This window comes from Pongo abelii, chromosome 16 (genome assembly GCF_028885655.2).
Source record: "Pongo abelii isolate AG06213 chromosome 16, NHGRI_mPonAbe1-v2.0_pri, whole genome shotgun sequence".
Taxonomy (NCBI): Eukaryota; Metazoa; Chordata; class Mammalia; order Primates; family Hominidae; genus Pongo; species Pongo abelii.
In genome coordinates, this window is record NC_072001.2 from 99,628,147 (window position 1) to 99,700,235 (window position 72,089).

Genomic DNA, 72,089 nt, shown 5'->3' on the forward strand with positions numbered 1-72,089 from the left:
AAATAAAGTGGGCTACATATTTGGTCCAGAAAGTCCACCTTAGAATAGTATAATCTTTCTGCACATTCTTTCAAAGAAAGTTCCTGTTGGAGAAAAACGATCAGACCAACTAAAGATAAAAATAGACATGGTGAATTTTTGAACGTCAAACTCTGTGATCTTTAGGCTAAACAAAGAATTATTGAGAGTCAATTTCCTATACAGGGAATTTACCAAATGCCTACATTTTCTAGAGTCAGTAGGAGACTGTGAGAAATGACGCAGAAATACTAAGCATGATACCATTTGAAGTATTTAATATTCTTAAATAAGAAGATAAATCTTGTTTTTTTCCTGGCAAACAATTTTAACAGTAGCTGAGATTTACTGAATATTCTATCTGCGTCAGGTGTGTGCTAAACGTTTTAAGTGTGTTATTTCATTTAGTAGATCGGGGCGGGGGGCGGTGATCTGGCTGCAACATCTGTCAACCCATTAATCGCCAGCGTTGATTCTGCTGATCTGGCTGGCTAAGCGGGTGTCCCCTTCCTCTCTCACCTACTCCATGTGTGTCCCTCCAGAGCTGCAGGCTTGGTTGAAGAGGACAACTTCCCTGATAGAGGGAGACTATTCTTCGATCGGGGGTATGTGAGTAGCTGCCCTCCCCGGCTAGAACCTCCAAACAAGCTTACTTAGAGCTCACAAAACTGTAGGAAGTTTGATAACGCTATGATCCCCATTTTGTAATTGAGGAAACTGACTTAGGGAGCTTCTGAATCTTGGCTTGGCTCCTCAACTGATCGGCTGCAGAGTGTAGACCCAGCCAGGTCTGTCCTATACCAAATCCCCATGACTCAGCTGGGCATGGAGGAGAGAGACCTCTTGTCACCTCTTTTGAGTTTCCATTTAGATTCTGCTTCTGTTCTGCTTCTCTTATTATAACTGATATTCTAAAGGAAAAGTTTCCTTGGTGAAAACCAACATGATGGCTTCTGGCCCAAACCCATGGGTGGGGTTGTTAAGTTTAACCAACTCTTTCCCTCACTCCCACCCCTTCTGGTACCTTTAGCAGAGTCTTGATTTCTACCTAAAGCTCCTAAGGAGGCTCCAAGTGCCATCATCCTTTAGGGGAGGGAGGGAACTTGCAAGACAGAAAGACTTTAGTAATTCTGGTGAATTTAGTGGTTTGAAAGCAGAACATTTTTTGCTCTTTAAAAATCAATAGGCTTTATTTCTAGAAAACAGAGTTGCAACATTAACCAAATAAAAATTGTAATGCGCTGCCCAAACATAACCAGTTTTACATAGTAAAACCCAAGGACGGTCAAAGGGCACGTGCAGTTTAGTAGGTATTAGTTTTACTTTATATTATGGATATATTTTGACAGCATTCCTCTTTGTTTCTCCACACCCTTAAATATATCTGCATAGGAGCCCAGTCATGGCTGCGGGTGCAACAACACATAGTGTTTTGCTGAGAATCTGCTATGTTCTGGACCTGTACTAAGAATTTTACACTCTTTGCTCGTTTAATGCCATGGTGAACTTCTTTTCTTCTTTTCTAAGGGTAAGGGCACTATTATAAATAATCATGGATGTGCACAAAAAATTAACTATATTTATTACAATTTTGTTTTATTTTACTCAGTTTTTAAAGGTGGATTTTCTTGCTGGAGAGGGAGGTAATTTTGGAAATCAGAATTGACACAGAGGTCCTCAAGGCAGCTGCTGCTGCTTCTTAATCATAAAGCTGTACTGCGGCCAATTGGAGGCTCGGGACACTCCTGTTCCCTCACTTTGAAGCTCTGTGAGGTTCCACGTTAGGATAAACAGCCAAGCACTAAGCACCCTTGCTGAAGAAGAAGGGGAGCCGCTCCTCCCTCTCCGCCTTAACAAAGGAGTGACTGGGGATGAGTGCTTCAAACGTGTGTTATGTTGAAGACTTCTGATTAACAATGAAACAGGTTATCAGCACTGTCCTTTTCCCAGTATCCTTTCTGGAAGAAGCACAGTCATTAAAAGTACTTTGCTTTGTGGTTGAAATGGATACTTTCATGATGCCAGCTACTCTGTAGATCACCTGTCAGGTATTACATGCAACATTATTACTTCACCAGAAATCAGACTGTGATCACAGTGCCTATCTGTGAGCACAAGCTACAGTCTGCACACATTTTCTGGACATTCGTAATTGGTCCCAGTGGATGTATCCATCGCCACCACCTTACCTGGCAATGCAATGTCAAAGGTGGAGTGGGTTGGGGACTAATACTGAGTGGGCTCTGCCACACTATGATCCAGAATGTTCCAACTCTGGGTTCTGAGGGATTTGGTTCCCATGAAGAACTCAGACATCAGCAATTTTGCTTGGAAAGAGTTTATTCACTTTGGATTTGGTGGATATGGAGGTTTTTGTATGGTGATTCTGTGTTTAGATAAATGCTTAAATATGAAGAGCAGAGAAAATCACTATGCCTTCTTGTGTATCATACTTTAGAGAGGCGAAGACCAGGATGCAAAGGATAAAAAGAATCTGGATTAGCTCTGGGATTTGGGTGAAGTTCAGCAAAGGGATGTTCCGGTAGGGTACAATAGCCAGGAACATGGGTTCTTAAGTGGGACCACCTAGCACTGCTTCCCGCTGACTGTATTCAACTTTTTTAAGCCTAAAATTCCCCTGCAGATAATAATAGCAATTAACTCATTGGGTTGTTTCCAGGATTAAGTAATATAATCTGCTTTATATAAAGTAAACATTCAAAAAAGGGTTCACTACTTTTACTTTGGGATATTTGCATATTTCGAAATTTCCAAAAGTTTTAAAAATATGGAATAAGAATCAACTAATGCATGCCTGTAATATCATAATCCAGATCTAATAGCTGCTAATTCTTTTTATAATTTTTTGCATTTACAAACATAATCAAAGAGAAAAAACTTTGCACATCAAGTTGCATCTCTTTATAATACTCCACCTAGTCCTAAGCCCCTTTTTGCCCTCTCAAGAAACACTCACTATCATATCCCTCTAGCTGTTTTATATTCTTCTCCATACTTATGATTACCTCCCAAATAGTAAGTAGTATTTTCTAGCACTTAACCTTTTACATCAATATTACTCACTAGAAGTATCATCTGGTAGCTTGCTTTTAACATTTATTCTAATGTTTTTGATACCGATAAATAGAATTAATTTATTTAAACTTTTGCATAGTATTTCAGCATATACATAAGGCACAGTTTTTTTTCATTTGATAGATACTAATTTTTTCCACTTAATTTTTTTTTTTTTGCAATTACAAACAATCTATAGCAAATATCTTAGTGTACGTCTTCTTAGAGTTCTTCTACAGAGAATAGATAGACACAGAATTGTTGGTCTGTAGGGCATGTGTATTTTCAGCTGCTTTACATATTGCCAAATTCCTCCCCTAAGTTATATTAATTTGCCCTCCCGTCAGCTATATACTCCTATTTTTCCTCATCTTTTTAAATATTTGATATCATCAGAATATAAATTTTGCCATATAAGGAACATAAAATGGAATTTCATAGTTGTTCATATTTTTTATTTCTTAGAGCTACTCTTCCATACTACAAAGTTGTCATATAAGTCAGTTTGGATCTGTGGATTTAGAATAGGGGACATTGGAACTGGGCCAAGAATTTGAAGGACAGCCTGAGACATAAGTTAAGTGGACCAGGATGAGTGTCAAATGGCTTGACTCATCAGCTTTCAAACTGTGCTGTACTGGTCCCATGAGCATCCTTGGAAGGCCTTCAGGGGTCTGGCAGTGGGGGTAGGTTGGGTCCCAGAAACAAAAGGGCAGGCAGAGCAGGGACTCTGAGGCTGTTTCAATCAGAGCATCTCTGCCTATATCGGTTTTGTGGGCTCTTGTATACAATTTCACTTGAATAGCGTGTTCAGTAGGTAAAATAAGTTTGAAAACCAGCAGATAAGAAGGAAGACAATAGACTCCAAAAGAAGATCAGAATTGGTCAAAATGACTCTCATAATACTACTAATTTTTTTTTTGCATTTTTTCAATTCTTATTTTTTTATGGGTGTTCAGTGGAACTTTCCAGCAGCTATAGGCTGTGTGATATCACATCAGATAAAATGCAGGAGCAGATATGAGCATCCAGCTGTTTCTTATTAAGCCAAACTCTAAATAAATTTGTAAAAATGTAAAATAATCCTACACTTCTCATTATCTTTTTTTCTTTGGAAAATGTATTGTTTATGTTAACATACAATGGTTCATTTTTATTTCAAAATAAGTTACTAAATTAATATTTACATACTTAATTTTAATTTCAAATGCTGTAAATGCTGACAGATATAACCTTCAGAAACACAAGCTTTTTGTGTGCTTACTATTTTCTGTCAGAGCATAAAGGGATCGTGAGACCAAAAAGTTTGAGACTCTCTGATGTAATAAAAAGAGATTAGGCATTTTCTGGGAGGATCTTGTTGGAGGGAGATTGGGATCCTATTGTCAAGAAGCTGAGCTTTGGATTTCATCAAGGTAATCACTGATATACAAATGTTCAGACCTTCCAGACTGTGGAGGTGGGTGGAAGAACGGACTGGGGGTAACAGACATGGGAGCTGCTTCTGAGGAGAACATGTGATAATGTGTCCAGAATTGGTGGGTTCTTGGTCTCACTGACTTCAAGAATGAAGCTGCGGACCCTCTCGGTAAGGGTTACAGCTCTTAAGGTGGCGCGTCTGGAGTTTGTTCCTTCTGATGTTCGGATGTGTTTGGAGTTTCTTCCTTCTGGTGGGTTCGTGGTCTCACTGGCTCAGGAGTGAAGCTGTAGACCTTGGCGGTGAGTGTTACAGCTCCTAAGGCGGCGCGTCTGCAGTTGTTCGTTCCTCCCAGTGGGCTCGCGGTCTTGCTGGTTCAGGACGGAAGCTGCAGATCTTCGCGGTGAGTGCTACAGCTCATAAAAGCAGTGTAGACCCAAAGAGTGAGCAGTAGCAAAATTTATTGCAAAGAGTGAAAGAACAAAGCTTCCACAGTGTGGAAAGGGACCCGAGGGGGGTTGCCACTGCTAGCTCGGGCAGCCTGCTTTTATTCTCTTATCTGGCCCCACCCACATCCTGCTGATTGGTAGAGCCCAGTGGCCTGTTTTGACAGGGTGCGGATTGGTACGTTTACAATCCCTGAGCTAGATACAAAGGTTCTCCACGTCCCCATCAGATTAGTTAGATACAGAGTATTGACACAAAGGTTCTCCAAGGCCCCACCAGAGCAGCTAGATACAGAGTGTCGATTGGTGTACTCACAAACCCTGAGCTAGACACAGGGCGCTGATTGGTGTGTTTACAAACCTTGAGCTAGATACAGTGTCGATTGGTGTATTTACAATCCCTGAGCTAGAAATAAAGGTTCTCCACGTCCCCACCAGACTCAGGAGCCCAGCTGGCTTCATCCAGTGGATCCCGCACCGGGGCTGCAGGTGGAGCTGCCTGCCAGCCCTGCACCGTGCGCTCGCACTCCTCAGCCCTTGGGTGGTCGATGGGACTGGGCGCCGTGGAGCAGGGGGCGGTGCTCGTTGGGGGGGGGGGCGGTGCTCGTTGGGGGGGGGCGGTGCTCGTTGGGGGGCGGGGCGGTGCTCGTTGGCGGGGGCGGTGCTCGTTGGGGGGCGGGGCGGTGCTCAGGCATGGCGGGCTGCAGGTCCCGCGCCCTGCCCCGCAGGGAGGCAGCTGAGGCCCGGCGAGAAATTGAGCCCAGCGCCGGTGGGCCGGCACTGCTGGGGGACCCAGTACACCCTCAGCAGCCGCAGGCCCGGGTGCTAAGCCCCTCATTGCCCGGGGCCGGCATGACCGGCCGGCTACTCCGAGTGCGGGGCCCGCCAAGCTCACGTCCACCCGGAACTCCAGCCGGCCTGCAAGCGCCGCCGCGCGCAGCCCCGGTTCCTGCTCGCGCCTCTCCCTCCACACCTCCCTGCAAGCTGAGGGAGCCGGCTCCGGCCTTGGCCAGCCCAGAAGGGGGCTCCCATAGTGCAGCGGTGGGCTGAAGGGCTCCTCAAGTGCCACCAAAGTAGGAGCCCAGGCAGAGGAGGCGCCGAGAGCGAGCGAGGGCTGTGAGGACTGCCAGCACGCTGTCACCTCTCAATAACAACAGCCTTCTAAGCTGTGGATGAGACAACATGGTGAGTCCCTCTAAGCAGTGAGACTGTGAACGCAGGGCCAGTCTCCAGGCAGAAGACTCTGAAGCCACAGGTGCTCAGTATATCTGTCTGTGCTTTCTCCGGGTCTGTGTCTTTTTGGGATGGGGAAGGAAGAGAGGCTTCTTTCCCTCATCACGGCACCTTCTCCTAACTCCTACAGGGTAGCTTTTATTGAGTTTAACTCCTGTCTTAGTCTTTGACACATTCCCTTCCCTCTGGAAAAAAATAGTATCAGTTTTCTGCCTTGAGCATTTGTCAAATATGATAGTGGCTCTCCCACAGCAGTAAGATCCTCTGTACCAGCCATAGGTGATGCACCAGATGACTATTCTAACACCCTCCATGTCCGTCCCGCTCCCCTGCTCATGGCTGAATACTCGCCTGGTTCATGCACCACCTGTCTGAGAATTGGCTAAATAGAGAAGACACTGACAAGGTCTGTCCTCCTAGGTCAGACCTAGAGTCCTCAGATGTGTGTAACTCTTCAGATGATATTCCAAAAATGCCCTGAGCCTCTCATTCCTTCACTGGATGGTTTGAGTCTGCTTTCTGGCAACGTGTGGGGTGAGGGAATGAGCAGCTCTGGTCTGAACTCCATGTGGCAGACGTCTGAGGCTACCTTTAGCCGTTCATTCATCCACCTGTGTAGTCCTAAAATGAACAAATGCTTACAGAGCCAGTTACCATTCTAGGTACTGAAAATGCAGCAGCAAACACAACAGTCAAAATACCTTGGCTGGGTGCAGCGGCTCATGCCTGTAATCCCAGCAGTTTGAGAGGCCAAGGCAGGCTGATTGCTTGAGCTCAGGAGTTTGAGACCAGCCTGGATAACATGGCGAAACCCGGTCTGTCCAAAAAAATTAAAAAATTAGCTGGGGGTGGTGGTGCACACTTGTAGTCCCAGCTACTCAGGAGGCTGAGGTGGGAGAATCGCTTGAGCCCAGGAGCTTCAGTGAACCCAGATTGCACCACTGCACTCCAGACTGGGCAGCAGAGCAAGGCCCAGTCTCAAAAACAAAAAACAAACAAACACAAACCCTGTGCTTGCCTTCTAGTAGGAGACACATTCAATATACAAGATAAATATATATAATATATATAAATATATATAACATATTGTGCATACTTAGCAACCTTTGTCTCTCTTGTGAACAAAGGAGAAATCATGGAAGTCAAGTTTACATCCAAGGTGGCTGGACAGACAATATGTGTTCAATGGCCAAATATATTCCTATTTTATTTTGTATTTTGAGACAGGATGTCACCCTGTTGCCTAGGCTGGAGTGTAGTGGTGCAATCATAGCTCACTGCAACATCAAACTCCTGGGCTTAAGGGATTCTCCCACCTCAGCCTACCAAGCAGCTGGGACTACAGGCACCTGTCATCACATCCAGCTAATTAAGACAAGAGACCTTGTCTCTACAAAAGAGACTATGTTTCCTAGTCTGGCTTATTTTACGTTAAGAACTTGTTCCTTTGGTCCATTATGGCTAAGAGCCAGGACTCTTCCCCTAAACAAAACAAAACAAAACAAAACACAACAACAAGAACAATAAAACTACTTATTAAGGCAGAGGACAGGATGGCTTACTGTCTGGGCCATTCCAAACAGACATCACACCATGTGTGGTACAAAACAAAAAGATGTCGGGACCACACTGTATCAAAATAGATGGCCATCTGATATCCCCACCATGCTCCGACTTATCTCAGATGCCTTCGTTAGCTCATGCTAGTTAAGAGTTAATCGTACATGTGTTATGCATGTAAATGCAAGTGACACACCTTCTACCTCTGGCCAAAGAATCTTGTGCCTTGAATATGTGGGGACCCAAAGGAAAGATCATGAGCAAAACAACGATGACAACTAACGCACACTTGCCTTTTGGGTCTCAGTTTGAAAGGAAACACTTGATCATGAGGATCTGAGTTTCTGACTTCCCAGATAAAGGCAGCAATTTCTCATTGCCGCTGGTGCTGTGAGGGTGCTTCCATGGGCCTGCAGCAGGTGACTGGCAGCTTTCTGTTGTCCCTTCCGCCTCTCTCTGGAGCAATTTCCTGCTGCTCACCACCACGTAACCACAATAACTGCTGGCAAACCATGACCCACAAAAGTTTGCTGCCAGAAAACTGGGAGCCGCACCCCCTGCCTATAGACATTGTTTCTTCTCTTGATCAAGAATCAAAGTATCGTGAGGCCGACACTGTCGGTTGCCAACCAATAACCACCCCACTGTCCCAGGAAATGTCAGATACTTGCTTTTCCAGGCTCCCTTGCATGGTCCAAGCCTAGAGAATGAGACCTGAAGGAAAGACTTTCTTGAAGAGGGGGAGTGGGCGGGGCAGGCAGGAGGAGGGATGGGAGTGTTGGATAGCTTCTGAGAAAGATGATTTTTTCTGTTTCAGCCAGGGGCCCAGCAGGAAACAGAGGCTCACTCAGACAGCAATGAAGGATACTTTCATAAACAGATTATTTACAAAGATTGGAGCAGGGTGAAGGAAAGCCTAAGGATGGCTGAGGGAATCCTCTGTGGGGCTGGAATCATGAGGGAGCCATGGCCACTCTTGGGCTGAAAGGGCGAATGGGGAGTGGTTATTGGAACCGACAGAGACCAGCCTGGCTGGGGGAGAGGGTGGCCTGCAGTGAGGGAGCCAAAGGCAACAGGAAGCCAGGGATCGGAAGAGCCCACCCCAGCCCAGGAAGACCAGCTGCTAGGGCACAGAGAAGGAGGAGGAGGGTGGAAGTTGGGCATCAAAGGAATCAGAGAAAAATATCCAAGATATTGCTTACGAGAGGGAGAAAGATAGAGAGGGCGAGAGACCTAGAAGTAGTTCCTTCCCTTCCTTCAGCACTTGTCATGGGAGACCTGAGGACTGACGATACCTTGGAGGGGATTTTGTACCTATGTGGGGAAGGTGGAGAAAATCTCGAGCAAATCCACCTGAGGCTGCTAGGCTCTGAGACCATCTCCTCTGTCCTCAGGCTGTGTGAACCACGTAAGTTCCTGTTGTTTAAACCTCATTCAGTTAGGGGTTTACTTGCTGCCAAAAGCATCTTAACTGATGTAATCTTCTAAAAAGAAATAAGGAATACATCTTACGTACTAGAGCCTCTTTTCATGTATTTGATTTAGCTCTTTCAACAAGTCCATCAGCTGACAATCATGATTTATTTATTTACTTATTATTATTATTTTTTTTGGTGACAGAGTCTTGCTCTGTCACCCAGGCTGGAGTCCAGTGGTGGGATCTTGGCTCACTGCAACCCCTGCCTCCTGGGTTCAAGCAAGTCTCCCTGCCTTAGCCTCCCCAGTATCTCAGATTACAGGCACCTGCCACTATGCCAGGCTATTTTTATTTTTGATTTTTGTATTTTTTAGTAGAGACAGGGTTCACCATGTTAGCCAGGCTGGTCTTGAACTCCCGACCTCAGGTGATCTTCCCACCTCGGCCTCCCAAATTGTTGGGATTACAGGCATAAGCCACCATACCTGGCCTCTTTTCTGTTTGTTTTTTGTTTTTGAGACAGAGTCTCACTCTGTCGCCCAGGCTGGAGTGCAGTGGCACTATCTCAGCTCACTGCAACATCCACCTCGCAGGTTCAAGCGATTCTCCCACCTCAGCCTCCCAAGTATCTGGGATTACAGACATTCACCACTACGCCCAGCTAATTTTTGGTATTTTTAGTAGAGACAGGGTTTTGCCATGTTACCCAGGCTGGTCCCGAATTCCCAGGCTCAGGCAATCCGCCTGCCTCGGCCCCCTAAAGTGCTGGGATTTACAGGCGTGAGTCACCACGCCCAGCCCATGATTGTTATTATTCCCATTTCAGAGATGAGGAAGCCAAGGCTGAGAGAGTCCAGTGAGAGGTGGAGGGCTAAGCTGGGTCACACCTGTGACTCCCTCATGATTTCTCTTGATTCTCACTGTCTGGATTCTTTGAGTGCTTGAGTCTTTCCCTTCTGTGTGGCTGAGAAATCTCTCCAACATTGAATGGTTTGTGTGTTGACCTTAGTGAAGTCTACCTGGACCCCACTTCTGTAGCTCAGAACATTCTGGAGTCTTCGCTCACTTTATGAGGCAGAACTAGCTAGTGTTACTATTTCACTTTATTGTTCTAGGGAGAACCCACTCCGACCACTCAAAGGGCCACTGGGATATGAATTCTCCTTATTTCGGAGCTGGGGAGGTCCTGTGTGTGCCAGCTCAGCTCACTGATTTCATCATTTATTGGACAGTTATTTGTTGAGTATGGACTACATTCCAGGTAATATTCTAGTTGCTCAGCATATAGCAGGGACCAGTTTAGCTTGTGTTCTTGTGTTAGGTAAAAACCAAACAGACAAATAAGCAAGACCATTTTGCATGGATAAGGGGTCTAAAAAATGTAACATAGTAGAGGCTGGGGATGGAGAGGAGGATGCATTACACAGGAAGGTCAAGAAAGTTCTCTGAGGAGACATTGGAGTTGAGGGGAAAATCAGGGTAGAGAGAAAGGAGGAATAAAAGACCCAAGATGACCTTTGATCATCATGATCAAGGACCAGAAGAAGTCCTCTGTAACTACAGCTCAGGGAAGAAGGGTGGGGAAAGGACTGACAAAAAGTCAGGCCCTGGGTGCTCTAGGGCCTCGAAGACCATGGAAGGCTTGGAAATTTATCCTAGGAATAAGAGGAAGACTGGGTTGCAAAGAGGGGATGATCTGATTTTTATTTTATAAACAGCATTCTGGCCTCTGGATGGGGAACAGTCCGGGCGGGGTGAAAGTGGGATCAGGGAGGCCAGGGAAGAGGCTCTGCTGCTTCTAGATGAGAGAGAGTAAGGTTGGGCCAAGTGGCTGCAGCAGGGATAGAGAGGCATGGACAGGCTTCGGGTATGATTTCAAGGTCAAGTGTTGGTAGCAGAAAAGAATGGCAAAAAAATAAATAAATAAATAAATAAAATTAAAAAAAAAATCAATGACAACTCAGTCAAACCCTTTGGATTGAATGCTCCACCAAGATTTTTGCCTGTGGGTGTCCTTTAAACTAATGGTGCCTTGGCAACTGATGTCCCCTCTATATCAGAGCCACGTCTCTGCTGGGGAGCTTTCTAACTTGAGCGGGAATTAGGATCATAGAATTTTTGACATTGATGAGATTGCAAAGATTTTCTAAGCCAACTCAATAGGCGAGCAGAGGGAGGCAAAGAGATTAAGAGATGTACTTGTGGCCAGGCATGGTGGCACGCCTGTAATCCTAGCACTTTGGGAGGCCAAGGCGAGCGGATCACGAGGTCAGGAGATCGAGACCATCCTGACTAACATGGTGAAACCCCGTTTCTACTAAAAATACAAAAAATTACACGGGTGTGGTGGCGGGTGCCTATGGTCCCACCAGCTACTTGGGAGGCTGAGGCAGGAAAATGGCGTGAACCTGGGAGGCAGAGCTTGCAGTGAGCCGAGATTGCGCCACTGCACTCCAGCCTGGGCGACAGAGCGAGACTCAGTCTCAGAAAAAAAAAAAAAAGAGATGTACTTGTCGGAGAAATGAGTCAGAATTGGACAAGATCTCAGAGCTACTTTTGCCTGCCCAGAATCTTCTAAAGGGATTGCATTTCCTAAACTTATCTTTTGCTTCCAAGCAGAAAACAGCATAAAAATTTAATAAACAAATGGAAAAACACCAACTCACAAAAAAGGAAGTTCTCAATCTTGTGAAGTCTTACCTAGTGATAGCTCCGCCAGACACTCCAAAAATCGTAACAATTTGCATTGATTCATTTTTTTCAGCAGCACAACTTGTAACAGTTTCACCAGCTGACTATGGAAAGGGCAGCTATCCGTTCATTTCTGTCCAGGTAAGTGTGAGAAAGTATAAGCTGGTTGATTCTTCTTGTAACCAAGATATGCCAATTCTAGACACATTCCTCAGCCTGTATTTTGGCCAAATCCATAGTATTGATGTGTGTGGCTTCAAATGGGCAACACACTTCTTTGGCAAGAAGTCACTCCCTTTATAGCCGAGTATCAAGCAATTATAATGCCAGTATGTAGAGGCTCAGCAGAATTGGTGTTGAGAAATGTGTTGGCAATTTAAAGACAGCTTAATCACATAATTAGATGGCCAATAATAGCTACCATATTTTGAGTGCCTGTTAGGTGCTTGGTGCTTTATATATCTGAACTCATTTGAATCTCCTTATAATAGGTGTGTGGAGTGTGATAGATTGAACCTCATGCTCATATTTGCCTTCTGTCCCACGCTTTTCATGCTCTCTCTGAGTGGAATACACTTTTCCATCCCGTTGATGTTGGGCTTGGCCAAGACACTTGCTCACTTGCTTTGGTCCATAGAACATGGGTGTGGGTTTTATCTTTTTCTTCAGCAACTACTGCTGGAAGAGGCTTATTCTCTTTACCCCACTTGAGTTTCTGACTTCTTCCATGAAAAGGGTGTGCCCCAGGTAGCCATTACTCCTGTAGCCTGGGTCCCAGAATGAAAACCCGGAGACCAAATCTCCACTTGACCCAAGATCTGCAGTAGCAGAGCTCAGTTAAGGTCAGCAGAGATCAGCTGAACCTCAGCCAATCTACACCAGCTACATCTCAGTTAAGGTCAGCAGAGATCAGCTGAACCTCAGCCAATCTACAGCAGCTACATCTCAGTTAAGGTCAGCAGAGATCAGCTGAACCTCAGCCAATCTACACCATCTACATGAGTGTGAAATAAGTTATGGTGCTATGAGCTACTGAGGCTTGAGGTTGTTTGTTACAGAACACAGTTGCAGCAACAGCTGACTAGTACATTAAATGTGTGTTGTAACTATCACAGTATTCATGATAAAAACAAGAGTCTTAGAGTTGCTAATGATATTTCTCAGCTCAACACCAAAGGAAGGTGGCTCAGATCAAATTGTCCCTTTCAAATCTTGTGCCCTCTTCTCTCAACAAATTGTTCTTTTTCTCCTCCCTCACAAGAGGAACACACATTTTATTATTTGGTCTGCTATTTTTCTTTGTTGCTGTTGTTGTTTATAAAAAGGTACTTACTTTCTCATAAGATCCACACTGTGGCACAAAGTGAAGGAAGTATTAAGTATATAGATTGAGATAAAAGATTGCCTACATATTTTATGTGTCATTTCTGTACTAAATTATATTGTGAGCCAGGTCTGAAAAACATTATTTCTGTTTTGTGGAAACATTAAATTTAGCCTTTAAAAATTAGCACTGTCTCTATTCATGATGTAAAACATCATCCAGAGAGGTGAATATTATTCTCCTCAGTTCATGAAATAAATTAAGACAGATGGGTGATTCACTTACTTTTATTTCCTAGCCAGGTAATATATTGATTTTCCCCCTTCTTTTTCCTTTTAAATCTAAAGAAAAACTTCAAATAAAACCTAATTACATCACTCTGATTCTGAACTCTTCTGGAAATTACAGAGCTATCAATATTAAGTACACTTTACACCAATTTGGAAATCTATTTTGCTCAGACATATGCCCAGCGCCACTCTGATTTTTGTGTAATTGAGCTCTAAAAGGTGGTATAATGTGGATTTTCTAATTAGCTTATGCTAAGTTAGTTGGGATTTAAAAATGTGAAATGGGAATTGGACTGACACTTAAAGGTGAAGGTATTCACATAAGAAAATGGAAAGAAAGTCAACAGGAAGGCAGCTCTGTCCAATTAGACCAACCCAGAGGGTCCAGGTTTTCAGATACATGTGGATGTTTGGACTATGGGAATTGCAGGGAATTTCCAACTTGCCACTTGCACAGAAGTGACCCCCACCCCCTAATTCTTTCAGATTCAGGTTTAGAGGACTTCCAGGTAAAATCGTTTCCCAACATTGAATTTGAAAATGAACTGGGGCACTACTAATCAGCTGCAGCCAAGACAACACCACAGACCGCTCCTCCCCGGAGCTCTAGGATTGTTCTGTGTGCACAGAGAGGCCTTGGGCCCAGTTCCCCCTTCTGTCTCCTGTTCCAATTCCCTAGGAGAAGCACATCAAGGGGAGAGAGAAGGTGGCCTATTTTTTGTAAAGAAATCTTGTACTTGGCAATTCTGGTAGAGAGCTCTCATCTCAAGGAAAAAGAGGGTGGGGAAATCGTCATGGCTGAAAAGGAGAAGCAAAAGGCTGGACGCTCACGGTCTGCTGACTACTAATCCTGACTGTGCACTGTCTCATTAAGAGACATTAGGCAAATCCTCCATTAGCTGCTTTTCATGAAGGGGAGGAGGTGCTGAGAGACAGGAGGCTGACATGCATAGTCCCAGCTTTTGAAAAAGGGGAAAGGGGATTTTGCATACTATAGACCTGCGAGCTTAATGTCAATCCTGAGTGAAACTCTGGAATGGATTATTAAGAGGACGGTTTGTGAGCCCTTGACAAAAGGAAGTGGTGGTCTTAGAAGCCAGGATGGATTCCCTGAGTATAAATCTTGCCAGATTAATAACTTCATTTCCTTTTTGGATATGGGTTACGTGTCAGGGAGATGAAGTGTGTATGAACTTCTGAAAGACAATTGATGTGGTCTCTCATGAGAACCTTGTAAGATAAGGTAGAGAAATGCAAATTACATATTAGTGAAATTCAGGGCTGAAGGATTGATTGCTTAGTAGAGAGTATTATATAAAGAGGTATTGCTATCCACCTTGAAGGTGGTCTCTAGTAGTAGGGCCACAAAACTATTTTTAAGCCATTGTTATAGTGAGGATATAGATCAGGCCTAGCTTAGTTTCTGTTGCTGAGAATGGCTGGACTGGGTGTCTGTTTGATCCATTCCTGGGGGCTGGAGGAGGAACCGGTGAGCTGTAGCTCAGGTCAGGCAGGGATCAAACTCTGCAGTTGGGGGCTGGTTAAACAAAGGTAAGTGATGACTAGTGGACAGTGACCATCTGTGGCCTCCCAGCACCCATTCACCCTACTTTCTGGAACAGCCCACATTTTCATTTGAGGAGCTACCTTATCTCTATTTTACATGCATGTGGTTCCTGCAGAGTCCCAAATCTGGCTTCAGGAAATATGTGACCCAGGTCTGGCCAATCAAGGCACCAGATCTCACGAGAGACAGTAATTAGTTCAGGGATGTGCACCTGATTGCATGGGTTAATCAGAAATGGTGAGACATGTATTCAGTGCTTTTGGTTGAGCTGTATAGGAATGAGACTCCCTTGTTCCTCTGCCCCAGAATATGCCTTGATGTGATAATGTGAATCTAGTGCCCTCAGCACCTACCATGGGAGTGTTGAATGAAGCCAACATTAGGATAGTCGTAGACAAGAGATGGAAGTAAGTCCTGATGACATTGTCTAAGTTGTGAATTCAGAAGTTAGTCTACAGCCGAACTTTGTTGTTCCATGAGATAGTAAATTCCTTTTTCTACTGAAATGTCTCTGTGTGGATTTTTCTGTTGTCTTAACAGGAGTCCTAATTGATATATGGGATTTTCTGAGCTTGTCAGTGAGAAATCCAAGAAAAGGTGGCAATAAGAGCTATGGCAGAGAGGAGGCATCAGAAAAGTAGCATCCTAATTACTGTGCTCTGTTTGGGGAGGAATTTAGTCCCAGAGAGAAAAAGGAAATAAAAGACAACAGTTTTAGCAGAGACATTGGTCAGTGTTCATCAAGTCGTGTGTCATTTTTTCTTATCCAAGGGACATAAAAAGTGCATTGCTGTTAGGTGGGGGCCTTTTCCCAAGTTCTGACCACTAGGCCAGTGGGAAATGTGTGTGTGGCTTCTGGAAGGAAGCATCAGAGAGCAAGAGTGAGTTTGTTTTGCTTTCAATTGCCTTGCCTTGGTGATTGTGAGGGCCACACTGTATGGGGTAGTTGGTCTGGAAGTGAACTCTCCAACTTTGCATGAGTGTGAACTTATGGACCGAGCTTTAGAGGCTTGTTTGGTCCTGCAGCATAGCCTAGCTTAATTGAACTAAAATAAACCTCATGTGACTAATGCAGTAGATTAGTCCAACCCAAGAACTTGAAGACTGAGAAATTAATCAGAAGGCCAGCTGATCAGAACTGGATGAAAGAGGGTGACCTGATGCCTAGGTCTTGAGTATGAAGCTCTTTCAAAGTCTTTTTTTCAAGGATCAGGATTCATTCTAGATGTAGGGATGAAGAGCATCTGCTGGTGGCCAGTGAAAAGGATTTCTTTCACTTAGTGGGAAAAGAGTGCTTCAAAGGAAAACCAGCCACGAAAGTCTTTTCTCCAAGGTAAGGCTAAGAGCATAGATATCTGGCCTTCCAAATTCAATAATAAAACAAGTCAGAAAGGATAATGACTCTTTTTCATGATAGACTCCAGGATCCCAAAACATCTTAGTGGCTAGACCATGAGCTTAGCATGAGCTTTACTAGGGATGAATTCCTGTACGTAGGTTCAGAAGCTACTGTAGTGCAACACAGACTATGCACAGCCCACGCAGAAAGACCTTGGGGCTTTATTTCCCCTAATTTTGGCATATGTCAGCAAGGTGACCCAGGTGGTTAAAATCCCATTGCCATGCTACGTTGCATTAAGAGTAATATAGCACTTCCCAGGCAGGATGTGCGATTCTTACTCAACTTTAAAGCCGGATCACACATGGAGATTGTATTTCATTTTGGCTCCATGATCTATGAAGGACTGTGAAAAGTTGCCAAAACTTTAAAGACATTCAAGATGTTTAACATCTGTTGAACACCTACTACTGAAAAGTTGTTGATCAGCTGCTATATCCGTTAGTATTTGTATTAGCCCATTTTCCACTCTGCTATAAAGATACTACCTGAGACTGAGTAATTTATAAACAAAAGAGGTTTAATTGACTCACAGTTCTGCATGGCAGGGGAGGCCTCAGGAAACTTGCAATCATGGCGGAAGGCCAAAGGGAAGCAGGCACCTTCTTCATGGGCAGCAGGAGAGAGGGAGTATGAGCAAAAGGGAAGTGCCACACTTTAAAACCATCAGATTTCATGAGAACTCCCTCACTATTATGAGAACAGCATGAGGGAAACCGCCCCCATGATCCAATCACCTCCTACCAGGCCCCTCTCTCAACATGTGGAGATTACAATTCGAGATGAGATTTGGCTGGGAACACAGAGCCAAGCCACATCAGCGTTTATTAGATAATTCACTTTGTGCCAGGCATGGTACTAGGTCTTGAGGGTATGGGATGAGTAAGAAATGGCTCTTGCACTGGAATAGCATAGGTTCCAGAATGAGGATCTCACAGGAAATGTTAAAGAAAAAAAAAATAGAAAAAGGGAATGTAGCTTGATGTAAAGAAGACTTAAATGAGAGGCATAGTTACTGTCTCCAGATGGTTTCAGAGTTTCCATATAAAACACACATCAGACCTGTTCTGGAGGATACCAGCAAGCAGAATTTTAATCAAAGGGTGAAATTCCAGCTTATTTTATGGGGGCATAAAGGGAACAACAGTCTTAGAGTAGAAGTAACTGTTTTTGGGTGGTAATAAGCTCCCTGTCACTAATAGTATCCAAGTTGATATTGGCTGAGCCATTGGGGAAATAATAGAGTGTTGTGGCTAAGAGCCCGGCATTCAGGATTTAAGTCCCAGCTCCTCTTGATTTGCCAAGTCATTGACTTTCTCAGTTTCTTCCTGTGTAAAGTGGGCTAATAATGCCCAAGTTGCAGAGTTGATGGGGAGACGCAGTGGGCTAATGTTTGAGGAAGGTCGAGCACAATGACTGTCCAATTGATGTTCTGATAATGTCCATGCCGCCGAGGTTGCCTGCTGTAGAAGTTGATGATGATATGGTCTGGAGATCTGAACATCTAAAGAGGCAGGAATTGGATTGGACAACACAACTTCCAAGATCATCTTAATCCTGAACTTGTATGATTTTATGATTCTGTACCCTCAGTTTGCTTGTCTCTAATAAGGCATTAACTCTTGTGAAGTCCTGCAAACCAAGGCTAACTTTACTGTTGCCTAGTTCCTGCAGATGCACACCTCACACAGGATGTACATCCTATACCAAATACCCCCTCAGACATGAGCATTCTCTGCAACTGGCTTAGGTTTGCCAGACTGAGCCTGTGTCTCAGAGTGGGCGTTGGCTTCAGAGATGAAGTTTCACTGAAGTTTTTTTCTTTCCCAATAATGCCTTTTTAGTCATTTCAAAAAACTTAAAAACACCAGCGAGTTTGTCTCATCCCCTACTGGTTTGGCCAGAGGGAATCACTCATTTGGTTTATTCTTTACAGCAGTTTCCCAGAGAGAAGTTACAATCTGAGCTCTCTCAAAGAATCTCTGTACATTAAGGGCAGACACTTCAGATGGAAGAGCTTCAGTCTGGCTTTTTAGAAACTGACAAAAGCAAAGGACACAGGATCTTTAACTCTTTTCAGTGGCCATCAACCTCTAGAATTCCCTGCCTCTGAGACAAAGATTTTCACAGTGATATTTAAGTTCAACATCAGCAGCAGGAGATTTCAAGGTGCCCAAATTTGTGATAACCAGGAAAAGAGGCCTGATGAAAGCTTCTCATCATGCAGTAGGATCCTGTAAGTTTAACTCTGTTAAACAAGCCAGCCGTTTGACATTTGAGTGTACAACCCTCAAATCAACATGCCCTGAGGTTCCCTCCCCTGCAATGGTCTTCCTCATTTTCCAGTGAAAAATCTAAGCAGTGAGTAGACAGCCCAGTGGAGGCAGTTCCAGCACGTGGTGCAGAAGGCAGTTGAATCAAAGGTTTAAGATGAGAAAAGTTCTCTTTTTCCCATATGTGGAGGTTTTCTTCAGCCTAGGGAGCAAGTTTCCTTCAAAGCCAGAACAAGTACGTTCTGAGTTCTTTTGCTGATGAGTATTGTGCGTTTGCAAGCAACCTGCTCCTTAAGTAGGAAATGTTAGGGGAAAGGTCCCAAGTGCCATCGGCACCTGGAATTACCAATAGATTGCTTAATGCCAAAAGCTTCTTGTTCAGCAGGGAATTAAACATATATCATCATATATATATATATTTGTCTGTGTAAATCACAGTTATAAAATATTTGCAGGTGCAGAGTTGAACAATTCTCTTTTCACTGTGCTTTATAATTCTCAAAGATGGTTATTAATAGGTGTCAGAACAAAGATAACTTTTTAAGCTCACAATCCCTGCAGCAACGCCTTCTGGCCCTTGATTGTTTAGGTCTGCTAATGTAACCACACTGGGGAAATGTTTTAAACGTGCTAACGCTTCTAAATGCCATTTTCTCATCAAAATATTTACCCTTATTTGGTCCACCGAGCTAATGCATTTATGTGACACCTACATTAACACTGCAGTCTCTTCACACCTTGACCTCTTCCTTGTAGTCAAAGTACACTCCAGTGCTGGAGGCTATAGACCTCTGAAAAAAATGGAGACAATTAGGTAAAAAGTAATACCTGGGTTTGATGGGCTTTGTAGGCTGAACCAAGGTGGTTTCTGAACTCTGTGTTACATTAGGCAACAAGTGAGAAAATAAATTTCTTGAATCCCTATCTACATCGACATCTAGTAGTACCCTGTGTTAGTCATTTCAGTCCTGTGGGTAAGAGAAATTCCTGGGACCTATTGTTTAGCATCCTAATCTTACATGAGCTCCTGAGCACTGGATTTCATGTCCACAATCTGCAACTTGTAACTCCAGTATCCTAATTGAGCCAGAAAAATAACAATGGAAAACATGTGTCTAGAATTGAAATAGGATCAGATAGCAGATGTAATGAGAAATATAAGCCTTTTCTTTTCTTTTCTATTTACTTTGTGTTTGGTTTTTGTGTGAATCTATGTTGGCATGGGGTGGTAGGATGCCCTCAGTTCGTTTGCTATAAGCAAAATGTCAATATTACCTGAAGGAAGGAAAATGGAGAAGTGGAGAAACAGTTGGAGGTAGTAAGGAGAGAGAGAATGACCCTGGCAAACTCACCATCCCCCAGGTTTTTATAGTTTAGTATCTACTGTATCCCAGGGTGTTAGCAATACAAAGAAAAATAAGACACAGACATAGAGACCAAAGTCTTGGGTAAAAAGAATGATTCGAGTAGGGCAGAGGAAATTAGGAATGGGAGTATGGAGGGAATGGATAGCAGTCGAGATTGTGGAATCACATGCCAGTTCTTCAGCTGTAAATTGGCACACTGGCATCCTAGGACTGCATTGATGCCTGTGTGTCAATTTATAACCCAGCCAGACTTAGGGCCAAGATGTCAGGAGTTCAGAGGAGAAGAGTTTCATGGAGGAGCAGGTGTTGGAGCCTAGAACCGTTGATTAAAATTGAATGTGGAGAGAGGGACTTCTAGGTTGAGCAAACTCTGAGTTGGGAAAGTGTTGGCATGTATGGAGAATGAAAATAGGTACTGTAAATCTCAACATTATAAACCAAATTAGTAGATATTTAATTGAATGTGTATGTTGTAAGTCCAAAGGGTCAAGTGAGATTTTTTTCTTTTCCACATATTCTGCCAGAAAATTAAGATAAAGGGAACTGAGTTCGTTTTAAGAGTATTAAACTGTTAAACATTTATGAACAATGAACAATGAACATGAACATCTGCGAGACTTTATCAAGGCATTTTCTGCAGAGTTGAACAGAAAAGTTTGAGCATATCCAATAGTCCAACCAAGGAAACCCTGGAATTTCCAACAGGAGGCAGGGCTGAAGGCAGAAATGGAATTGCTATTTGATAAGTAAAGGCCTATTTTCTTATATTGTGTTTGGAGAGAGATTTTCTGAACAGAAGAGGAATAATAAATTGAGAGCAAGTTTCCCATTGCATGGGAAAGGGGTCTAGAAACAGCTGTGTTCTTAATCAGCAACTATCCTCAGAGGAGACATCGGTGAGTTTTGTGGGTATTAAAAATGAGTCTTCATATCCCAAAAAGTTGCTGACCACTAGCAAAGGGCCTGATAACTAGATACTCATAGAGCCAGAAGTTGGTAGAGTTTTTCCAGTATTATCTAGGGAAGAAAGATGGCATCCATTTTTGGATTCCAGAAGAGGTACCATCTTTGAAGTATTAACATTAGGCCTCACCATGGTTAACACTGTCAATAGCTGCTATGAATAAAGAACATGTTCTGTGCTTAGGACTTTTTACATACCATTTCATTTAATCTTCATGATAACCTTATGAATTACACCTATTATAGAAACGAGAAAACTAAGGATCTTTCCCAAGATCATACATTTGATGATGAAGCTGGATTTGAATCAGGTCTTGCTGGGTTTCTGTTATCTTGTGTGGAGTGCGAACAAAGAAATATTGCAGAAGGAAGTGCCTTTTTGAAGGATGAGTGTTCTGGGTACGAAGTGATATATCATTGTCCACTTAGCTTGATACCTTTTTTTTTTTTTTTTTTTTTTTTTTTGGAACTGGGGGTCTTGCTCTGTTACCCAGGCTGGAATGCAGTGATGTTATCATAGCTTGCTGCAGCCTCGACCTCCTGGGTTCAAGCCATCCTCCTGCCTCAGCCTCCAGAGTAGCTGGGAGTATGGGTGCACCACCATGCCTGGCTAATTTTCATTATTTTTTGTAGAGACAGAGTCTTGCTATGTTGCCCAGGCTGGTCTTGAACCCCTGGCCTCAAATGATCCCCCACCTTAGCCTGCCAAAATGCTAAGATTACAGGTAGCTTGATGTTTTTTGAAGCAGGTCTTTTGTTTTTTTTATTAGCATAAATAAGAAACCTACTAAGACCCAGTCTTAGGTGGGTCAGAAAAAGAATGGATTTGATTCTGAAAGAAGCATTGTTGAAAACTCATTCAAGGGCGAGAAGAGAAGAATCAAAGCAGAAAGCTCTTAAACCAACTATATTAAAAAAACTTTCACTTTTGTTGATTGCTTTTTTACCTTGCATAGCGGACACATCAGATTATGATAGTGTGCAAGCTTAGTCTGACTACATTTAAGAAATATTAACGCTGAATGTGTATCTAAGCTGTGTAGGAGTTTATAGGAGCTGGAGTTAAGAATATCCACTTTGAAATAAGACAGATCTGGATTCAGATTCTGGGTCAGCAGCTTACTATCTCTGTAGGCTTCAGTCTCTCACCCAGAAATGACAATATCAATCCTTAGTTCACAGGCTTGCTTTAAGGATTAAATGGGAAGATGCCTAGTCCATAGCAAGTGCTCACTAAATGTTGCTGCTGTGTCCTCTGTGCATTTTTCTTTTCTATTCTGTCTCCATTCTCACTCTGTTACTTTCCACCCTATATTCTTTTCCCGGAACCTCCCACCCTTTCTATCCCTATATCACCTGGGAATCTGAACAGTGCCCTTGTGATGCCTTTCACCCCAGTCTACAGGACAAACTGGAATATCCTGCCCAGTCCTGGGTGGTCTGTAGGGCAGGGGAACCTGGAAGGAACAGTGAGCCAGAGAGTCTCCCTGGAAATTGGATAGTCTCATGATGGCTGTGTGTCTCTTTTGCCAGATTCTCTGCTCTCCTGCTCATGATACTTGGTTAATATTACAACCCAACTGGAGGAGAGAAGGTGGCCAGAGCAAACTTCAAAAATAAAACTTCCGTTTTTAGTTTCTGGCATTTCCTTTTAGTTTTCTTTAATTTTTCTTTTTACAAGATGGCCTCTGGCAACTGAGAAGGAGCAAGCAGTATCCTATTAGCAAAGTGAAAAGCATTCTTAGTCATTTCTTTAGAGAAAGTTTTTTTTTTTAATAAACCAAATCAGTAATGAAATATGAACTGGGTATGGTGGTGTGCACCTGTAGTCCTGGCTGCTCAGGACGCTGAAGTGGGAGGATCGTTTGAGTCCAGGAGTTTGAGACTACAGTGAGCTGTGATTGCGCTGGTGAATAGTCACTGCTCTCCAGCCTGGGTGACAGTGTGAGACCCTGTCTCTGAAAAACATAAACATAACAATGAAATATGGAGAGTTGTACCCAGGTGGGAGAGAGTCTTTCCTTCTTACCTGGAGCCAGTAAATAAGATGGGCTGGTGGCAGGTTGGTAAAGCATGGATCCCAGGATGGATGAAAGGGAGTTTTCCAGGTACGGTTTCTGAGACAGGAGGTAGATTTTCTAGAGGCAAATTTAGAGATGAGTGAACCAGGAAGAGAATACAAAGTGTTTCTAAAAGATAATTTGCCCTGAAACACAAATTAGAGAAACTGGGAGCAGCAGGAGAAAATTCAGCAAAAAACGGTAATACGGTGTATCCAAATCATAACATTTTTTGTTTCTTTTTTCGTTTTTTTTTTTTTTTTTTTGAGACAGAGTAGCTCAGGCTGGAGTGCAATGGCGTGATCTTGGCTCATTGCAACCTCTGCTTCCCAGGCAGCAGCGATTCTCCTGCCTCAGCCTCCCAAGTAGCTGGGATTATAGGTGCCCACCACCACGCCCAGCTAATTTTTGTATTTTTAGTAGGGATGGGGTTTCACCATGCTGGCCAGGCTGGTCTCAAACTCGTGATTTCAAGTGACCTGCCCTCCTTGGCCTCCTGAAGTGCCGGGATTAGAGGTGTGAGCCACTGTGCCCGGCCAAAATTATATCATTCTTTATGATTTCCTTTGATATAAACCCTGTCACTTACTAATCTCCTTTGAATCTGCTAAAATCTTGTGAAATCAGTGTTGTCTCTATTCTACAAATAAGAAAAGTGAAGCTCCTTGGGTTCAGCTGACTTGCACAGAACTACACAGTTAGATGATAGTGGAGGCTGTCACTAAACTTATTCTGAAGGAATGATTTGGCTGGTAGATTTTGTTGCTTAAAATTCCCCTTTTCTGCTCTGACTGGTACATGTTGCACAATTATGCATTACATACGTGTTTCCTGGCACTTCTCATGGGCAGAGAAACTAGTTACTTATACTCTAGGACCCATTGTCTCAAATATTAGAGTTGTTTGCTTGCCATGGCCGGCAATGCTGACCAATCTGGTCCTAAACTGTGGAGAAAGCAAGGTCTTACATCTGAATGCCATATAAGAAGCTGACATTTATTATGTGTTTACTGTGGGCCAGTCACGGTGTAAGTTTTATGTACATTCACTCATTGAATCCTGCAGTAACCCAGGAGATGGGTATTGTCATCATCTCCATCTTCTAGGTGGGTAAAAGGAAGCACAGGCAGGTTAAATGCATTTTCCAAGCACTCACAGACAGGAGGTGGGGCTGGTGGCATTTAACACCAGGCAGTCTCATTCAGAGCATGCCATCTTCACATGCTTGGCTCTTTTTCATTAAACCGGAGGGCTGGTGAATTTATCGGGCCAGCTTGTTGGCATCCTCATCTTGAGAGGAAGGAGCTTAGGCAGCAGTGGTGTGAGCACACCAAGGCAGAGACAGACCATGGAAATGGAGGGAGATGTGGGTACGCTGACCACAGAAGATGGATGGGTGTCAAGTGGACAGAGTCTGTCTCTGTCACCCAGGCTGGAGTGCAGTGGTGTAGAATGGGTGAATATTTTAACGAAGTGGCACAGATCAACAGATTTTAAACCAATGCTTTTCAGTTTTTCCCAGGACCAGTATAAATATATATCTCATTTATTTTGTTTGTTTCACCTGATACACACTGGAGTTCCAGAATATAAATCGAGGAAAGTCTTAAAATAACAGTCTGGTTGGAAGAAGGATTAAGGGCATTCACTGGAAACTGTGACACAAAGACACTATTCTTGCTTCAAACATTTTTAGGATGGCTTTGTGGGGCTGTGGAAATTATCAGGGGAGGCTGAAAGCCCCCCCACCCTTCTTTGGGGCCTACATGGTATCTACCTGTCAATAGTGTTCCATTTTTTAAATTTCTCATAAAATATTCCTGGCTTTGTTAGAAGAAAGTAGTTGTGTGTTGCATATTTTCAATAAAAAATGATTTACTTCCATTACATATGAGTTTGTGGAAGCAGTCTACGACCTTGCACAGTCTTCAGCAGCATGGAATGAAGCCCTTTGTATTATCTATGTAAGTCTTTAAATTTGGTATTTAGGTTAAATACGAAATATAGTTCTTAGCATTATTCCAAGGTCACTATTCAAGATGGAAAAAATGTTAAAAGCATAGAAGTAATGCATGAAAAATCCATTATTAAGAGCGGCACCCCCTTATCTACAATAGCAGTTACTTTAACACGATTTCCTTGCATTGTAGTGACATACTATTGCCATCACCGCTAAAGCTCTGTTAATGTTTCCATTATATATCTCTATTCAGCGTTTCCACCAGTTTATAATTCACTGTATTTCTGGGCTAAACTTTGGTTTATGGTAATCTCAGTTTAAAAACTTCCCTGAAGAAATTAAAAACATACGAATGAAAATGTGCAGCCCATCCTGTTTCTTGTGCACAGGGGAGCAAAACACCTTCTCGTTTGGGGGATTTGAGTGGGAAATTGATTTTTGTCTTTTAATCAGTTGCCACCAGGATTATAATGCTATTAGTGCAAAAGCATGCTGAACTAATTAAGAACCAGAGAACTGGAAAGGATCCTAGGAGGTCTCCAATAGGCAAGGTTATATCAGAACTTCCCAGACAAATGGAGTACAATGTCCAAAGAGCCCCGGGAAATCCATTCCACAATTGTTATTGCTAACTTGTTCCATTGTTTAACAACCTCTACTGTCAGGAATTTTTTCCTTATGTTTAACTCAAATCCTTGCAGTTTAAGCCAATTTCCCACTGCTTTTAGGGGAAATGACAAACAGCTATTTGACATTGTAGGAATAATAACTTCTTTTATTTTATATACGCCACTATTGGATCCCTCCAAGGCTCAACCTTTCCAATAGAACACTTTTTTTTCCTGGTTCTGGTTTTAAAAGCCTGAATCATTGGCTCTATTTTCTTAAGTATTGGAACCCCATAATAGGCCTTAGTTGAATAATTAGCATTAATCTGCCCTGCCCATTAATGCAGAAATATCTCATGATTTTCATATGGCCAATTAAAGTGTTCCAGTCCTTTTCTTGTCTTGGAAAATAAAATTATTTTACTTGAAATTGCACATGAACTCCAAATCATTCTCTGCCTCATTTGTAAGAAGCAGTTTGGCTCCAAAATGTGCAGATCTGACCTGAATGCAGAGACATGATTTGAACCCAGATCTGTCTGCTTCCAAAGCCTTCCTCACTGACCGGTGATGGTAGCTTCCCAGTTTCTATGTAACAAGGATTAAGGGACAGAATATGCTTGGCAAGGAGGACATGGAGACTTGTCTTAGAGATGCATTTGCTTGGTAAGTATATGGATTTTATATAGATGATTCTTACATGAGATTGAGAAAATAATTGAAATTATAGGATGAAGGTAAAACAAGAGTTTCAGGGGAAGCTAAAACTCTACAAATTCCTTTCGGTGCCAGCACAGCCATTACCCTGCAAACCTAAAAATGATCTGGTGCCTCTAAAATGCTCAGAGGGATAGTGATGAGTTGGCAGATAAGTGTTCCTAAGGCACAGAGAGGTTCAAAATATTGCCCAAGGTTACAAAGCTAGTAAATGGTGCAGCCAGAATTTGAACTTGGGCAGTGCGACTCAGTAGTCTGTATTCTTCACTGCTCTGCTCTGCTGCCTCCCCATGATAGGCACACAGATAATAGGGGCAAGTCAAGCCAGTGCCAGCCTCATGGTAGCTCAAAGGTATGGGGCATTTAAGTGTTACATCATGAGAGATGAGCTATCAGCATAGAAATCCAACGTGGTCCCGTATCAGGAAAGAGAATGCTTTATTACAGATCAAGAGGGAAAGCAGTGAAAAGACTAGCCATGAAATGCAACAGTATGAAATGCAGAACACGAAAAGGGGCCACTGAGAGAGGAATGTTCAAGGAAGAGTGGAATATTGTTGGATATTGTTGGAATATTGTTGGATAAAATGTTGGCTTGGGAACTAATCAGGTGACATGGCACCTTTGACATATTAACTTTTTAATGGCTTCCCTGCTTGGCTCAACTTGGGTAGAATATGTTTTTAAGCAAAAGGGCTGATATGTGCATCTGGGTGCATCCAAAGAGAAGTCTTTAGTGTCTGGGCCACCTGGCTCCGCCTTTGGCCAGAATGTTCATCTTATTATTAAGGATATATGTGGGGCTTATTGAATGTATGATCTCAGGTTCAGAAAGTCAAGACAAAAACTGACCAACACAGGCTGAGATGAAGGATTGAATTTTCCAAGACCATATTCTATAAGAAAATGTGAATACTGGTTAACATGAAAAAATTTAACAAGTCAGCTGACGTATCAAAGCAGGACAGAGAGGTCAATAAGCAACAGGAAGTATCATAAAGCAAGTAGGGTCTTTAGTTTAAACCTAGATGGAGCCATTAATGGGGAGAGATTGTTAGGGGGAGATAAAGAAAATGGAAAATATTGGATAAAATAAAAGTACAATTTGGAATGTACACTTGATAATGGCCCAGATGAGGACTCAAACTGGTTCTAGGAAATTCTCCCTCTCCTCCAAAGACAACTGGGGGAGCGGATGGCAAGCCATCTTCAAATATTAAAAGGGCAGCCACATTGAAGAGTAGTTGTCCAGTATTTGACTTTGCCTGTGTGGCATCACAGTAGAGGATCTAAACTGCATGACTGGGGCCAGTGTTGGGCTGTGATGCTAGTAATTGGTTAGTAATATATTGGTCATCCTATGATAATGCCTCCCTCATTTCCTTACTTTCTTGACTTGCTTTTCTGGGCTGAGAGAATGAGGTGCAGTGGGAACTACTCCAACTCAGCTGTTTTTTTCTTCTTTTATGGTAACTAACTTTCACTAATGTCCTATTAGTGTCATAATTACCCATATGACTGGGGTAGGCGATGGGATAGGGCCTAGTAAGATGTCAGTGGTGTGAAATGCTGGGTAGGAGAGCAGATTTCTTCCTGAGTGTCAAGTGTTGAGGGCTATGATGTATGGAGTGCTGTCAGGATTGCAGGTGACAAAAAAAACCTAGGACAAGTTAAATTTAACTTTTATTTATTATTTGCAAGAAAGAAGTTTCAGAGCTGGACAGCATTCAAAACAAGATTTTGAATGCTGGGGGGTCAGAATGGTCCCACGCCCACCTTAGTGAGTATATTAGTTGTTTTTCACACTGATACAAAGATACTACCTGAGCCTGAGTAATTTATGAAGAAAAGAGGTTTAATTGACTCACAGTTCCATATGGCAGGGGAGGCCTCAGGAAACTTACAATTATGGTGGAAGGCAAAGGGGAAGAAAAGCATGTCTTACTATGGCGAAGCAAGAGAGAGAGAGGGAGCTAAGGGGGGAACTTCCAAACACTTTTGAACCATCATATCTCATGAGAACTCACTCACTATCAGGAGAACAGCACAGGGGAAACTGCCCTCACGATCCAGTCAGCTCCCAGCAGGTCCCTCCCTCGATGTGTGAGTATTACAATTTGAGACGAGATTTGGGCGGAGTCACAGAGCCAAACCATATCAGTGAGCTATATTTATAACCCGAAAAACAGGAAACAACGCACAGAGATTACCTGATTGGTACAGTTCCCCATTTGCCTTATTTGGGCATAATTTGACAGCTTTCAGCCTGGGATTGGCTGACGGTTATGCTGCTATGATTTGATGAGACTCAGTTGCTTGGTTACAAAGATATACTCCCAGGTTAAGTTATATCTTGTTTATGCATGGAGCTAGTGTACAGTTCACCGTGTGCTGAGACTGCTTAAGGCCAAGCTTTATTACCAAAGTATGGAAGCCAGTTTAGGTCAAATGCATCTGCTGGGGAGGTGCTTGGCTGCTGCTGGGTTGGAAAAGTCAGTCCTGGATTGTCTGGAAAGACTCTTAAAGGCTCTACTGCAGCAGAAACACTACTTTCTGTGCAAATAAGAGGTCTTTTTTCCCATGCAACCAACGTATGTAAAATTTTGTGAATAAAAGTTATCTAGGGAATATTGTTTTCTTTAAGGTCTCTGAGCTTCCTTGGGAATTAAGGGTTTATTTCAGTTGGAAACCTGCCAATAGGTTAAGCACTATCTATAGGAATAGATGAAGAATCATTAGCTAGTTCCATTGCGAATATGAAAAGCATGCAGGATGATTTGTGATAGCCAAACCATCTGAGATGGGTGGTTTTCCTTCCTCTCGCCTGAAGGTTTTCATTCCTTTTGCATTGCCATGTACACCACTATGATCAAGGAGTCCTTCCTTGGGTCCAACTTTAATTTATTCTGAGGTCATTTAAGCCAAATTTTGTTTATTCCCTTTCTGCTCTTGCTGCCTTGCCAATACAAATAATTTTTGTTTGTTTGTAACTATTGCTGATGTTTTATTGCTATCATGTCTGCAGCGGTTTATTTGGAAGAATGCCATTCATTCTTTAAAAATCAAAGCTAGTATGCACATTATTCAAGAGTCAAAATTGTTCTACAACGTTTGTAGAGCCACTCCTACTCCCACCTTTCCTCATCCCCTCCCCTAAAGCACCCACTTTCTCGGTTCTTCTGATTATTTTGACATCTTTCTATATCTCTAACTGGCAGTCTTGGTATATCTACGTCTTGATATATCTTTTTTTTTTTTTTTTAAGACAGAGTCTTGTTCTGTTACCCAGGCTGGAGTGCAGTGATGTGATCTTAGCTCACTGCAGCCTCCACCTCCTGGGTTCAAGCAATTCTGCCACCTCAGCCTCCCAAGTAGCAGGAATTATAGGTGTATGCCACCATGCCTGGCTAGTTTTTGTATTTTTAGTAGAGACAGGGTTTTGCCATGTTACCCAGGCTGGTCTTGAACTCCTGAGCTCATGCGATCTGTCTGCCTGGGCCTCCTAAGGTGCTGGGATTACAGGTGTGAGCCACCGCACCCAGACTGATTATTCAGTTTTAAGCTCACCCACGTCTTTCATATATCTTCACATATAGTTATTTTATAATTTTGGTTAGATCAATATTCCAAGTTTACATCACTGAGACCATACAAACACTGTTTTCAGGATGTCCAAATACACCACCTATTCCATCCATTTGTCTTTGCCCCTGGACCTGCCTCCATCTGGTCTGGTTGCCATCTCCACCTGAGGCTCAGCTGTCATCCTGGGATCTCTTTGTATTGTGACTTGGAAATTATCTTTGCTCCTCTCCTATGTCAGATCTTGTTTCTTCTCTGTATTAGTCCATTTTCTTTTCTTTTTTTTATTATTATACTTTACATTTTAGGGTATGTGTGCACAACGTGCAGGTTTGTTACATAGTATACATGTGCCATGTTGGTGTGCTGCACCCAGTAACTCGTCATTTACATTAGGTATATCTCCTAATGCTATCCCTCCCCCCTCCCTCCACCCAAGACAGGCGCCGGTGTGTGATGTTCCCCACCCTGTGTCCAAGTGTTCTCATTGTTCCATTCCCACCTATGAGTGAGAACATGTGGTGTTTGGTTTTCTGTCCTTGCAATAGTTTGCTCAGAATGATGGTTTCCAGCTTCACCCATGTCCCTACAAAGGACATGAACTCATCCTTTTTTATGGCTGCATAGTATTCCATGGTGTATATGTGCCACATTTTCTTAATTCAGTCTATCACTGATGGACATTTGGGTTGGTTCCAAGTCTTTGCTATTGTGCATAGTGCCGCAATAATCATACGTGTGCATGTGTCTTTATAGCAGCATGATTTATGATCCTTTGGGTATATACCCAGTAATGGGATGGCTGGGTCAAATGGTATCTGTAGTTCTAGATCCTTGAGGAATCACTACATTGCCTTCCACAATGGTTGAACTAGTTTACAGTCCTACCAATAGTGTGAAAGTGTTCCTATTTCTCCACATCCTCTCCAGCACCTGTTGTTTCCTGTGTATTAGTCCATTTTCATACTGCTATAAACAACTGCCCGAGACTGGGTAATTTATAAGGGAAAGAGGTTTAATTGACTCACAGTGCAGCATGGCTGGGATGGCCTCAGAAAGCTTACAATCGTGGCAGAAGGCAAAGGGAAAGCAAGACACCTTCTTCACAAGGTAGCTGGAAGAAGTGGCAAGTTAAGTGGGGGAGAACCCTTTATAAAGCCATCAGATCTTGTGAGAAGTCCCTCACTATCACAAGAACAACATGGGGGATATGTCCCCATAATTCAGTTGCCTCCACCTGGTCTCTCACTTGACAGCCGGAGATTATGGGGATTACAATTCCAGATGAGATTTGGGTGGCGACGCAAAGCCTAACCATATCACTCTTTCTCCTACATCTTCCCTTTTTTGGTTACTACCTCATTTTGGTGGTGTACATCCTCTGGTAGCTTCCTGAGTTCCTGAGCAAGGTGTAGGAAGGAAGACGTTTTGAGTCCTACCATGTCTGACAATGCTATATTCATTCTTGTGTTTATTTGTTAAATTTGATAAGACATGGAATTTTAGGATGATTTTTTTTTTCTCTCCAGGGTTGAATACATTATTCTATTGGTTTCTAGCTTCTAGTCCAAAGCCTTCTATTTCTGATTCTTAGTACATGACCCATCGTCTGCCATCCCCAGATGGTAGGCTCTCACCTTTGTCCCCACCGCTCTGAAATTTCATGATGCTGTGCTGGAATGTGGGTCTATTTTTATCTTTTATGCTTGGCAATCAATGGACCCTTTTTATCTGGAACCAATGACCTTTTATTCTAAGAAAATCTCTAGAATTATTTCATTGATGATCTAGTCTCTTCTAATTTCTGTTTGCTCATTCCGAAACTCATGTTTTTCAGATACTGAAGGTCCTATATTGGTCTTGTACCTCCATATAACTTTTCCATTTCTATTTCTTTGTCTCTCCCTTGCTTTTTAAGATTTTTTTTGTCTTTAATTTTTAACCCTTCTCTTGAATATCGTCCTCCCTGGTATCATGCTTTCAATGTCTAAAAGACTTTTAGTTTTAGTTTGGTTTCTAAAATCTTCTTTAAAACATAATATCCTCTTTTCGCTCATTGTTATATTACTTTCTCTTATTTTTGTGGGAATAGGAATGAGAGTTTATTTGACTATTTCTGTCCTTCCAAGTTGCCTTTTCTTTTTGTGTGTTGTCATCTCTATCTTTCATGCTAGAGACTTTCCCAGTGTTGCAATTTTCCTTGGTTTTTTAGTATTTAAAAGAGTGAGATTCTAAAAGCTTATTGGATCTTGCCTATTGGGAAGTAAAGTTTTGGGTGATGTGACTGGGCCACTTAGTTGGGGAAGGTACCACATTAGGATTTTTCAGTCTTTCCTTTTGGGAGAAGGTGGTATCCTGTGGAAAAAAATGTCTTTTAATCTGTTTCCTAGAGGTGAAGCTGCTAAAATTCTGGAGCCACAAGGGAGAGATCTAGAGAGAGAGAGGTTGGGAAAGGTCAGGGAAAATTGGGGTATGAAAGGTGGAAGCTGTGGGTTCCACAGCAGTCAAGCCAATATTCGCATCCACCGGTTTCCGTATGACCCCACTCAAATAAGACTGGTGTTCCATGCTCAAATAATCTGGTGTTCCCCCGGCCCAAATACTTTTTTAACTCTTTTCTAAGACTGAAGCTATGATTATTTTTGCCTGGTGGATGAGGAGCAGTTTGCCCTGGCTTTTTGACTTCTTTTTAAACACACTTTTATTTAACCCTACTTGTTTTAGCATCTCTCGTTCGCATACGTTTTCAGAGTTATATGATAGCACTAATTGTTGAACTTTTTGGGATGTGTCACCAGTTTTTTGCTTTCCCCGTGCTATATGAGGATTCTGTTTTCTGCTGGCAGCTAAGCCATTTTCATTTTTCAATCTGCCTTTCAGCTTTGAAAAATTTGCTTCTATTGTATCATCTTCAGTTCTTCTTGTTCTTGTGGATTTAAAAAAATCTACAAGGATTCTTTACAAATTTCATTCATTGTCTATTAATGGGAACAGATGCATGTATTAAGTCTAGCATCTTTGTCCTGAAGTCCATTGCAGTTTACTCACTTTCCTTGGGTAGTGAGGCCAGAAGTTAGAAAATATGAGAGAGACAAACAGCATTCAACCCCAACCTTTAGTATCTCATCATTTAAGGAATTGAAGGTGTGTTGTAAAGAGTTTGAATGAGCCAGTATTGTCCTTCAATTTAGGGAAAACATGGTTGTAACCAATTTCTCAGTGGAAGGTTTCTCTAGAAGGTTTGAGTTTTCCTGTGTATAGAAAAGCCCATTGGGAGGAATGACAGCAGCAAGATGGTGACATAGGAAATCTCAGTCTCCCCTCTCACCACAGAAAGTTCAACTATTATAGCAACTACCCACAAACTAGAACATTCTGTTGAAAACTGTAACACCTAGAAACAGCCTGACACACCCACATAGTATGTAGAACTGAATGAAATCTGAATTTGAATGGTAAAAAGAACAGTGTTACTCCAACTGTGCTGCCCCCTCCTCCAAGTTGGCACAATCTCAGATGAAGAAAATGTCCTTCAGCTCACAGTTTCTTCAGGGGGAAAACAAAACTTGAGGCAGTCATCCAGCTTCCCTAGCATCCTGAGACACTTCTCAGGAAGCCCATTGCAGACTAACTTCTTGTAAACACTAGGGGAAAGGGCGTGACTTGACCACCCAGGGGTCAAGTAGAAACAAAAACAGTGACCAGTATGTGGATCTTGGTGGTACTACCAAGTTGCCACCGACTTCAATGCTTGATTCGGGATATCAACCTAAATGCTTTTGCCTCTGGCAGGGCTACACCCAACCCAGTGAAGTAGCCACATAAACCTGTGTATGCTAGGCCACTAAGGCATTCACAGGCATCACTGATGTAATGTTGAATACAGCTGAAGAAACTTCATAGAGACTACATTACTGCACCCACCTGCAATCAAAGCCAATGCACCCTACCCAATTGACATCCTAGGAGACATCTGCAGCCAAAACCTTTCCATATGACAGCTACTCGTTAAATTGGAAAAGGTGAGGTGACCATTCAACTAGATGCACAATTATCAATACAGGGACACAAGAAATATGAAAAAGTAGGGAAACACAATACCATTAAGGAAACACAATAACTCTCCAGTAACTGTCTCCAAAGAAAGGCACATTTATGAATTGCCTGCAAAAAAATTCAGAATAATAATCTTAAGGAAACTTAGTGAGATGCAAGAGAATACAGACAAACAATTCAGTGAAATCAGGAAAGCAATTTATGATCTGAATGAGAAGTTCAACAAAGATAATGATATCATTAAAAAAACAAACAGAAGTCTTGGAGGTGAACACTTCAATAAAAAAATTAAACAAAATTTAGAGCTTCAAAAGAAGATGAATTTAAATGGAAAAAAGAATTTCTGACCTTGAAGATAGGTCTGTTGAAATAACCCAGTCAGAGGAATAAAAACAAAAAAGAATGATAAAGGGCAAAGAATGCCTATAAGACTTATGAGAGATACCATTAAGCAAAGAAATATTCACATTAAGAAAATTTCAGAGGGAGAAGAGATGGAGAATGGCACAGAAAACTTATCTGACAAAATAATATCTGAAAACCTCCCAAGTCATGGGAGAGATATAGATATCCAGATCCATGAAACTCAAAAAATCCCAATTATATCAACCCAAAGAAGTTCTTTTTGAGGCACATTGCAATCAAACTGTCAAAAGTCAAAGACAAAGGATTCTAACAGCAGCGAAAGAAAAACATTCAAGTCACATAGAAGAGAATCCTCATTAGACTGTCAGCATATTTGTGTCTTGCAGGCCAGAAGAGAATGGGCTGATATATTCAAGGTAATGAAAAAAAAACCCTGCCATCCAAGAATACTACACCCAGAAAATCCTTCAGAAATGGAATAGAAATAAAGTATTTTCCAGACAAGTGAACACGGATGGAATTCACCACCACTAGACTGACTTTACAAGAAATGCTTAAAGAAAAACTTTGGAAACTACACAAATACATGGAAGTTAAACAACATACTCCTGAACGACAAATGAGTTAATGAAAAAATTATAAAGAAAAATTTGTTGAGACAAATGAAAATGAAACATAACATCTCCAAACTTATATGACACAGCAAAAGCAGTTCTAAGAGGAAAATTGGCAGGCAGTTAATGCCTACATAAAAAAATTAGAAGTGTCTCAAATAAGCAATGTAACATTGCACCTCAGGAGTTAGAAAAACAGAATAAATGAAAAACTAGAGAGAAATAATAATCATCAATGCAGAAATAAATAAGTGGAGACAAAAAATATAAAACGATGTAAATATATATAAAACAATATAAATACAAAATAGTTTGTTTCTTGAAAGATTAACAAAATTGATAAACTTTTAGCTAAATTAAGAAAAAAAGATTGATTCAAAACGTAAAATCAGAGGTGAAAAAGAAGACATTATAACTGATATGACAGAAATACAAATGATCATATGAGACCATTATGAACAACTATTTGCCAATAAATTGGAAAATCTAGAAGTAATGGATAAATTCCTGAACACAGGAAACCTGCCAAAATTGAATCATAAGGAAATAGAATATCTGAACAGACCAATAAAAAGTAACAGGGTGAATCAGTAAAAGAAAGAAAGAAAAAGTCTCCCATTAAAGAAAAGCCCAGGATCTGTGATTGCTTTACAGCTGAATTCTACCAAATAGTTAAGGAAGAAAGAAATAATGTCAGTCCTTTGCAAATTATTTCAAAAAAATTGAAGAGGAGGGAATTCTTCCAAATTCATTCTATGAGGCTAGCATTTACCCTGATACCACAACTAGACAAGGACATAACAAGAACAACAACAAATTACAGGTCAGTATTCCTGACTAAAACAGATGTAAAAATTCTCAACAAAATAATAGCAAACTGAATTCAATAGTACATTGAAAAGATTATTCACCATGATCAAGCTGGTTTCATCCCAGAAATGCAAGGATGGTTCAACATATACAAATCAATAAACATGGTACATCACATTAACAGAATCAAGAACACAAATTATATGATCTAGTCAATAGCTGCAGAAGATGCATTTGATAAAATTCAACATCCATTCACAATAAAAGCCTCCCAAAAATTAGGTATAGCAGAAATTTACCTAAGCACAGTAAAGGCTATATATGACAAAGAAAGCTTTTTCTCTAAGACCTGAAAGAAGACAAAGACACCTACCTACTTTCACCACTTTAATTCTACACCATACTGGAAGTTTTAGCCCAAGCAATTAGAAGAGAGATAAATAAAGGGCTTCCCAATTAGAAAAGAGGAAGTCAAATTGTCCCTGTTTGCAAACGACATGATCTTATGTGCCAAAAACCCTAAGAACTTCACCAAAAAAACCCGAGTTAGAACTAATAAATAAATTCAGTAAAGTTGGAGGACACAAAATAAACCTACAAAAATCAACAGCATTTCTATACACCAATAACAAAGTATCTGAAAAAGAAATCAAGAAAGCAATCCCATTTACAATAGCTATTAAAAATATCTAGGAATAAATTTATCCAAGGAGGTGAAAGATCTCTACAAGCAAAGAAAACTATAAATTATTGGTGAAAGCTATTAAAGAGGAAACAAATAAATGGAAAGATATTTCATTTTCGTAGACTGGAAGAATAAATACTCTGAAGTTGTTCATACTACCCAAAGCAGTAGTACAGATTCATTGCAACTACTGTCAAAATACCAATAATGTCTGGGCATGGTGACTTGCCCCGTAATCCAAGCCTTTTGAAAGACCAAGGCAGGGAGGATTGGTTGAGCCCAGGAGTTTGAGAGCACTTGAGGCAACATAGAAAGAGCCCATCTCTACAAAACAAGACAGAAATAATTAGTCCCAGCTACTGTAGTCACACCTACTTGGGAGACTGAGTTGGGAGGATTGCTTGAGCCCAGGAGTTCCAGGCTACAGTGGGATAGAATTGCACCACTGCACTCCAGTCCAGGTGACAGAGCAAGACCCCATCTCAAAATAAATTAACAATCAAAAAATAAAATACCAATGACATTCTTCAGATAAGCAGAGAAAACATTCCTAAAATTTGTATAGAATCACAAAAGATCTTCAATATAGACATAGCAACCTGGAGGTAAAAGAACAAAGCTGGAGGCATCACACTACCTTACTTTAAAAAATATAATACAAAGCTATATTAACCAAAACAACATGGTATTGGCATAAAAATAGACACATCGGTCAATGGAACAGAATAGAGAACACAGCCAACTGATTTTCAAGGAAGGCACCAACAACACACTTTGGGGAAAGGACAGTCTCTAATAAATAGTGCTGGGAAACCTAGATATCTACATGAAGAAGAATAAGACTAGACTCTGTTTCTCACCATATTAAAAAATCAAGTCAAAATAGGTTAAAGAAGCAGGGCACAGTGGCTCATGCCTGTAACCCCAGCACTTTGGGAGGCTGAGGTGGGTGGATCACTTGAGGTCAGGAATTCAAGACCAGCCTGGCTGACATGGCAAAACCCCATCTTTACTAAAAATACAAAAATTAGCTGAGTGTGGTGGCAGGTGCCTGTAATCCCAGCTACAGGGGAGGCTGAGGCAGGAGAATCACTTGAACCCAGGGGGCAGAGGTTGCAGTGAGCCAAGTTTGCTCCACTGAACTCCAGCCTGGGTGACAGAGACTCTTCCCCCTCCCCCCCCAAAAAAAAGACTTAAATATAAGACCTGAAACTATAAAACTACTATATGTAGAAAAGAACACAGGAGAAATGCTTAATGACATTTTGTCTGGGCAAAGATTTTTTTGGATAAGAGCTCGAAAGTACAGGCAATAAAAGCAAAACAGACAAATGGGGTCACATCACACTAAAAGGTTTCTGCACAGCAAAGAAAACAACAGAGTGAGGAGACAACCTTCAGAATGTAAGAAAATATTTGCAAACTGTGCACCTGGCAAGAGGTTTATATCAAAAACATAAAAGGAACTCAAACTACTCAATAGCAAAAAACCAAATAATTTGATTTAAAAATGGGCAAAAGACCTAAACAGCTATTTCTCAAAAGAAGACATACAAAGAAAAACAAATGCCCAACAGGCATATGAAAAAACTGTTCAAATGACTAATCATCAGGGAAATGCAAATAAAAACCACAGTGAGATGTCACTTTACCCCAAATAGAAAGGTTATTATCAAGAAGACAAAAACCTAACAAATGCTGGCAAGGAGGTGGAAAAATGGGAACCCTTATATATTGTTGGTGGAAATGTAAATTAATGCAGCCATCATAATGAAAAATAATGTGGAGGTTTTACAAAAAGTTAAAAGTAGAACTTCTATATGATCCAGCAATCCCACTACTGGATATTTACCCAAAGAAAATGAAATCTGTATGTCAAAGAGATGTCTGCACTCCCATGTTTATTGCAGTACTATCTGCAATAGCAAAGATATAGAGTCAATATCTTTGTGTCCATCAATAGGTGACAGGATGAAGAAAATATGGTATATATACACAATGATATACTATTCTGTCATAAAAAGAATGAAATTCTATCATTTGCAGCAAACTGGGTGTATGTGGAGGGTATTTAAACTGAAATAAACCAGACACAGGAAGACTAATAATACGTGGTTGAACTCATATGTGGGGTCTATAAGGATGCTCTGATCTTGGATCAAATGTATCCTGGATGGGGGAGGGGAGGGGATGGGCCAGTTTATTGACATCTCTTGAGTTCCAGGTTGTTCTATTTTCTGGGAGTGCAGCAGTGAGCAATGCAGCAGCAAACTCCGCCCTCCCAGAGCCTACATCCAAAGGTTCTTTAGTCACATGGAGACTACTGTAAAAACTTCTTCCCCATGCTTCTAGAAACATCTTACAACAATAGCATTTGTCACACCAAGCCACAGAGAACCCTGGTATGCAGCTGTGAACAGCAGCCCCTGTCTCCGGTCTTCCCTTTAGGTGAAATTTCATGCTCACGCATTGGAAGCCATATTGTTGCCGTGGCTCTCCAATTTCCTTTATTAGATGCTGACTTTGAGCATCAGTTTCTAACATGGCCTAGGGAGGGGAAATGGATACACATAGCCTGTTACCAGTCTGCAAGGGAAGTATCCCATCTGGACAGTTCTCCAGGCTAATGCCCACCATCACCTTCCTCACCAGGGAGCCTTGTAGACAACTTACTTATTGGCTGGCCTGTATACCCTGAGAAATAATTGTCATAAAGCAAACCTTTCAGAAAAGAAGTACATACCCTCTAAGGAAGAAGTGGTCCATGGATTTGGGCTGGCAACTTGTGAACAAGGTAACATCACTTCCATATGTCTCCTGCAAAGCCCCGAGAAACTCATGCTGCTCACATCAGGACTCTGGATATTATATGATTTGCTGCTCAGTGGGAAGACATTTAAAATTCCTGAAGGAAAGTACTTGGCATCAATAATCTCAAGTGTGTGCTACACAGTAGGATGGAGAGCAGAGAGCTGTTTTGCTCAGGGCTCTTCTCATGTGGTGTGTTTTGTGCGGCTGTGCAGCTGTTGTCCTGCATTTTCTGCAGCTATGTAGAACAAGAGACCCAGGGTGGTGGGAAGAAGGCGGGAAACCGGTGCACTGAGTATACCCAGTGTCAGGAGCCATTTGCTCTTGGATGTCTTCACAGTTTGTTCCATGATTGAACACCACACATGAGGCCACAGTCACTGTTTATCTATTTTGTGAAGTGCATCAGCACTACCTGTGGCTTTGAGGCTTGGGCCTCTTTCCATATCCAAGGATGGGCTGTGCCTGTGCCTACCTTTGTGTCTCCAGGCAGATGCTATAAATGCATGTTCACGTATTGTCTGCATCACTAGGGGAGTCCTAGTACCCTGTGTTGAACAGTTAAGATCTTACCCCACAATATCTGGTCAGGGAAGGAGCAGAAACTAGAATATGAGAAGTGATAATTGACACAGTCCTTATCTTTATCTATTCAGGCCCAGCCAGGGCCATACACAGCTAGATACTCCACTGACATTTCCACTTATGTCTCTGCCACCCTAATGGACTACAGGTTCTTTGAGGCTGAAATTACAACAGGTTTACCCTCATATCTCTTGAGAGTGTCTGGCTCTGCATGGGCTAAATGAATGTGTTATTAGTAGTAATCATAGTGGCAACAAGAGCTTTTTGTGTTGTGCAAAAAGTACTGAACTAGGATCACAGCCATGTGGGTTCCAGTCCCACCTTTGCCAGTCAAAAGCTGCTAATTTGGGCAAGTCATTTCTTCTTTGGCCTCAGTTTCCTCTTCTGAGGAAAAGAAAGAAAAAAGTGACCCTCTGGTTTTGTTCACCTCAAATATTCACCAGATTAAGCTGCAGGTCCTGATGGGAATTTGTAAATATATCAGGCTCACACAGTTCTTAGTCTGTAAAACCAGAAAAAAAAATGAAGAGTGTCAGTGATTTAAACTCACACAGTAGATGCAATGCGCAGGCATAATGTCACACTTTAGTTGTACAAAGTCAGTAGTTGTTAAAGATAATGATGGTCATTAGCTCCCAGCCATCGGGCCACCCTCCCCGCCAATTCCCAGGACAGGGCTAGATGCAGCTTTGTAACTTCCCCTCCAGTTGGATTGGCTTGTCTCTTGAGTGTGACTGAGGACCGTCTTCAAAATGAATTGGAAAATTACATTCTCATTCTTCTCTCCCAGAAAAAGCAGAGTCCGCTGTGGTTCTGCATTCACGATATGCTTTCTGAGTAATAGGTGAGCTGATCCGAGACAGAGAATTGTTCTCCCTGGGCAGAGAAACTGACTCTGTCATCCAACAGCACTTCCGTCTCTTGCTCCTTCCAGCCCAAATGCTTTCGTACCCTGGAACCAGGGTTCAAGAAAGAGAAAGCCACTTGGGTTTCCACCAACACACCCATGCCCCTCCACTCTCGGGTCATTGTGGGAAGCCCCAGTCCTGCTTAGACCATCATTTTGCTCATAGAGGCAACTTTATAAGTCTCAGTTGTATCAATTAAAGTGCGGCTATGTGAGAGAGGCTGCCTTTTCTTTCTAAGGTCTCTTACTGGGTGAAATATGGACTTCTCTATGACTCTTGGCCCACCTCTGGGCTCTCTGTGCCTCTCTCATCTGTATCTTGTGTGTGGTTCTGCTAGTGCATGCTTAAATCACAATTTGAGTGATATGTCCCTTTGACTGTCCACTCTCTTAAGGGACAGTGAACGCCTCGGCTCCTCTAGGCGGTGAGTGAGCCTCATTCGCGTGTGTGTCTTCTGTGCCTGCCACAGCCCAGTATTTATTAAACTGAGTTAATCTTCCACGCCACCCCTACAATCATCTTCCAGACTGCACCGGGGTTTGCGCACCTTCTAGAATCATCCTAGATTGCCTGTAACTCTTAAAAATTTATACCTCAGTGAGAAAAAGAAAATACAAACAAGAGAACAATGCAGCAAGCACTCTCAGTTTCAAATAGACTTGCTTTGGTTTTATTGAGCATCTTTAAAGTACCATCAGGTGTTCTTACATGTAGAGTTGTTTTTTAACATTAGATTATCTGCAGCCTGATCTTTATTTCTCTATTTGTAAAATAGTGCTCTTCAATTTTTAAAGAATTTCATTTTAATTCAACCCAGTGTAGGTCCAATGTATGTATTAAATAATATAATCGTGTTATTTTATAAATGTGGGTTTTTATTACAAACATCTGAAAGAGTCAAAACATCTGCCACTTTTACTTTCAAGGTGTCACTGCTCTTTTATTCAAAATGAGAAGGGAAAAGAATCACGCGCATTAGACTGGTGAGATCTGACATAGCCAAAAGCCCTTTGTCTTAAGACGCCATTGGGGGTGGCTCTGTGGTCAGTGCTATTAGAATCCTCTTGGAGAGATCGAATAAACACATGGATGTAAAGGAACACTGCACATTTAAGTCTAGAAGGAGAGAAAGAGTTAAGTGACCATCGCCAATTACAGCCTCGGAGGGGGTGATTAAGATCCAAATTGCAGGGAGGTTTTTAATTTAGCTGCCTAGAGAAGCCACCCCCAGTTGCGCCAAGCTCATCGGATCACACACACGGCTCCATCTCTTCACCCTGCTCTGCCACTCAGAGCAAATGTATCAGAAAGGGCACCAAATGGATTGCATGACTCAATACCCTTTGCCTGCATGTCTACTAGAGCGCTCCCTCACCATTTTATTAGAGAGAAAGAAGTAGTGCATGAAGTTTAAATTAAGCAAACCAAGATATCAAGTAGAGGAAAGTTTAAAATGTGACTGTGCAATTTCTTGTATAAATCCTCTATTGTACACATTGGCAACAGGGTGTATAACACGTGTGTAACAATCCAATGTGGCTGTGGATTGTGTTAGGGCACCAGCTCTCGTTTATGGCTATGTGTACTTTCTACTACAGAATTGTCTCCCATGTCTTTTTCATATATTTCATCTGAAATTCATTCACCCTGCACCAATCTGTTCCTAATGCTATGTATAGCCCTAGTGGCAATGCATGTTATACTGATAACGTGTGGCTGGTATGAGGAATTACTTTGAAGATGTGTGCCAGGAGTGAACTTCTTCTGGGCGATAATGACATAGTGCTATTAGGGAGAGGGACCTTCTGGTAATAATGCTAATGACGCCTTCCATCTTTGCACCGCTTACGATGTGCCTGGCATTGTGCTGAGTGTTTGACTGCATTATCTCTAGTGCTGTGGCTTCTTTTATTCCCCAGTACGATAATATTGCACATAGGTGAGAAAAATGGGCAACAATGTTTGTCTATAGACATTCTCATGAATGTTACATACCACTCCTGAGGTACATAGATTGAGAGGTCTGTGCATCCATTATTTATATTTATAGGGCCAATATGATTGAACTTCATATTAGCATAAACCCAGTATAAATATTTATAAATTAATGTTTAATTAACATGTTGGTTTAAACAGGTTTCTATCTGTAATATGTAGCCCATGACATTGTAAAGTTTCAGAACTGTATACAAAATGAGCGCTTGTAAAGTTAATAAGCCTAATTTTCATTTGAAAAAAAAAAGCCAGGTATGAAATCAGGTATGAAAAATGACTCTCTGCACCATTTCTTATGGCTTTTCTTATACTATATTCTTGAGTATGAATGTGGGCCATAGTTAACTGTTCAAGCCCTCTTAATTAAATTAGGAATAATGAAATATTTTCAAGATTCCTATTAAGAACATTTACCGATGAGTACAGTTTATTCTTTTTAGACTAGAGCTTGACTTAATTCAACATTCTGATTACATTGCCCTATCATAGTAGGGTGGCCTAATCAAAATAATGATAAACCTCAATTCAGTACTTTGAAAACAACGAACTTTTCTCTTTGTTTAATAGGCTCCAAATCAGTAAACTAAATTAATCAGAAAAGTCTTTAGCTCAAGTAATGATGTGTTTTCAATTCAAATTTTTACTTTGTAAATCTATCTATTCATCATGTGCTCCAAAGGAAGGTGCACAACAATGAGGTCATTTAACTTCAGTTCAATAAAATGTCTGAAAAGATTTGTTATTTCATCCAGACTTACTTACTTTTGTTGACATGTAAAATATTTTTACTCTTTAAAAGCTAAAGATTCTCTGTTGCAAATATACCTATACACATATGCATATATATATACACACACACGCATGCATGCATACATGTCTACACACATAAAATCACTCAGCATTTTAATAACATATTAGTAAAAGTTTTTTAAAAACAACTGTATTATAACCCAAGGAGCTTTTATCCTTTATGATCTCAGAAAACTCCCTCTTGATTTAATTGCCTTTTTTATTTCTGGAAGGCCCTATTCTATTTTTCATTCTAGAATATGCTTTTTCATTACTATATAATCTATTCCTGACCAAATAACTCAGATTAGTTTATAATGAAGATGTTCTAACATGAGAAAAAGTTAAAGTTAAGAAAATTGGTGTTATTTAAAAAAAAATTGTATGTAACTGAAATCTAAGCAAATAAATGAGGTAGCAATTTATGATTCTCATTATGTTGTCTTTTGACAAATCTAAAAAATTTCATAAATCATAATTCAAGTATCTGATAACTCTTTTTTGAATGTAGGGTTTGGTATAAAGGACTATTTAATGATTTCAATCTGCACATATTGGAAGATCATTAAAATAAAACCAATATGAATTACAGTAAAAATAGATAGATTTTTTTACCCCTCCTTTAGTTACTACAAAGTGGTGACCAATACTTTTATGTATAACAGGTGCTGGTTACAGTTTGTAAAGATTTCAAAAGGTTTATAAATAGTAAGTTAGCACAGGCCACTAAAATAAAGCAAAATAGTTCCAAGTTTTAGTGCAAAATATTTTTATTTAAAAATTGAGTTAAGTTTCCTTAAAAATTGAGCTTTTCAGGTAAGAATATATAATTTGCATCCAAATAATTCAAAACTAACAACACTAAATATATGTATTTGATTATATTAAATTATGTCTATACCTTAGGTTTTAAAAAATATGAAAGAATTCATCTCAGTTTATGCTTAAACACAAGACATAGTTATTATTTTTCATAGCTTAATGCTAAAGAAACTTCACTTATAAAAAAACTATGATGGTATTTTTAAAGTTTTTAAATTTAAAATTAAAATACACATTATAGTGTTTCAATATAAACAATGAGTCTTTTATTTTAGTAATTTAAATTTCCAGAAGAAATTGAAATTCTTTTTTTGCCCTTTATTTTTGCCATTTTGCAAGTAATTTTTCATTAAATCAAATACTGTGTTAAATATTCTACTATTATTTGTTTAAATTCATTTTGAAGAAGTATGTTTTTCTTAAGTTTTATACCTAAATGAAATAGAACTCAGAATAATGTACTTAATATTTTTATGTTTAAGTTTTTGTGACTTATTTAAATACTTGTACTGAAATTAATTGAATCAAAGCCGTTGATTAGATATTTAAGGTCTATTTTAAAAGTATTAAAATAAATTATGGTAAGTAGAGTTTAACAATACATTACTTATTTATTTTAATATAGTAGAGCTTTATTTTCCCCTGTCAATATTTTTATATTTATAGAAGGTTAATTTTAGACACATCTGAATACATTTCTATTTGATTGTGGACTGTAATACAATAAAAATAAAACAAATCTCATGCAGATTTCACAATTTTTACATGGGCTGTCAGAATTAGAGGTATTTTAAAATGATAGTATAATTTTTACATTCTAACTTATAAAAATGTGCCTTTCATATTAATAATTCCATGTAATAAAATTTAACTCATATATATAAAACACATATATAATCACATATATATATAACACATATATAATCACATATATATATAACACATATATATATCTCACATATATATATTTCAAGGGCAATGAGAGTGGGAGGTAAGATAATATTGTAGAAAAGTAAAGCAATATCTTAGAAATTGTTTGCCCTAATATGTTTAATATATTGTAATAGTCATTTCTAAAGGCAGTATCAGGAAGTGCAGAGAAAGTAATGATTTATGGGCTTGGTTTTGATTTTATAATTTATTATTTTAAATCATTTATTATTTTAAAATGTTTTCTGTTTTAGAAAATTCTAATAAAGTATTACTATTTCAGTTTCTATAGTCCATAATAATAAAATCTAATAAAGTGATTTGAGTATATCTGGAACCATTGGATTAAAAATAAGCCAACATTTTGAGTGACAACTTTAATTTACTCATTTTTATCTATTGAACTTATTTCTACACTTCAGATCCTTTATACAGACCAAACATCAGTTGTAGTTAATAAAGATTTAGATACTTTTAAAAAAGATGTATTAAAATTCTGAGTTAATATCATGGTTAATAAATAAACCAGGGAAAAGTTTGGCATCTTAATTTTGTTTTTTCTTAAAAAGAAATACTGTAGCAGAGAGTTTTGCTAGGAGGAAAAAAATGCGAACAGAATAAAAGTGAATTTTCTGTTTCTCATTGGTTTGTGTCAGTATTGGCCCATATGTACTTTGTTTGCCTCTATTTATTTTTGTTACTGAAAGTATTTCATAGACATCTGAAAGATTCAATTGATTTTGTTAGTGCTTTTGAAGACTTATTTAAGTATTCTCAGGTAAATAAAGAATAAGAATTAAAAAAATAGGTAGTAAACACTTATTAAAGAATGACAAATTTTCTTTCTTTAATGTATAGAATTTCTGGTATATATTAATTCCACTAAACTGCTTTTTAAAAAGGCAATATTTCCGATGATAAATTGGCATTTGTTTTGCGATGGACTCTTCCTTGTTTCTTAACTAATTTCTTGAAATAGAAATCAGTTTTCCTCATAAGAATGCATTTAATGTATACATATTTTATTTTCTTTGATTGCCAATATTTAGAAATCCTCAAAGCAAAAATTATATAACAGGTAAATATCTGGCCTTTTTGCATAAAGTATTTTGATAGTTTAACATTTACATATCTTGTTTGATAAATACTAAGCTAATATTCCAGAGTATCTCCATATTTTTTAATGCAAAGTGAACATTCTTTGGTGAAAAATAAATATCACTGACATCCTAGGACAATTTAAATTACTTCAATATCAATTCTATAAGCTTTAATTTATGACTGAAGCTTAGGTTGCTCATGGTGCAAATTTTTTCACAAAGGTAATTAGTATAATTAATTATTCAATAATTGAAATGCAGGTTAACAAACTTCCATATATAAAAGTTAAAAAAAGTCATTCATTCAAACTGTGAACTCTAAGCCTATAAAACTCTTCAAAGAACCCCAAGATATCAAGCAATCTTTTATTTAGCTAAACCTACCCCCCACCTTCACTCTTATTCATACTTAAATACTCAGTATGCTCACAGCTTGGAAAAAAGCTAGAAAGCCTTAATGGATCACTGATTTTAACTAAAGAGGTAGGTGCATATCCCTTATAAATGAATTCAAAACTATTTTTGTTTTAGCATTAATAGTTTTCATCAAATGAAAACAAGCTTCTTAGTGTAGGAGAGTTAAGTCTTGAATAGGGCACTTATTAGCATATCTTTTATTTTAAACTCAAGGACAAACATTCTAAAACAATATCTATTACATTGGAACAATGGTGCAGTTTTTTTCCATTTTCTAATATTCCAGCAGTGAATTTCTTTTGAGCAAAGGGTAACGTAATCAAAGTACAAAAGCGAAGGACTCAGTAAAAACAGCAGGAACACATAAAATCAATTTAAGGAAAACAATATTTAATCTTGTCATAGTTTAAAGCTATTGGAGTGAATGTGGTTTAGCCTTTCATTTTTCATGAGGTATATATTCTCAGTTTTGGTGTTATGCCATTGAAAGTGTATTTCTGATTAAAGCTAGTGAGTTGCAGATTTGAATTTTGATCTAGTCAACATAGAGATAATGTATTTAAAGATGCTCATACTTTTTTGGTAAAGTTGTAATCAACAGCAAGAATAATTTCCAATGTCATGGTATGCTTTCTCAAGATTAAAAAATATAAAAATCAGGTAGTGCTTTAGCTTTCTGTTTCTTAAATATATGCATAATCTCTTTTAGAAGATATACACATTGTTAAATTTGTGACTTCTTCCCTGAATAATCTGGAATGGCAAACGTTTCTACTAAATAAATTTTTCTTTAGCCTTCGAAAATGTATGACAATTTGGAAACTGACAATGAAATAAATTATGTATCTTGACAGAAACAGTAAGAAGGACATTTCAATTTTTAGCTAAAGAGGAACTTCAATAGAATTAAATCAGGGATGATAATAGTCACTATTTTTATGCCAGTGTTCTTTATTTTTTCCTTTTCTACATAAGGTACTAAAAGTCTTTAATATTGGAAACACAAAACCAATCATAGAACAGTCATGATCATGTGTGCAATATTGATCTGATAATTACCACTACAAAAACAAAAATGTATCTTTTCATGTGTGATTATAAGATGTTGTGAAAAGAAAACGTTGGCAACAAGTGTCACAGTTCTTTAAAAAGCATTTCCGTATTAACTGTATGATTGACTTAATTTCCAAATTGCAAAAAAAACCTTTCATTAAAAAAATCTTTAACTTTTGCTTTCTTTTTTTAAAAATGAAAGTTTTTTTTTTTTTTTAAACGGTATCATTGACTACACTGATTAAAATAATTCTTCCCCCTATTTTCTCCACTGTCTTTGTGTTAGTTACCTTGTTACCTTTTGGTATTTTGGTTTGGAAGCTTTAATATAAGTGGTCCCCCTATCTTTTTGACACATCTTTCCGAGGTGTTGTCAAGTCCAACCCAAGTAGTAATCACATATCCAGAAAGACAGTAACAGTTTCTTTTTCTAACCTGTTCAGTGAAAAGAGGTAAGGACATGAACAAGTGTATGATGACCCCACTAGGTCTGCAGATTTTGCGCCTGACATCTGTCCGACAGAAACAAGTGGGAGATCCTCTTATCAATTATAGGAGATCACCGATAGCACTGAGAAGTCGAAATGATGAAGAAGGCTTCCATTTTTTTTTAAAGCATGCCATCTGTAGCTATTAGAAAGGGCTGAGAGAAAGACTTGTAAATGCTTGCAGGAAAAAAATTTTTTTAGAAAAATATTGTTAAAAGCATCTAGTCTCCTTTCCTTAACAGTTAGAGATTTAGGGACAGAAAACTTTGATAAACTTCTATGGCTATAGTTAGATAATAGAGCATAACATAACATACCATACCATAGCAAAATTAAGCACCAGTACCAACAAATATTAAAGATCTCGACTACCCCAGTTGCCTCATTAAATATCAACAGTTGGGACATTAAAGAATATCCTCATTCAAATAGGATTTATTATTATATTATTTTTCTAGAATAGAATTTCATTCCCTAACCTTGTTACAGAAAGCAAATATGGCAAATGATGATTTTCTTCAGATATTAAAAACAGTTCTTAAGGGAAAGGAATGTATTCTGCTAGTGAAAAAGAGAAAATTGTGTAGTCTGTCCTTCTCTCTAATTTACATGATTTCTTTTAAATAAAATCATTTACTCAGTGACAGTAAATGTGACCAGCAGATGTTTAGTTATTTGTTGAAGCAAGACAGTATATTAACTGATGGAAGTATCAATTGCAGTTATTAAAATAGATGCTATTTAGAAGAACTGTGGGATTCAGAAATAATTATTCATATAATTAGAAATTGGAAATGAGTCAACAGGATTTGTTTTGGCATAAAAAAGACATTTGAAATGACTTTAAGTATGGTTCTACCAAAGTATATCCAATACACATAATACAAACAGTAAATTTGCTGTTTCATTTTGAAGACCATACTGAGTTATTTGAGACCAACTAGATTTGGTGCAAATACAAATCCTGGTAAATTGCGTGTATCCTATGGCAACAGTTTGTTTGGCTGCCTTTAAACCTGGATATACTACAAAGTTTAATTTTTTCTCAATTAATATCTTCCATGTCCATTTGGCCAAACTGTTGCATAGTATTTGACAGGAGTAGTGTATAGAGAAGACATTTAGCATTTGCATATTGTAGGTAATTATGTAATTCTCCCTCTTGCCTTTAAAAATATGGCATAAGAGAAAATATCGGAGTAAGTACTCATATGCTAAGGGAACTCAATAAATTCTTACACTGCATGAGCGTAGGAACTCCTCTGTGAACATATTGCATGAAAATTAGCATCACCACTGAACTGTTACTTGGATTGAGCCCATCTGAAAGATTTCAAAACTACTGAGAACGTACTAACTCTGTGAAAAAACGCTGTCACCAATCCCTGAAAATTAAAACAGTTTTGTTAATCAAGGATTTCATCTCCACATTAAACCGAGGCCAAATTAGGAAGGCTATGATGCGCACAAAAAACATTTGTTAAGCAAAGTCAAAATTAATGACAAACAAAATCAAGTTTCCTTTGTGGTTGATTTTCAGGCAGCTGCATCCAAATATAAAAGAGCCATCAAAGAAAGATTTTCATTAATTATTAACTCCGAACAACTTCAGAAAGCAGAGCCCTTAAACCTCCATTGACATCATTCTGCCAGTCTCCTAATCTCTGCGAGTTGTTGGTAAGAGTTGCATTAAACACAGCATGCTACCAATCCTGCCTTTAACAACTGCAACTCCAGGGCTGTACACTGCAGCCTGGAAGACCACACGAGAGAAGCTATAATTTCTGTAAAGACATCTTTAAGAAACATTTACAATCTCACATTCTGAATAATCTCCTGGGTTACTTTACCTCTCTCAACCACACAATAGGGTGTCAATAGCCTAATGGCAACATGCAGGATGCAGAAACTCATCCAATTTTTTTTTTTTTTTGGTAGAAGTACAGAACAACTGTCGGGAATAAAAAATGATGCCACCCTATAGCTTAACCCAGTTAAATCTACAGATCGTTCCTGTTTCCTTTTTTTCCATTACAGAATGGAAGAAGAGGCGCTAGTATAAATGACCTTGATAAAATGTGGAAATATGCAAGATTGTAATGCAAGCTCATAAGATAATGCAGGTTATTATGTATGATTATTAGTGTTTTCATGATTTTTCATTGATGTGAAATACTTTTCAACTTGTAAGACACTTTTCCCTGTAGTGTGAGTATTGAATAAAATTTAATTTCTATGAAAATATCCTTTCAAGAATATACGTTAATATTTACAGTTGTAAGTTCAGGTTTCTGCTCTGGACTTACACAATTCTGAGGCCAAAATACAGAAAATAAGATTTTCGTTCATGTTGATTTTCCATGATTGGGCATAATTATAGTTGACTAATTCACCACACTATTTGCAAGATACAGAGAAACAAAACTCTTATGTAGCATGTTGTCAATCTTAATGTCAATCTGGTAGGAGAGAAGATTTCCCTAAAATATCTTAAGATGAAAGTAAAAATCAATAAATATATGTATATAATCTAAAATTTGATTTTTGAGTTTTTTTTTTGTTGTTGTTGATACATCTCCCTAGAAAAAAAAAACAGCTGTAACATGACAGTGGGAACTAATATTTTTCAGACCCTTTAGGCTGCACCTCCCCTATCCTACCCCCATCTCCTTTTTTCTCATTCTCTCTGTCTTCTAAAAAACTTATCAGATTACAGATGAGCATCATCTGAACCAAAATAAGTGTTTAACAATCATTAATGTACTTCTTGGAAAATAACAGCATATTTGAATAGAAATAAAAAAGCAATCAACAGCAGTAAGAACAGACAACAGACATTTATTAGATGATCAAGTTGACTTATCATAAACTTCCCAACCTTTTAGTCATAATCCATCTGACCACCCGAAAATTCTTCAGATCATCTCCTTATATCGCAGAACTGGAATGGCTAGAAATCAAAATGTAACTTTTCAAACCAATATAAAAAGAACAGGATAAGGAAAAGTGTGTATCTGTGTGATGATTCACATTTAAAGGTTTTATCTCTTTACTCTATTTGATTAAAGGCCTTGTATTGAGTTAAGCAGCAAATCCTGCAGAATAATTAGTGGCTGTTAGTTTTTTTCCCTGGCCACCCTGCTACCCCCTTTTAAATGAAAGCTTAAATGGGGGAAAATGGAATGTCAGTCAGAAACTGGCTCATACCAATCACAATAATTATAATCTATTAGAATTAAGCCATAATCATTAGAATTTCTTCTTTTCTCCTACCTTTGATGGCCTGTTTCATCTGTTTCATTAAAGCTGTAATTTTTACAGATGCTCTTGATGTTCCTACGTTTTCATCACAGTCTAAGACAGCCTAAAGGGAAAAAATAGCTCTCTGCCTATAGAAATATATGTTAATACATTAGTTACTTGAAGCAAGCAACTTTTGCAATATGTGTGTCTGGGTGTCTATAGTTGTCTTTATTTAGGCCTGTCCAGCATTTTGTTGTGTTCTACTCTTGCCCGGCAGCTGGACCCTGACCTTCAAGTTCTCTTTTTTTTTTTTCTTAAGAAAAAGAAAAAAAAAAGAATTCTTTTCAGATTCCAAGTTTCCCCCCTTCTTACCCTCCCACTGACACCATCCTATTCAGAACCGGAGATAACTTTATTCATCTACACATCATTGTATCAAATTCAATAGGCAAACTGCTTCAACATGCCTCAGAGCTGGGCAGAACAGTTATGTCTTCATTCCCCCCAGCCCCCCAACCAGCCCCCGGTGCAATGAGATTTTTACCACCGTCTTTTCAGGCATGAAATGAGCACAGTTACAAAAAATAATTCCAAACAAGTGTTTTACTACTCTGTTGGGTCACTGTAGGTATATTTTCCTGCAAACTCCTCAATTGGATAGAATACATTACCGCCAGGCTGAGTTGCTTAGAATCATCTCTAGATAACACATGCTGGAAAGCAAGAAGGGGATCCGTTTATTCATTAACTTCCATAAACTGCTGATGTAGATTTTGATGAAAAATGTGCTTGCATCCCAAGTGTTTGCTTTAGTACAAAATTAAGAGCATCAAATCTTATAAAGTGACACCATTGCTATAATGGATTACACAAAGAACTGAAGGGAAGAATTCTGCTATACCAGCAACCAAAAGCAAATATCCTGTTCTCAGAAAACAAAATATTATGTCTGTCTGCTGATCGATTTCAGAAGAGAGAAATTAATGCCTTTCACCCTCCGTCAAGGCTCTACAATATTTTGAATTCACTTCTGGGAGTTTGAAATTTTTAAAGAGAAAAATAGAGCTTGCTTAATGTCAGGAACATCAAATAACTGTTTGATGTTGGACGCTGTTACTACAAAATCAGCCTACTGTCTTCAGTTAGGATGACTGAGTATCAGATTAGTTTTCAGGGTGGGAACTGGCTCGAATATGTGGATTCCCAATGAGGTAGTCAGCAGACTTTAACAGACAAAATCATTCTTTTCTTGCAGAGGTGAATTTACTTTTGAAACCCTCAGAAGGATTCTTTCTAAAACAAAAGACTCTTTAAGGAGTCCGATATTTAAAACAACAACAACAAAAATCTTGGTGAAACAGTTCTAAACTCAACCACACATCCTTATCCATTCCTGGACACTCCCCCTCCCCCATATCAGAATGCAAAGCCTGAAAGAAAATGGAATGATTAAAATTAAATAGAGCAACTACTAAAGTCCTTAAACCAACGAACCATTATAAAACATTCTAGATTCTGAAGATGGAAAAGGAGAAAGATCTTTTTAAAAGCAGACTTACATCATTGACTAGGTGTTTTCTACCCTAGCTCCTATATGTTTATGTAGAGGGTGTTACAGACATTTGGAAGGATTTGGGAGTTTCAAAAGAGAGAAGTTTATACATTAGTGCTGCAAGTTGCAAAACACTGTTGATATTCAAATGTTTATTGTGCAAAATCTGGGATAAGCTTCAGCATGAGGGCCCCTTTAAGTGCCTACAACTCTTGCTAATTCCCCTCAGCATTGAGGCGCGCACAAAGGCCCTAATCCAATTCCACTTTTTTTCAGAAAGCCTATGCTATTTTCTCTCACATAAACTAACAACACTACCCCATCACACTGCAGAGTGGGTCAAAGAAAAAGCGCTCTCTGTTTATACTTCACCAACACTTTGTGTTTCTTGGGCAAGCATGGCAAGGAACTTTAAGTGGTTCCCCAGGCCCCACGACATCTTTAGGGGGAGAAAAGCCTTCAGGCATGGAGGTGGTAGTTTTTAAGAACAAAAAAATATAGTGGGATGTTAAGCATTCTCCTTCTCTGTTATCTGGGAAAAGACATTGATCGCTTGAGCCTCATTCTTGCAGTTGTGATTTAAATGATAGAAGTCAGGCATGCTTTGGTAAGGTAGCATGCACATTTTGATAAGGTGGTATTATTTTTCTTAGAATTGTTGGTTCTCCTTCTCTCTTTCATCTGTTTCTCTATCTCCTTTCCTTCCACTATATCTTCCTTTCTTCCTTTCTCTCCCTTCACCACATCCCTGGTACGATTGCCTTTCATTATTTCCTGCAGAGATTTCTTAAGGTCACAGAAACCACACTCATTATTTATTTTCTCTCAATTACTAGTTCCTGTTATCAAAATGAGAAATTGATTCTGCCCAAATTTTAGGCAAATCATTTTTTGCACCTGCGATTTGGGTGGCAATTTCTAATTTCAGGTAGAAATTCTTTTAAAAAAATAATAACACCAGCTGTTCGCAGTGGGAATCAGGCATTTGCCTCTGATTGTGAGTACACAAGTGACCAATTACTCTAGTAATTAAGTAACTGTGGGTGCTGTTAGAAATGACCACGATTCTGCCCCAGAAGTGAATTAATAGGGGTAGGGATAGGATGCCAAATTGAGAATGGGTAGGAGTCAGTTTCAGAGTTATGCTTTGGCGATTGGTGTCATCAAAAATCAAACCACACAGAATTCTGTGTCCTATTAGAGAAAAGGATGGCTTGCTTCTATTGACTTCTATTCATGATGTCAAACTGATGAAGTGCATATTGGTTATTTTTGAATATTTCCACATTTCCATAAACCCAATGAGAAGAAATCCTGATGGAAAGATATGAAGTTAATGTGTTTGGAACTAAGACAGCAGATCTTTATGTCTCTGTCCTGAAAGATTACTCTATGTTCAATAAAAATAGAAAACAACAAGATACATTTGATGCAGGACTTAATAAATCTTAAAGATACTAATCTTTGCAGAAAAAAAACATTACTACACAAGGTAAGATTAACCTATGGCAATATTTGGTAATTTTCCTAATGGATCACATCAAACATTTCAAATGGTGTCTCTTCTTGACTATATCCACAGTAGCTGGGATCAATTTTCTACAAGGCATCCCAAACTAAACTGTAAAATGGTTGGAAAAAGGCATTTTCTATGATTAGTTTGTGTCAGAAGCAAGAAAACATCAAGTTGATCATATCTGAGCCTCTAAATCAGTCACATTTTAAGGTCCGGCACAAAGCCTCTGTACTTTAAGTTTCCGTATTATCTACACACAAGAACCTTGGTATACTTTCCACTTTTAAAATTTCTTGATTTTGTTTAATCTTTGAAATTATTTACAAGTACTTTCAACTAGTAAAAAAAAAAAAAAAAAGTCTTCATGAAGCAGCCTAATAGTGGACAATTCTGACATCATGAAGCAGAGCAAATCCCTCTCAAATCTGGTTTGATATCTAATGGTCAGCTCTTACATTATCGAAATTAAATCACTTATGTAATTAGCATGGTTTTCAGCCTTGCAGGCCTACTCAGTAGGCAGGCCAAAGGCCCAAATGAACATGGAAATGGATTTCTCTTTTTGCTCAAGAGGTCACTATTGGAGGTGAATCTGCGTTGTGAGTGGGCCGCATCTCTTCTACTGGAAAAGGGTGACGGGATCACAATTTCTCCTAAAAATGGCAGTGACGTAACTTAAACACAGAAAACATGAAATTATGCTCTTTCAGCATAATAGAAAAAGTCAGTGGCTTGTAACAAACTATAATATACAGCCTAAGGGTGAAGAGTTCAGACATGAGCCAACAATGCAAATCACACTTGAATCTGGTCTGGATCCTGGTGGTCAGTCATTAAGTCACTTGAGTATTTAGCAACAGTTTATTTCTTGAGGCTTTCATTAGTTGGACCAAAGATATGAATAAAGCATTCCTTTCCTCAGGGAAGGAAAAAAAAGGGAAGGAAGGAAGGAATGAAAGAAAGGAAGGGAGGGAGGGAGGGACGGAAGGAGGAAGGAAGGAAGGCAAGAAGGAAGGAAAGCAAGAAGGAAGGAAGGAAGGAAAGAAGGAAGGCAGGCAAGAAAGAAGGGAGGGAGGGAGGAAAGAAGGAAGGAAGGAAAGAAAGAAGGGAGGAAGGAAGGAAAACACATTTGGAGACAAAAGTAGAGTCAAATATTTAGCCACCAAAATATACTGGAGAGATTGATTGGAATACAAATGTTGTTTTTGAGCTACTTATGAAGACCCTTTCTTTCTTCCTCTCCCTCTCTCCCTCTCTCTCTGTCTCTCTCTCTTTGAGACAGGGTCTCACTCTGTCCCCCAGGCTGGATCATGGCTCACTGCAGCCTCCCCCTCCTGGGCTCAAGCCATCTTCCCACCTCAGCCTCCCAAGTAGCTGGGACTATAGACGGGTGCCACTACACCTGGCTAGTTTTTGTATTTTTTATAGAAATGGGGTCTCTCTGTGTTGCCCAGCTTGGTCTCAAACTCCTGGGCTCAAGTGATCCTCCTGCTTCAGCCTCCCACAGTGCTGAGCCACCGTGCCCCGCAAACCCTTTCTGTTTCAAATAAACCTTACCGGTTTCATTTACTTAGAGAAGAAAAGGAGTGCATTTTAAATTCATGTTAAAACCAAGTCAGTGGGATGGAGTGAAGGTGGAATTCAGCATAGGGAGTCAGGGTATCTGAAAGCATTGCCTCTGGGGTTTCTACATCCTGAATGTAAAACTCAAAATGCTGATGTGCTTATTTCACATTGCATGCCTGTATCAAAATATCTCATGTACTCCATAAATATATACAGGGGCTATGTACCCACAGCAATTTTTTAAAAATTAAATAACAAAATAAAAATAAATAAAACTCAAATACTTTTGTGGCTGGCACGTATCAAAAGCATATGGGGCCCCCAGTTAGGCCTATGGCCGACTGCAGAGTGCATGTCCTGCCTGAGTTATAAGTATATTCTTGTTTAATAAGGCCACTACCCTAATGGGCCAGAGGACAGCACTTGTAAGGGGAGAGGAGGCTTAGCAGGTCTGAACTTCAAAATTTTCGACATTGAAATGGCCTCTAACACACATGCTTACTTTAAATATAGTAGCATAATTGTAACATTCTCTTATTGCAATATAGCATTTATTTTCTTTAATTCAGCATAAAATAGATCACAGTAAAAAAGATAGTGATGAAGTGAGCTGTGACTTACTTGACAAATCACTTTCATTTTCTTTTTTGCTAATTTAATAAGACCCCAGCAGCCATCCTGCTGGGTTGGTGGTCAGGCGATCTCAGGCGTTACGGGTTCTTTTTCCAGTTTCCTCTTCATTCCCAGAGTTGGCCCAGCTCCTGGGGAGTGACACAGCACCAAGTGTTAGGAAGGCCTCCTCAGCTGGCCATCTATCACGGGCCACCAAATCATACTTGAATTCTGACACTCAGGGGCTGCTGCCTCATGGTCATTTGGTCCAGTGGCTCCATTGCTTTTATATGAGGTTTGGGACATGGATGAATCAGGTGTGACTTTGGGAGTTTCTTTCTGGGGTTTTCCCTCTGAGCTTCTGTTTCCAACATAGTGCAGGCCTCAGTTTCTCCCGTAGAGGCACTGTTGCCAACATCTGGCCTCTTTTAGCTCAGAGAAAGCTCTGCCTCAACCTTCCCCTACAGTGCTCCTCTCCTTCCTTTCTTAAACTCCTGACTTCAAGCAATCTTCCTACTTTGGCCTCCCAAAGTGCTGGGATAACAGGTGTGAGCCACCGTACTTGGCCTTCTTTTTCTCCCCTTTCTTTCCAGGATCACAGCACAGTGTCTTTGTGAGCTTCCAGGGCTGCTGGGTCAAAGTCCTTTAGGGGCAAAGAGGTAAGAATAAATACACTAAGTGGGTTAGGTATAAAAGAAAAGAGAGGGCTGGGGACTTTAGTAGCTGGAGAGTAACTGAATGCCTAAAACCTTCCAAATTCAATGTAAAACACACACAGAAACACACATGCTGTGTACACACACACCACACACGCATGTGAGTATCCTAGTTTAGCTTTTGTTATTATTATTTTTTTAAACACAGTCTCACTCTGTCACCCAGGTTGGAGTGTAGTGGTGCAGTCTTGCTCACTGCAACCTCTGCCTCCTGGGCTCAAGCGACCCTCTCACCCCAGCCTCCCAAGTAGCTGAGACTACAGGTGCATGCCACCATGCCTGGTGAATTTTTGTATTTTTCGTAGAGTCAGGGTTTCGCTATGCTGCCCAGGGTTTCGCTATGTTCGAGGCTGATCTTGAACTACTGGGCACAAGTGATCCACCTGCCTCGGCCTCCCAAAGTGCTGGGATTACAGGCATAAGCCACCATGCCCAGCCTTGTTTAATCTTTCACAAAATACAGGAAGAGTCCTTGAATATCTACTTTCAATTCTAGAAAACTTTTTGAAATAGAGAAATACAAAAATACAAAGGGCTGGGCTACCTGGTCTGACTGGGGTGATAGTGTTGGAGAAATTCAATAACAAATAACAAAATACAACAAAATACATTATTAGGCAATAAAAATAATACTTGACAATTTTTTAAATAAAAAATTTTAATAAAGAAATTTTTAATAAAAATTTTTATTAATACATTTTAATAAAAATATTTTAATAAAAATTTTTATTAATAAATTTTTAAAATAAATTTTTTAAATAAAAAATTGCTACTTTTTGTGTTAAGTTTTTTTTGAACCAACTGTAGTGTGTTAACACACTTAGAAATTTTATTCAAATAAGCATTTGGGTGTCCCCTCTTTTTACCTGGCTCTCTGGTGGGCAGTGAGGAGGATATGAATCTATACTTCCCACAGAAAACCCTCACTATGTACTGGGAACAGCCACAGACAATAATAAACCTGTGCAAAGTAAGTAATTTACATGCAACACTTAATCCTCAAAACAGTTGAGGGAGGCATGATTATCACGCCTATTTTGCAGATGAGAAAACTGAAACACAAATAGATTTAGCAAGTAACTTGCTCAAGGTCCCAGAGCTGGTAGGGGGCAGAGGTAGGATAAAATTGTTGTTTGCTCTGACCTCAGCTCTTAGGAGTCTTCACTATGGCACTGAGTCTAATCTAATCATTTATATCCAGTAGAATTTATGGGGCTAGACCCTGTCCTTTAAGAGCAGACTGACATCAGAGTCTGGAAAAGAGTTATTTGCTCAAGTTTATGCTTGGTGTGAAGATGAGAATTTATTTATCCAGGCTCTGGAAGGGCCCAGACTCTGGAAGGACCCAGTCAGGAGGCTTACGCAGCTGCCAAATTAACCCCAAAAAGATGCTCCCTGGAGCCACTCGCTTTCTAACTGAAACACACCAGTCCTATTCACAGGTAGATCAGCCAGCAAAGGCTCATTTAAACTCTGCTCTCGACAGCTTTCTCCCACCTTATAAACTCAAAAGGGGACAGGCAGAAAGGGGCTCACAAAAGCCTCTTCTCCCTGCAGCTCTTGTAATAGGCTCATTAAGCACCCGCCTGGGCTTGTTACAAAATACTTTGGAAGCAGCCGGTAAGTAGCTGTTTGTAACAGATAATATCAGATTGGAGAAACATGTAAAAGCACATACAAAAACGGTAAAATGAGATGTACTCTAATGATACCAGCCAAATAAGCAGGGAAATAATTAGTCATTCGATGTACATGGTTTGGGATTTGTAGCAGAGCTAATTTTATGTGAGGCCACGTCAACTTTTAGCTTTGGTGTTTTATGTATGGGGTAAATAAAAGATGTTCTATGGAGAATCCTGTATCGTAGGAAACAAAATCATGCTGCTGTCTCATTATGGAAGTCACAGATAGTATTTCTTAAACGTTGTTCTTCAGCCTCTCTTAAGGGATGCTGTGGAGTGTTTGGATTATTTATGTTTTTCCTTTCATCAGATATGAATTTATGTTATGTAAACGAGTCTAATTTTAAATACAATTATTTATTTATAATAAAGAGATGATATTCATGTTTTTGATGTTAATGTTAAAAACCAGTTTCTTGATTTACAGTTAATTCTTCCAGCCTGTCGTCTTCTATGTGGAACGTTAAAATGGGTGCTGTATAAACATTTAACTACTGTTGACTGCCTTCTGTGAAAGTGCACCTCAAAGGGAGTTATATTTTGAGGGAGAACTTCTGAATTTGGAGAGAGAATTTGGTTTTTTGCTTTTGGTTTTTTGCTTATGAAATAAGCTTTAGCTTATGTATTAAGTGCTATTACATTCATTTCACTGAATTTTGCTCAAGAAAAATCTTTTATTCTTCAGAAAACTACATGTACAACCTCTCTGGGAATGAAACATTTCATATGTCTAAAGATATAAAAGACATAAAGAGATAGTTTTGCATACCTCATCAGAGAAGAACCATAGGAGTGTTGATTTTATTGATGCAACTTTTGATGTCCTGAATATTTGTTGTTAGATACAATTTACAGAGAACCTTATTTATTTCCTCGCTATCCCAGTTAGACACACAGATATGTGAATTGCAGTCTTTACCCACCATTGCCACCCCTGATCCCTGCCTAATTATAAAAAATTACTCTTATATAAGTTTGAACGTTGCTTCTTGTCTTCTGATTTGGGCTTCGTAGGGTACCCAGATTCTAAAATTTGGGAAGAGACAATCAAGTGTGGAGAGGGAGGCCTGACCCTGAATGAGGGCCCCCAACTTCTAGGCCTTTTCCTGCTTCTGGTGCCACATCTCACCATGGGTACATAACCTAAACCAGGTGTCCTTTGAGTTCTCATCTGTCAGATGAGAGGATTGGAGAAATAATTTCTCTATTGACTTTCAGCCCTAAATTCTATTTTTATAATGTGATCAGGGTAAATTGTACAGACACACAATCTACCATAGGTATCCAGACTGAGCAAACTTTACTTCATTAGCTGTATAACTTCTGGAGGAGAAGATGACTTAGTAAAAAATAATCACAAATAATCTTTTTAAAACTATAAGGCATTTTGCATCAAGTGATATTGGATGGCAGATAGATTTCTTCCTTTAAAAATTGTTATATGAGGTGAGGTACAGTGGCTCACACCTGTAATCCCACTGACTCTACAGGTTGGGGCAGAAGGATTGCTTGAGGCCATGAGTTTGAGACCAGTCTGGGCAACACAGCGAGACCCAGTCTCTACCAAAAATTTAAAAGTTAGCTATGCATGGTGGTGCGTGACTACAGTCCCAGCTACTTAGGAGGCTGAAGGGGAAGGATGGCTTGAGCCAAGGAGGTGGAGGATGTAGTGAGCTATGTTTGTGCTACTGTACTCCAGTCTAGGTGACAGAATAAGACTCCAACTCTCAAAACAGTTATGACATGAAATATCTTTTGTTTGCAATGTAATTTAACTGGACAAAGTAGCATGCACATCTGAAGATCTCCTTTCAGACAGTTGAACAATTTTGTCAAGATCAGGCATGTACATATTCTTTGACCCAGTAATTTCACTTGTAGGCATTTTTCCTACAGATATAAACATACATATGTGCAAAGCTGTCTATTTACGTGTGCACACTGAAACATTGTTTATGACAGCAAAAGATTGGAACAATCTACACATACATCCAAAGGGAACTGCTTAATAAATCAGGGCACTTATATTTAATAAAATACCATATATTGCTGTGGAAATGAGCAGGTCTTTTCCTATAAGAACTGATATGAAAATATCTTCAAAATGAATATTAAGTGAAATAAGCAAAGTGCAGAATGATGTACAGAGTATTCCACCATTGATTTTCTTTAAAGTATAAACATGCACATATTACATGTATATAATATCTCTAAAAGTTTACATGAAAATCTGGTAAGCATGACTGCCTGAGGGAAGAAACTGAGAGTCCAGGGGATAGTGATAGAAAGTTAACTTATTTTTCACCGTGTATCGATTCATACCTTTTAAATTTTGTACCATGTGTATTCACTACTTATTTTTTAAAAAAGCAATAATAAAAGCAAATATGTAAATGCTTTGTATATACCAAGTATTGCTCTAATGCCTACGTGTATTAATTCAGTGAATCTTTGCAATAACCACATAATACTAGAACTGTTACTATGACCTGCATCTAACAGACACATAAAATGAGGTGGGAGAAAGTGAAGCCGGTTGTACAAACTCACACAGATAGTGAGTGGTAAATAATCTATGCAATTCCCTTCCTAAAGCTCTCCTACTAAAATTTTATTTTATTTATTTTTTTGAGACAGTCTCACTGTGTTGCCCAGGCTGGAGTGCAGTGGCGCTATCTCGGCTCACTGCAGCCGCCACCTCCCAGGTTCAAGCAATTCTGCCTCAGCCTCCCGAGTAGCTGGGACTACAGTCACCATGCCCGGCTGATTTTTGTTTTCTTAGTAGAGACGGGGTTTCACTGTGTTGGCCAGGGTGGTCTTGAACTCCTAACCTCAGGTGATCCGCCTGCCTCGGCCTCCCAAAGTGCTGGAATTACAGGAGTGAGCCACTGTGACTGGCTTCCTACTAAAGTTTTAGAAAAACCCTCACAGAAGCCATATATGTCATAAATGCATACACAGACACATACATACAGGCTTGTTTATACATACAGGCTTATTTAGGTCTTCTAACTTTTCATAGGACTATCCTTTCTCAATATAAATGTTTCCAATTGAATTATAATATAGGGTTTCTCACATTCCAGAGTAGCTTCCTAATTGTACATGGTTCTGCCCAACCTCAAGGCTTAGTGGTGGTTCTTTGGCCCATGCAAGAGTAGCTAAACCCACGTGGGGATGTGTCTGTTCCTGATACAACTCTTAGTGTTTGGAGATCCTGTTTCTCCTCATGTTGTCAAAAGTTGAACTTTTACTGCCTGCTCAGCAATGTAATGCTCACTATCTTTTAAAATGCTGTAGTTCTCATCACTCAAATTCACATACATTTGTCTCTGTTGGACACATTTTTTTCTTTTCTTTTCTTTTTTTTTTTTTTTAATCCGAGACGGATTCTTTTTTTTGTCACCCAGGCTGGAGTGCAATGGCGTGATCTTGGCTCACTGCAACCTCTGTCTCCCAGGTTTAAGCAATTCTCCTGCCTTAGCCTCTGGGAGTAGCTGGGATTACAGGCACGTGCTACCACACCCGGCTAATTTTTTTTTTTTTTTTTTTCAGTAGAGATGGGGTTTTGCCATGTTGGCCAGGCAAGCCTTGAGCTCCTGTCCTCAAGTGATCCACCCGCCTCAGCCCCCAAAGTGCTGGGATTATAGTCGTGAGCCACCGTGCCCGACTGGACACATTTTTTCCCTAAAACATTATTCCAAATGTACATTAGTCTGAGCACTCAGGAAATTCTATCAACTACCTGCTTTCCCAGGAACAAACAATTTTAGTTTAGTTATAAATACAGTGGTAATTAAAAGCAAAATTTCCCCCTAAAATCAGCATTTCATTCTTTCCTATAACCACCTGTAAAGAGGACATCACATTATTTACTGACACACTGCTTGCACCCTTAATAGATATTCAAAAATTGATTTTGTTAACTGGTGGATACAGAACTCAGTGCACTTAGTAATGACGAGCAAACTAGTTTCAAATGGAGGAAAGAATAGAGAAGTTGTTCAATGGTTAGGAAAGGTGCATTATCTTTTGTCCTTCACTGTCTGTTATTTAGGAATTAGCTTGACGATATGAGACCCTTTCTCCAGTATGTTTAATTACTTGCCAGCCATTGCTTCAATTTTGAGTTGTCTCTGCTGATCAACTTCTAAGTTCAGAGACTTACTTCTAGCTACTTTCCGTCTGACCATGCATGGACGCTGTAGGTCTTAGATTTCTCACATAGTGTGTCTTTTTTAGGTGACTTGTAGCCAGTTTGACGTTGTTACAAATAAAACAGTACAACAAAACCAAAGAACCCTGAAGCTGCTGCCCCTCAGGTATGAGTTCAGGACCTCCCAGAAGGTGGCCATGAGGATTCAGACCTTTGCTAGGGCTGAGAGAAGGGAAGGGAAAGGAGAAAGGTCACACTCATGAGGTTTGCCTTTCTTTCCAGAAATCAACTTTAAGTCTTTGACAGATTACATTCAGTTGGAGCACACTGGTCTGAGAATGTTTTGGAGGATGGAACAGAAGTTTGTTTGTTTAATAAGCCTTGCAGAGATATATATTTTTTGGAGAAACCTGGAAACTCCAGTTTCTTTCTGTTGCTTTCTACTCGCCTTAAAGTATTTCATGAAATGTCGATCTTTTGAAGGGATTTATTCTTTTACCAGGCATGGCATTTGGAAGTTCGTAGTATGAGCAGTGAGGTTTTGGATCTCATATCAAAGGGTTTAAAGTTAATGATTTTAAGTATGGCTGGATTTTATTGCTCCTCTGGTGGGCTAAAAACTTCAGCCACTCTTTGACCTCTGCTCAGTCAATTCAATTCCATCTAATGCTCTGTGACTAATATGGTGGATATTTAATCTACTTTGCTGCTGAAATTACTTTTAGAGTCACTTTTTTTTCCTTGAAAAACTTCCTCCTGAGAGAAATTGCTTATCGTAAGCTCTAAATATGTTGCATATTACAGAATACGTTTTTAAAAGCTTTTCTTCCAGAGACAATTAAATCTTGTCACTTATTTTGCTATCCCATTACAAATGAGACAGGAAAAGTTATATTCTTATATTCTTATTCTTTTTTTTTTTTTTTTTGACAGCCTTGCTCTGTTGCCCAGGATGGAGTGCAGTGGCATGATCTCGGCTCACTGCCATCTCTGCCTTCCTGGGTTCAAGTGATTCTTGTGCCTCACATCCTCCCAAGCAGCTGGGATTACAGGTGTGCACTACCACGTCTGGCTAATTTTTGTATTTTCAGTAGAGATGGGGTTTTGCCATGTTGGCCAGGCTGGTCCCCAGCTCCTGGCCTCAAGTGACCCGCCCACCTCCGTCTCCCAAAGTGCTGGGATTACAGGCGTGAGCCACTGAGCCTGGCTGAGAAGTAATATTATTCTAGAAGTAAAAGTAGAATCAAGAGAACAGTGAACTGAAACCTACCTGATCCTGTTATTTATGTAGACATCGTAAGTAGCTGCATCTTAGACAAATATTTCCTGCAATGTAATTAAATTGGGAGAAAAAAATATCAATGACTGTTAGGGTTATGAGTCTTAAGTAGATTCTTCTACCCACTCCCTTTTTAAGAACACATGTGGCTGCTTTTAAAGGCTCATTTGGAGATAAATGTGGTCTACAGGTTCAACAAGCAGGACAGCGACTGTCTTGCGCACTTGGGAAAGAGTGGTCCAAATACTGCCTGAATGGGTATAGAGACACGACATTGTTCTGCAGATCATAGAAATGAAAGTTAATCTTTCCTTTGTCTCTGATTCGTGGTGCGACTCCAGACAAGCCTTTTAAATCTCTGTTCCTGGGAAGGGGATCTCTATGGTACCTCTAGAGCTCCCCTTCTATAGTTAACTTAGATGAAGCCGTGGTCACATCAGTACCTGAACACTGATTAAGGTCTTTGGATAGTCACTTACAGCAAGCAGGTTCAGCAGGAGGTGGGCAGAGTCTTACCTTTCCTGGGGCCAATCTTTATTCCTCAGGTACTTAAATATTTGCAGACTCTGCCTTCCACTGTTAATCACATTCAATACAAAGGTCCAATGAAGCCCTCTTCCCAGGGAAATTTGCATTTAGACAGGGATCAGAGCCCTACACTGAGGAGTAGTTGGAGAAACAACTGGAAAAAGCCCTGGAGCTCCAGAGATGAGATTCCAATCCTGGTTTTACCACCGACTCATTTGATGCCTTCTGTTTTCTGAAATTCAGTTTCTTTAGTTAATGAGAGGGGTGGACGGTAATCTCTGATCTTCCCTCTAACTGTTAAAACTGTGGCCATCTAGAAATAAAGACCTCCTTCATGTAGCGGAGATCAAGACCAGTTGCCTTGTGAAGGCCAGTCCCAGCCCCAAGTTCCCTCCCCAGTGACCATATCTATACATGGTCAAGCATCCCACAGCAGTGGGTGGGGTGGTAAGAAGAAAATTAGATTCAGGTAAGCCACAGGCAATATTCTATGCCTCAGTTTCCCGAATTAAGCAATGAAGATAGTACAGTTGACCTTCCCTATCTGTGGGTTCCACATCCCCAGATTCAATGGCAGATCGAAAATATCCAAAAAAAGAAACAAAAAATCAAAAAATGATACAAATAAAAATCAATACAGTATAACAATGATTTACACAGTGTTTACACTGTATAAGGTATCATAAGTAATCTAGAGATGATAAAGTATAAGGGGGGGATATGTGTGTATGTTATATGCAAATACTACATTATTTTATATAATGGTGTTGAGAATCCGTGGATTGGTATCCTTGGAGGTCTTAGATCCCATCCCCTGTGGATGGGATCATTTCAGCATCGCAACTCCTTGTCTGTGTATACAGTCCATCAAGCGTCGACTCATCTAATGACTTATCTGACGTCTGAAGAGGAGTAGAGGAGACTTGGTGTCCAACAGAGTCTAGGCTGGGTTCATGACATGATTCATGAGCCAGAACCACATATTCTTCTCTTTAGACAACCTCTTCCAAAAGATCAACAAAAATGAAGTTTATCTGGGAATTGTCAAGTCTTATTCAAATTTAATGTATATATGTATATAAGGTAGTATTCAGTGAATATTTGAGAAATGTACAAATCTTTCATCCATACCTGTGCATGAGCTGTATTCTTCACAGCAACAGAGCTCGGTTCCTCACTGGTAAAATTGAGGTAATAATAGGCTTTATCTCATAGGGTTCTTGTGAAGGTTAAATGAGAAGAGACAAGTAAAGTGCTGTAGCTTAAATACAACTGCAGTAGTTAAATACAACTGCAAGTTAAATACAGCTGCAAGTAGGTTACTGTAGGATGTTTAAGATAAAAGTTCTTCCAGTCAGTTTTTCTCTAATGTAAGTGCCTGTTTGACTTTACCTGTTACTTTTGTTCAATAAAGTTTGTGTGTTTCATTTAAAAAAAATCAGTCAAGCGTCAACTGTATACATAGATAAGGAGTTGTGATGCTGAAATAAACCTAGATAGTGTTCAGCTTAGCAAATACTTGGCATATGTTTATTTCCCTCTGCCTATCTCTCTATTCTCCACTACCACATTTCAGATGTTATTACCTCTACCATTCTCTTCCAAAAGTGTAAGATGGGTATATATAGAAGATTGAACTGCTGGCCCCAATTTTTCACATCCTTCCTATCCATATTCCACTCCCTAAAACCCATGTAACTTTGCAGTTTCTCCAACAGGAAGCATATATTTCACACCTGGTTTTGGGTTTGGCCGTGTGACTTAGTTTGGGTTGTTGGCAGATGTGACTCAAACCAGGGCTTGCAGTGAGCCTTCGCAGTGGGGCTTGTCTCGTGGGCTTCTACCATTGTCATGAGAAAAACATGTCCTGGCTGACTACAGGTTCCAATAGGAGGATGAGAGACACAGGACCTGAGATGCCCCATGAGCAAGAAATAAACGGTCACTGTTTTATGCACTGAGATTTTGAGGGTGTTTGTTCTGCAGCATTATTGTGACAATAGTTGACCAATTGAGTTGCCCTAAGCAAGAGGCAGAGAAATAATAAAATTAGTAATCTCAGTGTTCACTAATATATATTAAATGTTTACCATGCTATAGTTTTAAGCTACTTCACTTGTTTTAAGCACTTTACTTGTCTCTTGTCATTTAACCTTCACAAGAACCCTGTGAGATAAAGCCTATTATTACCTCAATTTTACCAGTGAGGAGCTGAGGGGGAGAGAGGTTATGTAACTTGTTCGAAGTCACATAGTAAATGAAAGGCTAAGGAGAGATTTTAACCCAGGTAATCTGGCTGGGTTCAAAAATACCTGTTGTCTTATAATATTTTTATCATCATCATCATCAATAATAATAATAATAACAACAGTAATAGTAATTGCTATTACCATTTATTGAGTGCTTGAGAATAATGAATTTGCACAGTGTGGTAAGCAGTCTCTAAGAGGGCTCACGGTGATCCCCACCCACTGGTATCCATACTCTTGTATAATCTCCCTTTGAATGTGGGCTAGACCTAGTGATTTGCCTCTAAAAACTAGAATATGGCAAAAGTGATAGAATGTCATTTATGAGATTGGGTTACAAAAGGCTGTAATTTCTGTCTTCTCTCTGGCTATTTTTGGCTTTTTTGCTCTGATGAATCTAACTGGCATGGTGTGAGATGCTCTGTGCATGGGCGGATGTGGCAAGGAACTGAGTGAGTGCTCCAGGCATTAGCTCATGAGGAACTAAGGCCCCTGTCTCACAGACTGGGCAGAACTGAATTCTTCCCACAACTGTGGGAATGAGCTAGGAAATAGGGCCTTCCCAAGAGAGCCTTCCGATGATGGTAGCTTCAGCCCATATCTTGATTGCAGCCTTATGAAACCCCCAGAGCCAGAGGACTCAGCTTAACCACACCTGGAGTCCTGACTCACTGAAATGCTGAAAGAAGAAATAAATATTTTAGGCCATTAAATTTTGGAGTGATTTGTTATGCCTCAATCAATAACTAATGCACTGTTACATTCGATTTGTTCCTCACTGCAGTCTTGTGTCTCCATTTTAGAGATAAGGAAATAATTTTGAAGCCAGATCACATGGTATTTGAAATTAGAACACTTAGAGAGCTATGTTTAGAAATTCCCTGGAGTGAGCCCATGATAGAATCTGAATGCTGACACTAATCCCTGGTGAGTTGCATTCGTGTCATGGGCAAGGGGTGCCCCTGAAGGGCCTAGGCAGGACACAGAGAAGAGTCCCAACAGACTTCCCTGCCACAATGTGGCTCCCTCCAGTGCCGTCCTGCTCTAGTAATGGAATAAGATTATTAGTTATTTTTCCAATGAAGGTATTATAGATCCCATTTTAAAAATCCCATATTTGGTCTGAAGTGGCAGCAGCACGTTGTATAGCTGTAGCTGTTTTATAATCACATTGTAAATTAGTGTGCTGGTCTCCAGAAGGATGCTCAGGACAAGCAGGCGAGCACAGGTAGACCAGGCTCTGCAAATGACCAGCTAGATGTGTGATTTTGGACAAGTTGCAAAGCCTTTCTGAGCTTCATTGTTCTTACCTTTGAAATTGGGGGTAGTCCCTTCCTAAAAGGGCTCTTGTCAGAAACAAATAGGATAACAGATGCCTGGCTCATCGTGACTGCTCATTATGTGCCAGCTGGGATGAACACGTGTTGATAAGGGGTAGCAGGACGATGCATTAATGATCTCCTCACCCTCCACCCTATATTACAATCATCTCATGAAAAAAAGAATGAAATTAATTTTTTGTTCTCTCTCTCCTGAGGGCATAGCTTCTGTTTTCAGTGTTTGGGTGAGTATTGGAATTAGATTTTGGGTGTTGCAGAGAAAAATTGGAGAACCATCCTACCCAAAAGATGACCCTAATATATATATTGTGGTTTGGAAGTTGTATTTGTTAAATAGGTTAAAGGCTGTAGCGAGCACCTCAAAGTTGCAGTGGCTTAACATAAAGCCAAGTTATTCTTCCTCACCTCACAATTCAAATGCAGTCTATAGGGGAGCTCTGCTCTGCTCTGCCAGACTCAGCCTGCTGCTTCTACTTCCTCTTCTTCCTTCCTTCTTTCTTCTTCCCTCCTCCCTCCTTCTCCTACTCTTTCCTTCTTCCTTCTTTCTTCCTCTTCCTCCTCCTCCCTCCTCCTCCTTTCTTTTTACTCCTTTCTCCTCCTCCTCTTCCCCTTTCTTCCTTCTTCCTCCCTCCCCCTCCTCCATCTCCTCCCCCTCCTCCTCCTCCATCTCCTCCTCCTCCATCTCCTCCTCCATCTCCTCCTCTTCCATCTCCTTCTCCTCCTCCTTCTTTTCTTCTTCTTCTTCTTCTTCTTCTTCTTCTTCTTCTTCTTCTTCTTCTTCTTCCTCTTCTTCCTCTTCCTCTTCCTCTTCTTCTTCTTCCTCTTCCTCTTCCTCTTCCTCTTCTTCTTCTTCCTCTTCCTCTTCCTCCTCTTCCTCTTCTTCCTTGATTCTTTTAAGAGACAGGACCTCACTGTGTGGCCTAGACTGGACTCAAACTCCTGGATTCACTGACCTGAGCCTTCCAAGCAGTGCAACCACAGATACACACCATTGCACAGGGCTTGGGTTTATTTTGTCTTGAATCCCCACCATTTTCTGCCTACCCAGAGACCTTTATATCCAGCCAGTAGATGAAAGAGGGCATGGAAGATTCCACAGGAGGTTTTTATGGACCAAGGCTACATGGGGTGACATCACTCCTGCCCTCATTCTGTCATCTAGAATCTAGTCCCATGGCTCTCATCTAACTGCAAGGGAGTCTGGCAACATGTAGCCTAGCTTTGTGCCCAAAAAGGAAAGGGACACGGTGTAGTGAACACATAGCAGCATCTGTCATTGCAAGTATAGACTACAATCAAAAGTACAAATATTTCCGTGAGAGATGCAGGGCCAGTGCAACACAGAAGAGAGTGAGGAGGACTGTGGAGGACCAGCCTGGAGTCTCCCATTCTAAAAGGGCATTCCCATGTGAGCACATAGGCTGGCCCCCAGATCTTTCCAGTTTTTAATACAAATGGGAATCTAGATGTTTATATGAAAACTTCTAATTTTAATATGTTAAGTCCATGAAATAAAAAACCGTAAAATTGTGCAAGCTGAAAGCATATTTGCGTAGGTTTCACTTATAGGTTACCAACTTGTATTTTCTGATCTATACGGACTGAGCGGATGAATATCAAAGAGGGGAAGGCATGGATGCTTGGTGCTTTCAGAGGCAAATGGAAGATGAGGAGTCTTTGATGGCCTTTGGGTTTCCTGAAGCAAAGAGAAGGTTTCCGGGTTCTGAGAGTGTTGGAGACCGTCAAGACAGAAGGACATTTGATAGGCACAGGACCTGATGAAGGGTTAGGGCTTAAATACCTGCCCTGGCCTGGAGCTGATGGCCATCCTGCTAAGGAATAGAGGAAGGAGGGGAATGACTCCTAATGGGTATGAATTTATTTTAGGGCTGATGAAAATGTTCTGGACTTAGTTGCATAACCTTGTGATTATATTAAAACCGTTAATTTGTACATTTTGAAAAGCGAGGTGTATGGCATGTAAATTATATCTCAATTTTTAAAAGTTAGTGGTGACAATTGTAAATGTTTGGCCATTTGAAAATGCAGCTTTGCAGCAGGGAAGTGTGTAAGGAGACTGTGTCAAAGACGTGAGGGAGTCTGAAAGAACAAAATGATGAGAGTTACAGTTTCGTTTCTTCACCCTATGAAGTCTGTAAATCTTATCTCCTTAAGATACTTCAAACTCCCAGGAAAGAAATAAAGCTTGACATGGGTTTATTAGGTGCCTGTGTTGCTTCACAAGGCCAGATGACACTAATGCTTTGCCTCCAGAAATGCTATTCCATGTTCTAGTCATGAAACCTCAATTGTTTCATCTGTCAAAGATGCCTATTAATGCTGTGTCTATGTGAGGTCATATATAGCAGCGTATATGAGCTCTTGAATGGGAAGACATGAATTCAAGTTCTGTTTCTATTATCTGGTAATATTGGTAACGTTATTTAATTATTGTAAGCTTCAGTTTCCCCCTTTAAAATAATACATGAATTATATCCTTCTGCCGTCAAATGAGACTGTGTAGTAGTGATGACTCTTGATTACAAGTGACAGAAATCCAAATCAAATTGGACTGAGTGCAAAAAGGAAGTTTTGGCTGACAGAATTAAAATTCCAGAGACAGGTAGTCCTGAGGTATGGCCAGACATGGGAGCTCAAATTGTAGTGCCAGGGCTCATATTCACTATGTCCATCCCTCGGCCACACTTTCCTCTGAGTTGACTCCACCCACAGGCAGCCTCTGCCTTGGTGGTGGTACACTGGTGCCAACAACCACTGCAGGTTCACATTTTAGCTCTTAGCAGCTGCCCCTGGGGAGTGGAGCAGGAAGGGCAGGAAAACACTCCATTTTCTTTTTTTTCTTTTTTTTTTTTTAATTGTACTTTAAGTTTTAGGGTATATCTGCACAACGTGCAGGTTAGTTACATGTGTATACATGTGCCATGTTGGTGTGCTACACCCAGTAACTCGTCATTTACATTAGATATATCTCCTAATGCTATCCCTCCCCCCTCCCTCCACCCCACAATAGGCCCCGGTGTGTGATATTCTCCTTCCTGTGTCCATGTGTTCTCATTGTTCAATTCCCACCTATGAGTGAGAACATGCGGTGTTTGGTTTTTTGTCCTTGCAATAGTTTGCTGAGAATGATGGTTTCCAGCTTCATCCATGTCCCTACAAAGGACATGAACTCATCATTTTTTATGGCTGCATAGTATTCCATGGTGTATATGTGCTACATTTTCTTAATCCAGTCT

At 39.9% G+C, this 72,089-nt stretch overlaps 1 long non-coding RNA gene across 1 annotated transcript; it reads right to left on the minus strand.

Moving 5' to 3' along the window:
- Nucleotides 1-23,089: 23,089 nt before the first annotated feature.
- Nucleotides 23,090-51,851, minus strand: LOC129050215 (uncharacterized). Its single transcript, XR_008513813.1, has 3 exons — nt 51,667-51,851; nt 39,242-40,393; nt 23,090-23,178 (listed from the first exon to the last, which is right to left on the minus strand). It is a non-coding gene; the product is annotated as an uncharacterized LOC129050215 (long non-coding RNA).
- Nucleotides 51,852-72,089: the final 20,238 nt, after the last annotated feature.